General features: G+C 28.1%; 7 protein-coding genes across 7 annotated transcripts; 4 read left to right on the top strand and 3 right to left on the bottom strand.

The window, feature by feature from the left end:
* Positions 1-4,867: 4,867 nt before the first annotated feature.
* Positions 4,868-5,603, top strand: HO173_003495 (uncharacterized protein; the record flags this gene model as incomplete). Its single annotated transcript, XM_037305420.1, has 2 exons — positions 4,868-5,186; positions 5,248-5,603. The coding sequence occupies 2 exons, from the start codon at positions 4,868-4,870 to the stop codon at positions 5,601-5,603; spliced, it is 675 nt and encodes a 224-aa protein (XP_037167828.1).
* A 32,540-nt stretch (positions 5,604-38,143) lies between these two features.
* HO173_003494 (uncharacterized protein) lies at positions 38,144-40,975 on the top strand (the record flags this gene model as incomplete). Its single annotated transcript, XM_037305419.1, has 2 exons — positions 38,144-38,424; positions 38,479-40,975. 2 exons carry the CDS (start codon positions 38,144-38,146, stop codon positions 40,973-40,975), a joined length of 2,778 nt encoding a protein of 925 aa, XP_037167827.1.
* A 248-nt stretch (positions 40,976-41,223) lies between these two features.
* On the bottom strand, positions 41,224-44,713 carry HO173_003493 (uncharacterized protein; the record flags this gene model as incomplete). Its single annotated transcript, XM_037305418.1, has 2 exons — positions 41,224-42,051; positions 42,098-44,713. 2 exons carry the CDS (start codon positions 44,711-44,713, stop codon positions 41,224-41,226), a joined length of 3,444 nt encoding a protein of 1,147 aa, XP_037167826.1.
* A 341-nt stretch (positions 44,714-45,054) lies between these two features.
* On the top strand, positions 45,055-50,925 carry HO173_003492 (uncharacterized protein; the record flags this gene model as incomplete). The annotated part of the gene is made up of 9 exons (XM_037305417.1): positions 45,055-45,431; positions 45,494-48,059; positions 48,121-48,351; positions 48,407-49,010; positions 49,064-49,167; positions 49,217-49,864; positions 49,919-50,281; positions 50,335-50,479; positions 50,528-50,925. The coding sequence occupies 9 exons, from the start codon at positions 45,055-45,057 to the stop codon at positions 50,923-50,925; spliced, it is 5,436 nt and encodes a 1,811-aa protein (XP_037167825.1).
* A 431-nt stretch (positions 50,926-51,356) lies between these two features.
* On the bottom strand, positions 51,357-52,097 carry HO173_003491 (uncharacterized protein; the record flags this gene model as incomplete). Its single annotated transcript, XM_037305416.1, has 1 exon — positions 51,357-52,097. One exon carries the CDS (start codon positions 52,095-52,097, stop codon positions 51,357-51,359), a length of 741 nt encoding a protein of 246 aa, XP_037167824.1.
* Positions 52,098-52,606: 509 nt separating this feature from the next.
* On the bottom strand, positions 52,607-54,535 carry HO173_003490 (uncharacterized protein; the record flags this gene model as incomplete). Its single annotated transcript, XM_037305415.1, has 3 exons — positions 52,607-53,941; positions 53,992-54,158; positions 54,208-54,535. 3 exons carry the CDS (start codon positions 54,533-54,535, stop codon positions 52,607-52,609), a joined length of 1,830 nt encoding a protein of 609 aa, XP_037167823.1.
* Positions 54,536-55,492: 957 nt separating this feature from the next.
* On the top strand, positions 55,493-57,562 carry HO173_003489 (uncharacterized protein; the record flags this gene model as incomplete). The annotated part of the gene is made up of 2 exons (XM_037305414.1): positions 55,493-57,139; positions 57,191-57,562. The coding sequence occupies 2 exons, from the start codon at positions 55,493-55,495 to the stop codon at positions 57,560-57,562; spliced, it is 2,019 nt and encodes a 672-aa protein (XP_037167822.1).
* Positions 57,563-72,089: the final 14,527 nt, after the last annotated feature.

Genomic DNA, 72,089 nt, shown 5'->3' with positions numbered 1-72,089 from the left:
ACATTTTAAGCGATATAGAAATTACTTTATATACGATATTTAGTCTTATATAAACTACTACTATCTAGAATATACTTTATAGAAATATTAATTTATATATCTCTCTATAGAGTACTTTAGATTCTATCTAGAAGCTTATCGATATTTCGAAGCTAAAAGTCTTTATCGCTATTATGATCTATATAGAAATCTTTTATTTTCCTATTATTTATAATTATTAAAGAATTAATAGAATTACTTCGATGACTTTATTAATTACTAGAAATATAACTCGAAATCGCTATATTCTTCTTCGAAAATTCATTTATTACTTAGACTCTATCGAAGAGAACTCTAGAATTATTAAAATAGATAGATATAAATAGCTTATATAGTATAAAAAGCTTTAGCTATTTATAAGTAAGATACGAAGTAATTAAAAAAAGCTTTATATCTTAAATTCTTATATCGTAATTAGTAAATATATAATTAAGAAGACGAGATATATATATTAGTATATATAAAAGAATAAGATAGAATTAAATTAGAAAATCTTAAATTTATATATATAGTTAATTATAAATTCGAGGTTATTACGTCTTTTAGCTAGACTAATTAAGTTAGCTCGCTAGCTCTCTTGAAGCTCCCTTATTAAAAATTTATATATAGAAGTTTTATACTCTAAAATAATTAGCTTTCTACGAATATTATTTCTTTATAATTTCGTAAATTATAGAGCTTAGTATACGCTTTCTAACGCTATAAAAATAATAAAGTTTAATCTACTATTAGTAGATTAAATAAATATTTAAATATAGTAGTTATAGTAGTTATATTAGACGCGTTCGAGATCGAATAATAATTCTTTCATCTATTTATATAATTATTATTCTTTTATTACTCTATTAATTCTATTAATTTCATTAATATAAATATAATCGAAGACTAAAGGTTACTTAACGTTTTAGATATATATATCTCTTTTACCCGCCTCTTAAAGCTAGACTATCTCTCGGCGAATTCGCTATTATTAGTAATCGAGGCCGTAAGCGAGTTTAATAGCTATCTACTACTACTTATAAACGCGTTAAAAGACTCTTAAAAAGAGCTCGAATAAATACGTTCTTCTCTATATACTTCTCTTAAGCTAGCGATAAGTAGATTAAATTAATATTTAAATATTATAGTTACACTAAACGCGTTCGATTTAGATATATATATCTCTTTTACTCGCCTTTTAAAGCCTCTACTAACGTCTCTAGATTATCTCTCGACGAATTCGATTACTACTAATAATCGAGGCCGTAAGCGAGCTTAATAGATATCTACTACTACTTATAAACGCGTTAATATCCTCGCACTTAGTTAAATAAGAGAAGAATCTATAATAGACGAATATAAAGAATATTATAAAGATAGTTATTAGTAGTAATAATATAATAGATTTACTCTTTACGATCTTATATTAATTTACTTAGCTAGTATAAGAGAAGTTAATATAATAGACGAATATAAAGAATATTACGAAGAAATAAAGCGGTAATAAGATTTTTAGTACTAAGAATACGACTTAGCTCTTTAAGATTCCACGTTATATACTCTCTACGATTTTATATTAAATTATTACTTAGTAAACGAAGAATATTACTATAATTTAATCTATTATCTCTACTATATTAAGAAGTAAGAGAAGAAACTATAATAGATAAATACGAAGAATATTACGAAGAAATTAAGCGGTAATAAGATTCTTAGTATTAAGAATACGACTTAGCTCTCTAAGATCTTACGTTATATACTCTCTACGATTTTATATTAAATTATTACTTAGTAAGCGGAGAATATTACTATAATTTAGCTTATTATCTCTACTATATTAAAAAGTAAGAGAAGAAATTATAATAAGTAAATATAAAGAATATTACGAAGAAATTAAGCGGTAAAAAGACTTTTAGTATTAAGAATATAGCTTAGCTCTTTAAGATCTCACGTTATATACTCTCTACGATTCTATATTAAATTATTACTTAGTAAGCGAAGAATATTACTATAACTTAGCTTATTATCTCTATTATATTAAAAAGTAAGAGAAGAAATTATAATAGATAAATGCGGAGAATACTACGAAGAATACTATAGAAAATATTACGGAGAAACTAAGTAATAATAAGACTATTATCGTTAAGAATACGGCTTAGCTCTTTAAGATCCCACGTTATATACTCTCTACGGTTTTATATTAAATTATTACTTCGAAATAATATATATTTAAATAAATTAAAACCGTTCGATGTCTATAGCTATTTTATTATTCGAAAAATTTTACTACGATAGAAGATATTATGGGATTTACACTACTAATTAACACGTTATCTTTATTTCTTTTTAATATTTTAATACTTCTTATTATAAGAATATAATCTTTCTCTATTTTTTATAAGTAATTATTATACCTTCCTAATTAGGCCTTAGCGCGCCTCTCTTCGTATATATATATCTATATACTATATAGATTAAATTAATTTTATAGTAATAAAAGTAGATTAAAAACGTATAGTAAGCGATTAGAGTTCGATTTAACTTAGAGCTAGGGCTAAAATTCGATTTAACTTAGAAAAATCCGACTCTATAAATTTAATTTATAGGCCTTTACTTGTTATTTTATAATGACTTTAGATAAGTTAATTAAGAAGAAATATAAGCTTTTCGCAATTAGCGATAAGGGCTATATCTATAATTATATCTAATATTCTTCTATATAAGATCTTAAGAGTAGATTAAAAGTTAAGAATCTTAAAGATATATTAGTTATAATATTTAAATTAATTACTAATATACTACTTCGTAACTCTATTCTCTTTATAAATAACTATTTCATCGAATTTAAACTAACTATAGCTCTAAAAGATAGAGAAATTATAATATATAAAACTATAAAGCTAAATCGATTAGATTTCTTAAAATTGCTTATAAAGATAAAATAAGTCTTTATAAGAAATATTTTATACGAAGTTCTCGCTATAGTAGTTTAGAATAATATATTAATAATAATCTAGTAAGATAATAATCTCGTTCTAGCTCTAACTACTATATATAATATAAGAGAGATTAATAACTCTATTTTTAAAAAGAGAAAATATCTTAATAAGATTAGTATAAATAGTTATATAGTTCTATTTACTTTTAAAGAGAATAATTAGAATATATAGAAGAAGAAGTTTTAAGTTCTTAAGCTTTTCTATTACTATAATAAGTATATAGAAGAGATTAATCGATTTAATATTTTAATAACTATATATTCTTCTTAGCGAACTTATAATCGAAATTAGATATCTCTACTTTATTAATATTTAAATAAAAGTCTTTTAAATATCTTTAAGCTCTATAAATTAATAGAAATATTTCGTTAGAAGTATTAGAAGTTTCTCGAGCTAATAGTAATAGAATTAATTAAAGAAGATAGAGAAGATATTCGATTTTAGCCGCCTTTCACCTCGATTATTACTCTATCGAAATCACTATAAGATAATTATAATTAATAAGATTTAAATACTATTCGATAATATCTTATATATTATTTTAATATTTAGAAGAGACGTTTTAATAGAGAAATTAGTAATAATAGTAAGAGAGTATTAAAGATTAAAGGGGGATACGCTATATATAAAGTCTCTTTATATCGTAAAGGGAATTATATAGAACGATTCTATAATAGAAAGAATTAAATAGAGTCTATAGAATGAATCTAGATTATTAAGTATAGATTATATAGTAGTTATAGAGTAATAGTATTAATAATAGTAATAGAAATCGCATTTATTACCTTCGAGCGGTTATCGAATAAACTATAGATCGAAAAAAAATCTTAAAATCTTAATAGAAAATAAAAATGTTATTCTAAAATTAAATAATATATAACTATTTTTTTATTAGAACTATTGATAAATTTGATAAGCGAACTTTAATAGACGATATTTGAATTTCTTACGCTTTAATAACTATAAGACTAAATTTAGAAATTCGTTTTTTTACTAAAAGCTCATATTTTATTCTATAACTTAGAAAAAAAATCTTAAAATTTTAATAGAAGATAAAAAAGTTATTCTATATATTAATAATATACATCTATCTTTTTAATAAGAGAGGCGCGAAAGAGTAAGATTTAATAATTACGAATATTAATTTATTTATCTACGATAACTTAATCGATCTATTTAAAGAGTATAGTAAATTCGAATTTATAATTAATTATATATATAAATTTAAGATTTTTAAACTTAGCTTTTTCTTATTCTATTATATATATTAATTAAAATAATAATAATAATATAATATTAATATAAAAATATATTTATATTTATATATAATATTTAAGAATTTAATATAATAGAATAATATAAAAATATATATAATAAAAATAATAAAAATATATAGTTATAATTAGATATTAATAATAATATATTAATATATTAATATATATAATAGAATAAGATAGGGCTAAATTAGAAAACCTTGAATTTATATATGCAGCCAATTATAAATTCGGGGTTATTACGCCTTTTGGCTAGACTAACTAAGTTAGCCCGCTAGCCCTTCCGAGCTCCCTTATCAAAAATCTGTGTGTAGAAGTTTTACACTCTAAAATAACCAGCTCCCTACGGATACTATTTCTTCATAATTTCGTAAATTGTAGAGCTCAGTGTGCGCTTTCCAACGCTGTAAAAATAATGAAGTTTGGCCTACTATTGGTGGATTAAATGGATATTCAAATATGGTAGTCACACCAAACGCGTCCGGGATCGGATAATAATCCTTCCACCTGTTTGTTTGTTTGTTTGTGTAACCATTATTCTTCCACCACTCTACCAATTCTACCAATTCCATCAATATGAACACAATCGTCCTCGGTACCCCTCGCGGAAACGTTACTAAACGCTTCAGGCACGTACACCCCTTTTGCCCGCCTCTTAGAGCCCCTACTGACGCCCCCAGGCCACCCCTCGGCGAATCCGCTACTGCTGGCAATCGAGGCCGCAAGCGAGCCCAACAGCTACCTACTACTGCTCATAGACGCGTTAGAAAGCCCTCAAAAAGAGCCCGAACGGATTCACAGCCATCGTCCTCCCCTACATACTACTCGACCAGCCGCTCAGTCAACACTACCTACCCTATCAGCTCAGTAATCCACTCAATTAGATCGTCAGCCAGTCACTCAGTCATCCACTCAGTCAGCCACTCAGCTAGCCACTCAGTCTGATACTCTATAAGAGGAGGAGCAAGAGGAGGAAATACAACAGGCAAATGCGGAGAACACTGCGGAGAAACCAAGCGGCAATAAGGCCCCCAGCACCAAGAACACGGCTCAGCTCTCCAAGATCCCACGTTATATGCTCTCCACGGTTCCACATCAAATCATCACTCAGCAAGCGGAGAACACCACTGCAACTTGGCCTGTCATCCCCACTGCATTGATATGGTATATCAATGCAATCACGTCACAAGAGGAGGATCTACTGCGACGATCACAGTCAATTAAGCCTCTGCAGGAGGAACATCGCAAGAGGAGGAACTACAACAGGCAAATGCGGAAAGGAGAACACTGCGGAGAAACCAAGCGGCAATAAGGCCCCCAGCGCCAAGAACACGGCTCAGCTCTCCAAGATCCCACGTCATATGCCTCCACGGTTCCACATCAAATCATCACTCAGCAAGCGGAGAACACCACTGCAACTTAGCCTGTCATCCCCACTACATTAGAGGAGTAAGAGGAGGAACTACAACAGGCAAATGCGGAGAACACTGCGGAGAACACTGCGGAGAACACTATGGAGAATACTGCGGAGAAACCAAGCGACAACAAGGCCACCATCGTCAAGAACACGGCTCAGCTCTCCAAGATCCCACGTCATATCAGTCATTCACTCAGTCAGCCACTCAGCTAGCCACTCAGTCTGATACTCTACAAGAGGAGGAGCAAGAGGAGGAACTACAACAGGCAAATGCGGAGAACACTGCGGAGAAACCAAGCGGCAACAAGGCCACCATCGTCAAGAACACGGCTCAGCTCTCCAAGATCCCACGTCATATGCTCTCCACGGTTCCACATCAAATCATCACTTAGCAAGCGGAGAACACCACTGCAACTTGGCCTGTCATCCCCACTGCATTGATATAGTACATCACTGCGGCCTCTGCAGGAGGAACATCGGACGATGCATATTTGGACGAATTGAAACCGTCCGATGTCTACAGCTATTTCATTATTCGGAAGATTTCACTGCGGCAGGAGATATTGTGGGATTCACACCACTAACTGGCACGTTGTCTCCATTTCTTTCCGGTATTTCGATACTTCTTGCCATAAGGATATGGCCTTTCTCTGTTTTTTGTGGGCAATTATTACGGATCAATCCTCTACACTCGATACACCTTCCTAATTAGGCCTTAGCGCACCTCTCTCCGCACATATGTGCCTGTATACCACATAGATTAAATTAATTTTATAGTGGTGGAAGTAGGTCAAAAACGTACAGCAAGCGATTAGAGTTCGATTTGACTTAGGGCTAGGGCTAAAATTCGATTTAACTTAGAAAAATCCAACTTCATGAATTTAATTCATAGGCCTTTACTTATATAATAGAATAAAATAGAGTTAAGCTATAAAATCTTAAATTTATATATATAGTTAATTATAAATTTAAATTCGCTATACTCTATAATTAAATTAGCTAAGTTAGCTCGATAATTCTCTTAAGCTTTCTTACTAAAAAAATAGATATATATTATTAATATATAGAATAAGTTTTTTATTTTCTATTAAAGTTTTTAGATTCTTTATAAGTTATAGAATAAAATATAGGCTTTTAAATAAATAAAGAGTTTCTAAATTTAGTCTTATAATTCTTATTACGTAAGAAAATTAAATATCGCTTATTAAAGTTTACTTAATAGTCGAATAACTCTAATTAGATATATAATATTTAATTGTAAAATAACTTTTTTATTTTTTATTAAGTTTATATAGTTTTTTATTTAAATTATAAAACGTAATATAAGCTTTTAGATAAAAAAAGAATTACTAAATTTAGTCTTATAGATATTTATTACGATTTTAATAATCTTATAATCTTACTTATATTATAGTCTAATTAAACTTAGCGTATTAAGATCTTTTAATCTTTCTATCTTATTATAAACTCTATTTATTTATAATAATTCTATGTAGATAATATTCTCTTTATACTATAATATAAAGTTATTATATAAATTATTAAGTCTCTAATATAATATTATCTATTCCTCTTTTAAAGCGATAGTAATTTATTTATTTATTATATTAAATATATAATTAAGAAGAAAGTATATTATTAAGAAGTTAGTAGTTATAGCTAAAGGAGCTTACTACTCGAAAGATTATTTAAAAGAAAATCTTTTATTTATATAAAGACTAATTTAACTAGATTAAATAAGAATCTAAAGAAAATAAATATCTTTAATATATTAAAAGAAATAAATTCTCTTTATATATCTACTAGTTTAATATTAGCTATATATCTCTTAATCTTAAATTTAGATAATATTTAAAGTTAAATCGTTATAAGTAAGTTATAAATATATTATTATTTAGAAGAACTTAAAAACTTCGATAAGAAGATTTTAAATATTAGTAAAGTTAAATCGTCTATATAATATAAGAGAAAGCGTTCTATCTCTAGAAGATATATTATTAAATCTAGTTTAATTTATATCGAAGTATAATTTATAAATATTATCGAAGAAGAGTTAATTATAATTTTTATATTTATTATTAACTTATAGAATTTTATAAAAAGCGCTATTAATACTCTTAATATTTAATATAATAGATTAAAGACTTTAATAGAGAGCTTTTAAATTACTAATCGTAATATTAAGATACTTTAATAATAAAATAAAGAATTTAATTAGAATATTACTTATCTAAGATAAAGATATTAGTAATTATTATTTAGCTAAATAATAATAATAACTAATTATCTTATAAGCGAGAAATTAATAATAGACTTCGAGGTTTATATAATAGATATCGTATTAATATTATAAAATTTATTAAAGTAAATAAGAAATTTAAATAAGACTTAAAGTGTAAAGAGTAATAGCTAAAGAAGTAATAATCTTATATATTAACTAATTTAAAAAACTTTAATAAGAAAGATATAGAGATTATATCTCGTTAGCTAAGTATTCTTATTTATAATATCTATTAAAACTTATATTATATCTTTATTATAAATCGCGTAGAGAGTATAGAATTAAATAAATAATCTCGACGTCTTAAATTTCTATAATATTAATAATCGAAATAAGTAGAATAGTTAATATTAATATCTTAAGGGAAATTTAGATAAAGCGTTATAATCTTTTTTATTAAACTTAAGAAAATTAATTATATATTAAATTATTATAAGTTTATTATATATAATATTATTAAAATAAGAGTAAATAAGAATATCTTAGATTTATATTAAATTATCTAAGAAATAATTAATAAATTAGATAATATATTTAAAATATATAATAAGATTATTAAATCGAATATTAAGATATTTAATTCTAAATTTAATATAAGAGTAATAGATAAGAAGAAATCGTTTAAGAACTTCTACGTACGATTCTCTATAGCTATTACTCTCTTAAAATTTACTAAAATTTATAAGATATTTAATTTAAAACAATTAATCTCTATATATCTAAGATATCAAATTTTAGAATAATCTTTTAATATCTTTTAAGAATTAATTATTTTTTTATAAGTATTAGATATAGATCTTTAGGCTATTAATAATATATTAAATCTAAAAAGTAAGAAAGAAATTAATAAAATTAATAAGAACTTTACCCCCTCGAATAATTAGCGTAATACTTTCTTTACTAAAAGAAATAATAATATTACTATCGAAAATTTCTATATATAAAAATATAAGTATTTAAATTATTAATAAATAGAATTTAAAAAGAAGATAGATATTTTAAGTGTTTAAAGATTAAATATTATTTTAGTAATAATAGTATTTTATATAAGAATATAGATTTATTAATAAACGAATAAGTTAATATAATTCTAAAAGCCGTCGACGTTAAAAAGAATATCTCTATCGAATTATTATAAGAATTGAAAAATGAAATGTTTTTAATTAAGTTGCCGCTAAGAATCTAGAAGTTTTATATATAAGAATTAAAGAGTTAGAAAGAGTTATGGCGATACTAAAAATAACTTTAAGAATTAAAACTATTAGATATAGAAATATAAGTTAATAAGAAAGACTTATTATTACTATATAAATTTAACGAGTTAAAATCTAGAAATTAAATCTATAACTATTTTATTTAATTAGAGCTATCGAGTAAATTTAATAAGCGATCTTTAATAAGCGATTTTTAATAAGCGATATTTAAATTCTATATCTTTAAAGAATTATAGAATTAAATTTCGAGATTCTTCTATTTTTAAAAAGCGTAATCTATAGACTATAACTTAAAAAAAAATTCTTAGAGTATTATTAGAAAATAAAAAAGTTATTCTAAAATTAAATAATATATATCTATTTTTATATTAGAGCTATTAATAAACTTAGTAAGCGAAATTTAATAAGCGAAATTTAAATTTGTTATACTTTAATAATTATAAGATTAAATTTAAGAATTCTTTTTTTATCTAAAAGCTTAACTTTTATTCTATATGAAAATCTAAAATTTAAAGATTTTAATAGAAAATAAAAAGTTTATTCTATATATATATAACGTATATCTATTTTTTAATAAGAAGGCGTAAGAGAGCTAGCGAGCTAATTTAGTCGATCTAATTAAAGATTATAGTAAACTCGAATTTATAATTAACTATATATATAAATTTGAATTTTTTTTAAATTAACTCTATTTTATTCTTTTAGAATTAACTACTAATTATAATATTAATAAAAACTTTAGAAATTAAAGCTATTAGATATAGAGATACTTATTAATAAAAAAGATATATTATTATTTTATAATTTTAATTATAATATTAATTATTAATTTAAAAATTAAATCTATCGAATATAGAAATATAATTTTTAATTTAATATAGATTTTAGAATAAGAAGCTTCTTTTATTAAAGTAATAGTATTTTTATAAATATATATTTAAATTTAAATCGATTTAAAAAGTTTTATTTTATAAATAAAAAATATAAAAAGTTAATATATTAAATATAATAGTTAAATATTATTACTTAAGCGTAATAAATAAAATAATAATTAAAATATCTTACTCTTAATTTAGAATAGATTTTCTTTTATTTATTTATTATTTATATTCTTTTTATAAAAACTATATCTAGACTTTAATAATATTATATTATTATTTAGAAGTAAAGATCTATTAATTAAATTTATAATTAATTTTTTTAATTAGAGCTATCGAGTAAATAGATAAGTAATCTTTAATAAGCGAACTTTAATAAGCGATATTTGAATTCCTTACGCTTAAATAATTATAAGATTAAATTTAAGAAAGAAAAGAATTCTAAGAGCTTATATTTCGTTCTATAATAAAAAAAAAACCTTAAAATTTTAATATAAGATTAAAAAGTTATTCTAAAATTAAATAATATATATCTATTTTTTAATTAGGGCTATTCGGCTGTCGAGCGAACTTTAATAAGCGGATTTTAGTAAGCGATATTTGAATTCCTTAAATTATAAGACTAAATTTAGAAATTCTTTTTTTATCTAAAAGTCTATATTTCGTTCTATAATTAAAAAAAAATCTTAAAATTTTAATAGAAAATAAAAAAGTTATTCTATGTGTTAATAATATATATCTATTTTTTTAATAAGAGAGGCGCGATAGGGCGAGATCTTGATAATTGCGAATACTAATTTATTTACTCGCGATAACTTAGTCGATCTAATTAAAGAGCGTAGCGAATTTAAATTTATAATTAACTATATATATAAATTTGAGATTTTCAAGCTTAACTCTATCTTATTCTATTATATATACTTTTAAATTTATATTCTATTATAATTATTTAAGAAACTATATATCTTTTAATTTTAAAGTAATTCTTTTTATAAAAGATATATATAATTAAGCCGCTAGATATTAGTTAATAATTTTCTTTATTTATTATTATTAAAGAATAAGTTATAATATTAAAATTACTCGCTAATCTTATTTTTATAATTTTTATTAGAGATAATAGAAGCTTTCGCTAAGTAAGATAAGATTAAAATCTTAATAAGAAATTACTTATTTAGAAAGTAATTTCTTTATTAATATAATTAAGTTATATTATATTAAATAGATTATTACTTATAATAAATAATAATAATATCGAAATTATCTTATTAATATTATTTCTTTATTTAATAAGTATTAAGAGATTTAATAACTAAATTTATTATTCTCTAATAAATATTAATTAGAAAATATTATAATTCTTCGATAAAGTCTCTTACTACGCTATAAGAATAATTTTACTATATATACTTTTAAAGTAACTACTTTCTTTTCTTATAATTCTTTTTTTCTAAAAAATCCTCTAATCGCTTATCTAATATTATTATTAATCTACTTTATACTAAAGTCGTTAAGCTTTCGCTATCTATTAAAAATTTTCTTTTAAATTAATAATCTTATTATATCTTTCTTTTTAAAAATAAAACGCCTTTTAAAAAAGAAGTCTTTCTTCAAAAAAATTAAATCTTACTTCTTTATCTATTTTTATAATTATTAATATTATTAATTAATCTTTATAATAACCTTTTTAAAAAATTTAATTTTTTTAAAAAAATTTATTTTTATAGAAATGATAATTCTTACGTTTTAGCTTTTAGAATTTTTTAAAAATTATTACTCTTTTATAAGTCTTTTTAATAAGAATACTTTATTATTTAATTACTTAAATTATTAAAAATAACTTTAAGTCTTTTTAAAATAATTAAGATATCTTTACGAGAGATAAGTATATTAAAATATAATTATATTTTATAGAAGTATTAAGCTAGTTATAAAACTAGATTATTAATAAATCTACTCTTTAAGATAATCTTAATATCTTTATAAAAGATATTTTAATATTTTAATAAATTAAGAATTCTTTATCTATTAATATTACTTTATATACTTTTTTTATAATTACTTTTTTCTAATTAATAATATTAAATTTCTTTAAAAAAACTAAATTTATTATTAGAGCTATATCTACGAAAGAAACTATTTATATTTATCTTATTAAATTTAAAATATCCTTTTAAAAAAAAATTTTTAGAGAGAGTTTAGATTTCTATAGTAATAATAAATTATATAATAAGAATTATTTCGAAATATTACTTCTTAATTCGAGCTATTAAGTTTACTAGATAATTTTAATTTATTAAAAATTAATATTATAAAAACTAGAGGTAACTCGTTATATCTAAATTTTAATAAGATTAATTTTTTTAATTTTATCTTTAAAGAAGAAAGACTTATTATTAATATAGATTAATATACTTTTTATAAGAATATCTATATCTTTATTCGATAATCGCCTAGGTCGAGATAATTATTAATTAAGAATTCTCCACGTATTAATAACGTATCTCTTTTTTATTCTTCTTAATAACTCTATTATATCATATCTACTATAGCTAAAATTACTACTTTACTTATTTATAATAAAATTAAAGTAACTTAAGTCTTAAAGCGTTAGAAAAGAGAAGTTTAAGATAAGATAAAAAAGAATAAGTTGAAGAAATATAATAAGCTTCTTAAAGATATATCTAAACTATTAAAATATTAATTAATAAAAATCCTATAATATAAAGTCGTTAATTACCTTTCAAGAGATCTAAAAATTATTTTATATTTAATATTTCCTCTTATATAGACTACTACTATATAAAAAATACTTTATAATAATATTAATTTATATATCTTTTTATTACGAGCGTATTCTTAATCTATCTCTTAGTTCTATAACTAGCGAGCCTTAACGAAGATATTCTCTACTATATTATATCTTCTTTCTATATATATAATTCGATAGTCTTATTATTCTATCTATCTCACCTATACTAATATCGTATCTATACTAGTTCTAATATTATAATAAAACTTCTTCGTATACTCGACGAAGAGAAATATATACGGGCTAATTAACGTATACTTACGTCTATTCGAATTAGCGAATAAATAGTTAATAAATAAACGTGCTAGTAAGAGGTTTTTTTTACTAGCCGAAAAGGTATAGTATAATATAAGATATTAATCTATTATATTATACTCTAATATAATATAAGTTTTTAAAAATAAATAAATTTATATATAAAATAAAAAAAAAAATAAAAAAAAGAAATTATAAGATATGATATATCTAAAATATCATATTATAAAAAAATATATATATAGAATATTCCAATTAAGATTTCTATATTTAGAAGTAGATATTCTAATTATTATTCTAGTTAATAGCTACGCTAAATTAATAAGATATAGAATTAAATATAATTATATTTTATTACTCTATATATATAAAAGAAAGTAAGCTATATCTACTAATAATAAGAAAAGTTTATCTTCCTCTAGTACTAGTCGCGCGAAATCCGCCAACACTTTATAATTAAAGCCGTCGACGATAATTTTATACGCCTATTATATATTTTCGATATCGCTATCTAATATAAAATTATACGTATTATAATTATAATCTTTTTATTAAATTACTAATCTAAGAAAGTTAATATATTTCTTAGTATTCTCTCGAAAGTATTATAGCTTAATATAATAAGCTATATTTCTTTAAGCTATCTTCTCGCGATATATAAAAAAAAAGGTTAGATATAGAAAGTATATAAAAATATATTTAATAATTCTAGAATAAATTAATAATATTTATAATAATAATTAGAATTAAAAATTAGATATACTCGAATAAGAGATAGCTTTATATTACTTATATAATAGCGATAGTAGTAATTAAGATTAAAATATTAACTTAGATAGCGTAGCTTTCGTAATAAGCTTTTTATTACTATACGCCAGATTAATTATATATAAATAAAGATTTATAATTTTATCTTCTAGATATAATCGCGTTTAATATTTTAAGATTTTTATAATAACTCGATACTTATTAATTAGCGTATTAATATTATTATATCTAAACTATAATAGCACTTATTATTAAGTTCTATATTACACTCTTAAATAACTTAAAAAATAAAATCTACTTAATTATTAGCGCGTATTCGATAACCGCCTAGGCCGAGGTAATAAATTAGTCGAGAATTCTCCGTATATTAATAACGTGTCTCTTTCCTATTCTTCTTAATAACTCCATTACACCACGTTCACTATAGCTGAAATTGTTACTCTATCTACTTCTAATAAGATTAAAGTAGCTTAGGCCTTAAAGCGTTAGAAAAGAGAAGCTTAAGGGTAAGATAAGGAAGGACAAGCTCGAGAAACGTAATAAGCTTCTCGAAGACATACCTGAACTACCAGAGTATTAATCAATAAAAATTCCACATTATAAGGCCGTTAACCACCTTTCGAAAGGTCTAAAAGTTACTTTATATTTAGTGTTAATATACTGGTGGCTATATATACTTCTTAGCGGGCTTATAATCGAACTTAAATATCTCTATTCACTTAATATCTTGACGAAAGTCTCTCTAATACTTTTAAACTCTATAAACCTATAGAAAAGAAGCGTTAAGAGTATCAGAGTTTTCTAAAATAAGTAATAGTGGATTTAATAAAGGATAAAGTATCTAGTTGAAAGATTCTATCTCCGCCCGCAATTATTACTCTTCTTAAGTTACTACGAGATAATTATAACTAGTAAAATATAAAAGATAGTAGAACGTATATATAGTGTCGTGTAGACATTAAGGATAGGGGTTTTAATAGAGAAATAAGTGGGAATAGGGGAAGTCCTTCTAGAATCAGAGGTGGCTGTACTATATATAACGTCTTTCTATATCGCAAAGGGGACTATAAAACGATTTTATAGTAGAGGGACTATAGTGAAGTCTAAAGAGTAGATATAGCGCTTTTTTAATATATTATAATAGGGTGATAGAGTGTTATAGTATATTGTGGTAGAAAAAATTGAATTTATTATAGTTAGGCGGTTATCGGATAATAGAATTATTCTTAATACTTATATTTTATTTAGCTTTAATATTATCTATTTTCTTTTAATTCGAGCTTTTATCTTTATCTATATATATAATAATTCGCGCGATAAGCGAAACTCTAGACTTCTTTATAATTACGCTCGCGTACTTTTTTTATATAATATTATTAAAATATAAGTCTACTAGAATAATAACTAGAATTAGAGATTACTTATTATTTATCTATTATATCTTATCTAATTTATTTAAAAATTTACTTCTATTATAATAACGATATATTAATATATTTAATTTTATACTTTTTAATAGTTATAGCGTAATTAATAGTTAAGATATTAACTTTCTTTACTTTCTTAATTAGTTTCTTCTTAGATGTAAATATATTTATTCGCTATCGCGATTTTTTAGTATTTTTATTTTAACTAAGCTTATTCTCCGCTTTTTGTTTTAATTAAGAGTTTAGTTACCGTCTAATTAACCTATATTAAAACTTTTTAATATTATTATTATTATTAATATTTAATATTTATTATAATAAATTATTAGACTTAATCTCTTCTACTTTAATTACTATAAAAAGATAAATTAATAAATATATATAAAAGAATTAAAGGGCTTATATGAATATTTACGAATACTAAGCTATTCTTAATTTTAATTAAAGCTCGTTTTATTAAAAAGTGCATTAATTCTAGTAAGTATCGATATTAGAAATAAAGAGAATATATACTACGCGTTATTATAAGTATATTATTATAGAGTTTAATTTAAAGAATAATTATTTCTATAAAGATAGTAAGACTTAAAAATATAAAAGTAAGAATAAAATATATGAAAATTTTAATAAGTTATAGTAGTTTAGCGCTAGCTAAATTAGATAAAAATAATTACTTACTAACTCGCTCTTTTAAATCTTTTATTTTTTAATCTATACGAGTTATAATAATAATTATAATTATTATAGAAGTAACTAAGATTATATTAGATAATAGCACTTAATAAGCGTAATTCGCTTAAGTTTAAATCTTTAAAATTAAAGAGAAAGCGCTTTATTAATATCTAATTTAAGCTAGACGATATAAAGTAATCTAAAAATTTAATACGCGTAATAGATATCTAAGCTTTCCTTCCCCTCTTCTTCCTCTCTAAGACTTTCTTTTTTATATTAACTCTTTTTATTATTAGACTATCTTCTTTATATATTAGACTCCTATTTAAATAACTTAATATTATTATAATAATATTAAAAGTATAACGTAGTCGTTAAATTATATATTTATTCTTTATCTTTTAATAACTTTAAATTAATATATAAATAAATTACGCGAAGAGCTTAATTTATATACACTTAATCTATTATTAATAAGTCTTCGAAAAAGTTAATACTATTCTAAAATGCTAGATATAGTATTAAAGTAAAGTTTTTACTAGATATCACCGCCGCTTTAACCGCTATTACCGTTACTTTAATAAATATCGCCCTTATTTTAATAATATTAAAGCGTCGATAGAAATTAGATAATATATTCTTTTAATTATTATTATATTTATTATATATAACTAACGCGAGCTATAGCTTAAGCTTTACGCGAGATCTATCGCTATTAAAAGTCGATTAATTTTATAATCTCGAAGCTTCTTTTTTAGCGCTTAATTCGTTAGATTATACTTAATTAGAATCTATTAAAATGTTATTATATTTAAAGATTCGCTTTTAAAATATTATATAAAATAATAGAAATCTTTCTAATTCGTTAGTTTAAGAGTAAATCTTTTATTACTACGCTTTATAGTTAGCTCTAATAATCTCTATTTAAATAGATATTTATCTTTATATAATATATAAAAAGCGAGTTATATTATAGAAAAAGAATCTAGATCTTATAATTATCTTAATTAAGTTATTTAAAGTAAAGAGAAGAGTATACTTATCTTTAGCTATTAAACTAGTTAACTATTATAAATATAACTATAAAATATAATTATATATTATTAATTACTCTAGTAATTATAAAAAATATAAAAAAAATAAAATTATATAATTAAGTACTTACAAACTTTTCTCTTCTAAGTATTTATTTTAATTTAAAGTTTAATCGCTATCTAATTAAAAAAGAGTAAGATATAGAAAGTATATAAAAGTATATTTAATAATTTTAGAATGAATTAATAATATCTATAATAATAATTAGAATTAAAAATTAGATATATTTAAATAAGAGATAACTTTATATTATTCGTATAATAGTAAGAGTAGTAATTAAGATTAAAATATTAATCTAGATAGCGTAGCTTTTATAGTAAATTTTTTATTACTATATATTAAATTAATTATATATTAATAAAGATTTATAATTTTATCTTCTAGATATAATTACGTTTAATATTTTAAGATTTCTATAATAGCTCGATATTAATTAGTTAGTATATTAATATTATTATATCTAAGCTATAATAAAGCTTATTATTAAATTTTATATTACGCTTTTAAATAGCTTAAAAGATAAAGTCTATTTAATTATTAGCGCGTATAATAGAATTATTTTTAATACTTATATCTTATTTAGCTTCGATATTATTTATACTCTTATAATCTAAGCTCTTATCTTTATTTATATATACAAGTAAAGGCCCATGAATTAAATTCATGGAGTTAGATTTTTCGAAGCCAAATCGAATTTTAGCCCTAGCCCTAAGTCAAATCGAACTCTGATCGCTTGCTGTGCGTTTTTGACCTACTTCCACCACTATAAAATTGATTTAATCTATATAGTATACAGGCATATATATGCGGAGAGAGGCGCGCTAAGGCCTAATTAGGAAGGTGTAATAATTGCCTACAAAAAACAGAGAAAGGCCATATCCTTATGGCAAGAAGTATCGAAATACCGGAAAGAAATGGAGACAACGTGCCAATTAGTGGTGTGAATCCCACAATATCTCCTACCGCAGTGAAATTTTTCGAATAATAAAATAGCTGTAGACATCGGACGGTTTCAATTCGTCCAAATATGCATCGTTCCGGAGTGATGATTTGATGTGGAACCGTGGAGAGCATATGACGTGGGATCTTGGAGAGCTGAGCCGTGTTCTTGACGATGGTGGCCTTATTGCCGCTTGGTTTCTCCGCAGTGTTCTTCGGATTTGCCTGTTATAGTTCCTCCTCTTACTTCTTAATGTAGTGAGGATGATAGACTAAGTTGCAGTGGTGTTCTCCGCTTGCTGAGTGATGATTTGATGTGGAACCGTGGAGAGCATATAACGTGAGATCTTGGAGAGCTGAGCCGTGTTCTTGACGATGGTGGCCTTATTGCCGCTTGGTTTCTCCGCAGTATTCTCCGTAGTGTTCTCCGCAGTGTTCTCCGCATTTGCCTGTTGTAGTTCCTCCTCTTACTCCTTAATGCAGTGGGGATGACAGGCTAAGTTGCAGTGGTGTTCTCCGCTTGCTGAGTGATGATTTGATGTGGAACCGTGGAGAGCATATGACGTGGGATCTTGGAGAGCTGAGCCGTGTTCTTGGTGCTGGGGGCCTTGTTGCCGCTTGGTTTCTCCGTAGTGTTCTCCGCATTTGCCTGTTGTAGTTCCTCCTCTTGCTCCTCCTCTTGTAGAGTATCAGACTGAGTGGCTAGCTGAGTGGCTGACTGAGTGGATAACTGATATGACGTGGGATCTTGGAGAGCTGAGCCGTGTTTTTGACGATGGTGGCCTTGTTGCCGCTTGGTTTCTCCGCAGTGTTCTCCGCATTTGCCTGTTGTAGTTCCTCCTCTTACTCCTTAATGCAGTGGGGATGACAGGCCAAGTTATAGTGGTGTTCTCCGCTTGCTGAGTGATGATTTGATGTGGAATCGTGGAGAGCATATGACGTGGGATCTTGGAGAGCTGAGCCTGTTCTTGGTGCTGGGGGCCTTGTTGTCGCTTGGTTTCTCCGCAGTGTTCTCCGTATTCGCCTGCTGTAGTGACTTCTCTTGCATTAGCTGAGTGGATTGGTGTGAGACCGTGGAGAGTAGGCCTGTTGTGTCACTGCTGCTGATGACTGTCTCCGTAATGTTCTCCGCAGTGTTCTCCGCATTCGCCTGTTGTAGATCCTCCTCTTATTCAACTGAGTGACTGAACCGGACGCGTTTAATGTGACTATAATATTTGAATATCAGTTTAACCTACCTACCGCTGGCTTGAGAGGAGTATATAGGGGAGAACGTATCCGTTCGGGCTCTTTTTAAGGGTCTTTTAACGCGTTTATGAGCAGTAGTAGGTAGCTATTAAGCTCGCTTGCGGCCTCGATTGCCAGTAGTAGCGGATTCGCCGAGGGGTAGCCTAAGGGCGTCAGTAAGGGGCTCTAATTAGACGAGGGGTACCGAAGACGATTGTATTCATATTAATGGAATTGGTAGAATTGGTAGAATTAGTAGAATAGTGGAAGAATAACAAACAGGTGGAAGGATTATTATCCGATCCCGGACGCGTCTGGTGTGACTACCATGACTATCATATTTGAATATCCATTTAATCCACCAATAGTAGGTCAAACTTCATAATTTTTACAGCGTTAGAAAGCGCACACTGAGCTCTACAATTTACGAAATTATGAAGAAATAGCATCCGTAGGGAGCTGGTTATTTCAGAGTGTAAGACTTCTGCACATAGATTTTTGATAGGTTGCGGACGCTAATTTATTTACCCGCGGTGTCTAACCAAAAAGCGTAGACCTAACGAATTGATGATTGGCTGCACATACAAATTCAAGGTTTTCTAGTTCAGCCCTACCTTATTCTTTTATATATACTGATAATAATTCGCGTAAAGAGTAAAACTCTAGACTTTCTCTAAATTACGCTTATATACTTTTTTTATATAATATTATTAAAATATAAATCTACTTATTAGAATAATAATTAGACTTAGAAACTACTTATTACTTATTTATTATATTTTATCTAATCTACTTAAGAGCTTATTTCTATTTTTTTATTAAGTCTATTAATTAGATTAAAATTTATATCTTATTTTTATATAAATATCTAATCGCGTATTAAATAATATCTTATTATTTAAAACTTTTAAATATAATCTAGCTAAGAAAAGAATCTATTATATAAAGAATTATAAATCGCGATATATATTTTTATAGCGATAGAGAATTCTAATTATCTTTTTAATTATCGTTATTTAAAGATAACTATAATAGCGAAAAATACTTATATTCTTATTTTTAATCTAGAATTAGAATTACGTAACTAACTTATTAAGATTTTAGATCTAAATAATCTATACTTTTATAGAGGCGCTTAGATCGCTTAAATATATTAGCGATATTCTTATATATTAATTTAATATTAATAAGCTTAAAAGTCTCTTATATCTCTTCGCTCGCCTTATTAAATATAAATTTATATCTTATTATATTATAATTCTTAGATTACTATCTAGTCAGTTTTAATAATAATATTTATTCTTTTTTATTCTTAAGCGTCTATACTATATAGTTTCTAAAAACTATATATTTTATTTTAATAAAAAATATATATAAGAGAGGAAGATAGTAAACTTTCTTAAATTTTATAATTGAAAGATAATTAATAAATAAGTTTAATATAAATAAAATTAATATATAAATAATAAGTCTATTTAAATATAGATTAGAATATTAAAATTAAAATTAATATAAAAAAAAACTTATATTAATAAATATTATTTTAATAATTCTTTTTTAAGAAAATTTTTATAAGTTATATAAGACTTCCACGTAATAAAAATAGATATTCTTTTAAGAGTTTATTATATCTTCGAAAATTCCTAGATATTTAATCTTCTTTCTAATAGATTTAATTATAGTTTACTATACTCGTTACTATAGTAAAAAGATATCGATAAATACTTTAACCTTTTATACTTATATCTTTTCTATTAATATTATTATAAAATCTATATTCTCTAAAAAAAGTTAAAAATTTTTAAATCGCTTAATCTTTTAATTAATAATATTTAACTATATATCGATAATTATATCTTTATCTTCTTTCTTTATATCGAGCTACTTATCGCGCTTTATATTAATATTCTTAATAAAATCTAGAATTAAAATTATATCTAATAAATCTAATTATTTATAGAGTTTATTATCTTTGATATAATATATAAAATATTACGCGTAAATATTAGCTATAATATTAGAAAGATATTAGAATAATTATAATAATAATTAGAATTTATAATAAGTATATTAATTATATATAATATATTCGATAATTCTCTTTTTTATTTTCTTCTTTTTTTTAGAAGTAATTATTTAATATTTAAAGAAAGCTAGAAGTTTTTTTTTAGCTATAGATTTCGCTATTATATTTATATTATTTTATTTTCTTAAGATTACTCTTAATAGTTTATATATATTTAAACTTACTAAATACTAGCGCGACTTTACTATATTCTTATTTTTAAAATATTTATCTACTATTTTTTATATCTTACTATTACTTAAGCTCTTAAAATATTCTTATTTCTTTAGAGATAATATAATAGAGCGAATTAAAGTTATTATCTTTATTAATAATATTAACTTTTATAATATTAAGAAATAATAGAAAATACGTAAATTTACTTATTTAATTAAACTCTTACTTAAGATAATTATAACGATAATTTTCGTATAAAAAGCTTATTATAAGATATTAAAGAATATATTATAAAGAGTATATTAGTATTATAATAGAAATAATAAGAAAATTTAAATAGAATTATATTACTATAAAAGATAATATAATTAGAAAAAGTATTAGAAAAGACTAAAATATAAGAAAATTTAAGAACGCGCTAATAAAAAAATAGGCTAGTTTACTAGCGCGTTTTCGCGTTTTTTTAAAATCTTATTTATAAAAATATTTAATACTAATTTTTAATATTATAAAGTCGAATTTTAATCGAATTTTTTTAAATTTAATAATCTAATTAGAATAGTTAAGGATTATTATTAATAATAGACTTTTCTCTAGCTTTTATATAATAATAAATATCTATTTTAAGCTTCTAATAATCTAGATCTAAGAATTCTATAAGATAAATTTATCTTTTTTAAGATTTTATTTTACGCTTTCGATTTATTATACGCGTTTTCTCTTTTAAAGAATTATTAGAAAGATAATTAGAATATTAATTAGGTCGCTTACTTTTAGAATACTATTTATTTTATATTTATATTTAAAAAGATATAATAATAAATATAAATACTTTTAATTAAGAATCTTTATTAATAAACTCTTAACTAGCTATCTAATTTTTTAATTCTAAAATAATATTAAATTAGCTAGAAGATTCTAAAAGCGATAAATTAGAAAGTTCTTAAAGTAATTAATTAGAAAGTTCTAAAGATATTTAATTAGAAAGTTCTTAAAGTAATTAATTAGAAAGTTCTAGAGATATTTAATTAGAAAGTTCTAGAAGTAATTAGCTAGAAAGTTCTAGAGATAATTAATTAGAAAGTTCTAGAAGTAATTAATTATAAGATTCTAAAAGTAATTAATTAATAGATTTAAATAGTAATTCGCTAATAAATTTAATTATATTAGAAAAAGAAGAGATAGACTTTACTATAAAAGAAGCTTAAGATTAAAAATTTCTAATATATAATAAGAATAGTAATATTATAATCTTAGCGATAAGTTTTATAGCGAATTTATATAAGTTTATTAATTTTAATATATAAGTAATTAATACGATTAGAAGAAGAAGAAATAACTTTTATAATTCTAATTATTATAATAAAAAAGAATTTAGATATAATCTTCTCTTTTCTAATTATTATTCTAATTATCTAACTTTCTAAATTAGATAAACTTAAAAATATATTAATAAGAATAAAGAGTTAATATATATATTTGATAACGATATATTTAGCGATAATAATAATACTTTATTTTAAGATTAAACTATCTTTTAATCTCGAGATATTATTTATAAAAATAGAAATTTTAATAATATATATAGTAAAAATATTAAAATTATAATAGTTAAAGAATGTCTATCTATATATAAATTATTAAAAAAAAATAAATATAATAAGAAACTTAGAAAGAGGAGATTTAATATACTTTTAGCGGCGGTCGCGATAGATAAAATAATATCTTAAGTATTATTAGTAGTAAAAGTAGCTAGAAAGTCGAGTAATAAGACTTCTAGAAAATCTATTATAAGTAAAAAGAGTATAAATAAGAGAAAAAGCGTTATTAATTATATATTTAAAGTAAGAAAATTATATAGATTTTATCTTAGATAGTAAGTTTAGTCTTATATATATTTCTAATTATCTTTCTAATTATAGTCTACTAGCTATCGCCCTTCGCGAAATTAAATATTATTAAAAATCGACTACGCTATTAATTTCGAAAAGCTTTATTTTAAAAACTTATTTAAGAAATTTCGTTAGATATAATAGATAAAATTAAGAATAATATTAAGTATTATTAATAAAGTTCTATTATTGAGACGATATAGAAGATGATAGAATCTTTTCTATCTAATAATTTTTTAAATAAGACTTTTTATTATTCTTATATGAAATTCGCTAATAATAGAATATAGATATTTAATTATTAGTAATTTATAATAAACGCGTAATATTATAAATTAAGAATATACTACTTTTATATAGACTTCTAAAATTATATAATATTAAGCTATATATAAGTATAAAGATAGATTAAAAGCTTATAGTTTAGTTTAGATAGATTATTAAACTACTATAAATAATAGAATAAAAAACTTTATAATTAAATTATCGACTTTTTTAATTTATAATATAACTCTTAATTATAATATTACTTATAAGATTATATTCTACTTCGAATTCTAGTTATCTTTAAAATTAATATTATATAATATATTTAATTTATAATTTAAAAGATTTATATTATACTAAAGAATTAATAATTTTTATTATTATAAAATTATTTATATTATAATTATAGTTTTAATATAAATATATATTATATTTTCTTATCTAATTATTAATAATTATATATTTTTATAGATTCTTATTATTATATTAAAAAATAAAAGATTTTATTAAAGTCTATATATATTTAATTATTATATTAATTCTCGACTTAGAATTCTAATTATCTTTATAATTAATATTATATAAAATTATTAAATTATAATTCTAAAAAATTATATTATATTAAAAAATTAAAATAAGTTATTATTATAAAACTTATTTATATTATAATAATAGTTTTAATATAGAAATATATTTATTATACTTACTTATTTAATTAATAAATACTATATTTATATAATAGATTCTTATTATTATCTTAGAAAATAAAAGATTTTAATTAAAATCTATTAGATATTTATTTATTATATTAATCTTAGATTCGTATTCGACTTAGAATTCTAATTATCTTTATAATTAATACTATATAAAGTATTTAATTTATACTTTTAGAAAATTATATTATATTAAAAATTATATTCTATTAAATTATAAAAAAAATCTATTATTATAAAATTATAAGTATTATAAGTATAGTTTAAATATCTTATTTTCTTATTTAATTAATAAGTATTATATTTAATAATAGATTTCTATTATTATCTTAAAAAATAAAAGATTCTATTAAAATCTATAAGATATTATATTTTTTACGAGTAAAGGCCTATAAATTAAATTTATAATTATTTTTTTAATTAAGACTATCGAGTAAATAGATAAGCGATCTTTAATAAGCGAACTTTAATAAGCGGGCTATTCGGCTATCGAGCGAACTTTAATAAGCGATATTTAAATTTCTTACGCTTTAATAATTATTAGATTAAATTTAGAAATTCTTTTTTTATCTAAAAGTTCTTATTTCGTTCTATAATTTTAGAAAGAAATCTTAAAATTTTAATAGAAAATAAAAAAGTTATTCTAAAATTAAATAATATATATCTATTTTTTAATTAGAGCTATTCGACTATATTTTTTTTATAATTATAAATATTAATTTATTTATTCGCGATAATTTAGTTAATCTAATTAAAGAGCGTAGTAACTCTAAATTTATAATTAACTATATATATAAATTTAAGATTTTTAAGCTTAATTCTATTTTATTCTATTATATATATTAATAGAATTAATTATTAATTACTAACTAACTTATTAGCGTATAATTAAACTTATAAACTTTTCTTTAAATTTAAACTTTAAATTCTTCTTTAAGTTTTTTATTATATCTATTTTATTCTTCTTTATCTAAAAATCTTATAATTTTATAATATTAATTATTATCTTAAGTTTTACGCGAGCGCTATAAATTAAAATAAGAACGATAAGCTTTTTATATACTACTTCTTTCTTTTTTTTTTTTTTTTTTTTATTTATTATAATATTATAATAATTAGAAAGATAATTAGAAAGATACTTAGAAGTTATATTTTATTTTCTTCTTATAAAGTATCTTTTAAATACTATCGTTTATAGATCTAGTAAATATATATATTATAAAATTAACGTAATAGTAATTTTATATAGCGAGAAGATAAATAATAATAGAATTATAAATAATCTATTATTAAAAGTAAAAGATAAGATTCTCTATTATTATAAAGTGAAATTAAATTTATAATTTTAATTATATATATAGAAGTAGATGATATAAATAATCTTTAGCGAATACTTCGCGATAATAATCTTTTAATTAAATTCTTCTTATTTTTATCGCTATTAAGATCTTATAATTATTTAATTAATATTAAAAATTATAAGCGTAAAGCGATAGAAGAGCTCTCTTAGAATTCTTATATTATTAAATCTTATTAATATATAATAGCTCTCGAAGTATATAATTTACTTAAAGCTCGCTTATAAAAAGTATATAATATTAATCTTAATATAATATTAATTATAAGAGATAAAGTTAAAAATATAGATAGATTTAAAAGCGTAAGTTTAGAGAAGTAGAAAAAGATATTATAAGAGATTAAAGATATATACTTTTATAAATAATAAGATCGACTATATTATAGTATTATTAGATATTAATATATATAATTTTTTTATTTAATATTTTAAAGGGAAAGTATATATCTATATTAGCTATATAATTAAGTCTAAATAATTAAAAATAAAAAAGTGTTATTAATAATAATAAGAGTATAATCTTATAATAAAAAGATTTAATAGAGAAGAAAATATTAAATAATTTTATCTATCTCGTAATTTTAAGATAAATAAAAAAAGAGAAAGAATAAGAGATAAGTATATTATTAGATAATAACTTAAAGTTATTAATTAGATTATTTAATATAATTAAATAATCTTATAAATAGAGATTACTTCTTATCTTTATAATAATTTAAAAAGTTTTAATAGAGAGCTTATTAGTCTTTATAAGCGAAAATAATATATATTAACTCTTATAACTATAAATCTTATTATATAATTAAGATATATAAGTATAGAGGTTTTACGATATAGAACTATTCTTCTAAAATCGATTATAAGATATACTATTATTATTTCTCGCGTATATAAAATTATTAACTTATAATTTTTAGATTAAAAAAATATATAATTATATATAAACGAATTCTATAGTAAATATTCTTTTTATTTATTACTCTCTCTTTAATAAAAGTATACTAAAAATCATCTAGACTAATTAATTAAAATTCGATTTACTATCTTTATATATTTATTTTAATAAGATTAAGCGCGTAGTATAAAGGAATTTAATAGTATAGTAATTTAATATAAATAATAATAATTTTCTAGATTTATTAGACTCGACTAAATAATAATTAAAGAATTATAATTATACGCTAAATAAATAAAAGTTAGATAAAGATAACAATAGAGATAAAAGAGATCTTTTAAATAATAGCTAATAACTATAATAATAAGATTTTAAATCGCTTTTTATTCTTATTATTAAGATATAAATACTTAGATATAAGAGCTTAAAAGAAGAGATTATAATAGATTTCGCTATCTATTAATTAGAAAGATACTTAGAATTTTATAATATAAATTCTTTTCTTCTTATATCGAACGCTAATTCTTAGAGTCTATAAATCTTTTTTAAGATAATTAAGAGATAGTAGACTTACTAATATATTATCTAATAGCTCTTTATCGTTAATCTCTTAATTCTTTATAAAAGCTATTTCTTATACTTAATAATAGCGAAGCGATAACTTTATATTATTAAGTTTTTAGTCGTTTACGCTATCTATCTTATAAGCCCCTTTAATATTTCTATTAAGAGTTATAATCGATTTTAAGATATAATTCTTTTTAATTATAATATCTTTTTTACGATAAGTACTTTCTATTTATAGATATATCTAGAAATAAATAATACTTCTCGATTAAGATTTATATCTTAGATATTTATATTCGTTAAATATATGTTTTTCTTTAAATCTTTCTTCTTATTAGCTTTAATATTTCTATTAAATTTACTCTTATCTTTCTTTCTTAACTTTTTAACTTTTTCTTCTTTAATCTTATAAATAATATCTTAAATTTCTACTATTATATTAAATTCTTACTTCTAATTTAATTTATATTAAGTTCGTTTATAACTATTATTTAACTTATAATACTATAAAATTTAAGAATTTAAGATCTTATTTTATACTCTCGATATATATACGTAATTAATATTATCGCTTAAGACTCTTTATTAAAGTAATTATTATTACGCCTTAAGCGTCCCTTTACTTACTTATATTTAATATTTCTTCTTCTCTCTTATACGCGTAATAGATGTAGTTAATTTTATAATCTAGATCTTAAATCTTAGACTTCGCGTAGAGCTAAAATAATACTTTATAGTAATTAAGTATAAATTTCTAATTTCTAATATTTAATTAAGATTTTAAAGCGTACTTTTATAAATTAGAAAGAAATATTTATCGATTAATCTTTAATCTCGATATTTTTATTTTATTAAATATCTTTATAGATAAAGCTATTAACGATATAAGAATATAGAGATAATAGAAATTTTATACTCTCGTAGATTATCTTAATAAGCTTTTATAGAAAAAATCTATATTTATAAATTATTCGAATTCTTATTTGATCTATAAGCGCGTTTTATAGTTTAACTATATTCTATTTATATAGATTAATACTAAGTATTATCTCTTTTTTAGTAATCTTCTTATTAATAATATAGATTATATTTAGATTCTTACTTCTAATCTAATTTATATTAAGATCGTTTATAACTATTATTTAACTTATAATACTTTAAAATTTAAGAATTTAAGATCTTATATTTCGTATTAAAATTATTAGCTATATATTTATTTAAATAAGAAGTTCTCGCTAATAAAGAGAATATAAAGAGATTATTATTAGAAGAATAAATTTATATATTTTTCGATAATTAGAAAGATAATTAGAATTCTATTCTATATTAAGTATCTTAACCCTCTTCTATCTAAGTAAAGTACTTTTAACTATCTTATTCTTATTATTTATATACTTTCTCTTTATTATATATTAATATATTATTTATATAAGCTTTATATTCTTAATTATTAATATAACTCTTTTATTATAAATAGCGTAGAGATTATTAACTATATAATTTATTAATAGAATAATAACTTAATAGAAAGCTAATATATAATAAAATTTCGATATTAGAGTCGCTTTGATAGCTTCTTATAACGTATTTAATATAGAAGTCTAAATTCGTATAGTATAATAAGATAATAATATTATATTAATAATCTCTTATATTATATAGATGAAAGGTCTTTTTAAAAAGAAGTAAATTAGTTAATTTCTAATATCTTTTAATCTCTCGTATAAAGTAATAGCTAAAATATTATTAATTATATATATATATTACTTATTAATATATTATATTACTATACTTACTTTCTTACTTTTAATATCGATTTTTAGTCTTTATAAGTAAAGACCTCGATATACTCTTTCTTATGATCTTTATATCGAAAGCGCGAATAACTAAAGACTTATCTTATTCGATTTTTTTCGCGATTATCTTTTTACGACTAGAAGACTTTAGAGATTTTCTTTTAACTTTAAAGCTTTAATATAAAGATTAAATAAGATAATTATTCGACTAATTATTTATATCGTTAAGAAGATTATTAAGATTTATATTATCTTTTAAATAGATCGACTTAATATATAAATCGATATCGCTATCTCTATATAATAATAATATAATAAAATCGCTATCGAAATTAATAATTATTAATAATATATTATTATTAAATTAGATTAAGATGAATAAGATAAAATAATTATAATATAAAATATCGATAAGAGAAAATATTTAAGATATTAAGAAAGAAAGAAAGAGAGAATTTCTACTTATAGTTTTAATATTTTAAAATCTATCTAGCGTTATACTAGCGAAGTCTATTAAATTTAATCTATTAAATTACGCTATATAATATAATAATTATACTTCTAATTATTATTATAATTATACTAGTTAACTCTAAAGAAACTAATCTTTTAACTAGAAGATTTATATCTAGATATTTAATAACTATATATTAGAATATACTTACTTTAAATTCTAGATATAAATATCTTTACTCTTAGACGAGATAAAGAAGCTATAGATTTAAAATCGAATATTACTAAGAGTTGCCTACTATTTTCTATTATATTTTAGCTATTTACGATTATTAATATACTCGCTAATAAGAAAGATATATTATTACTATACGAATTTAATCGCGATATTAATAGTAATTATAAAAACTAAAAGCTATCGAATATAGAGATACTCGCTAATAAGAAAGATATACTATTACTATATGAATTTAATCGCGATATTAATAAATATAATATTAATAATAAAGCTATTAAAAAATAAAGCTATCGTAATAAAAAAAAAAGAATATAAATATTAATAAGAAAGACTACTATTACTATACGATAATAATAATTATAGAAACTAAAGCTATCGAATATAGAAATACTTAGCTTAATAAGAAAGGTATACTATTACTATATGAATTTAGTCGCGATATTAATAATAATTATAAAAATTAAAGCTATCAAATATAGAAATACTCGCTAATAAGAAAGACGTACTATTACTATATGAATTTAATCGCGATATTAATAATAATTATAAAAACTAAAGCTATCGAATATAGAGATATACTCGCTAATAAGAAAGGTGTATTATTACTATAAGAATTTAATCGCGATATTAATAATAATTATAGAAATTAAAGCTATTAAATATAGAGATACTCGCTAATAAGAAAGACGTACTATTATTATATAAATTTAATCGCGATATTAATAGTAACTATAGAAATTAAAGCTATTAGACGTATAGGAATATAATCTTTAATTTAATATAGATTTTAGAATAAGAAGCCTCTTTTATTAAAGTAGTAGTATTTTTATAAATATATATCTATATTTAAATCGATTTAAGAAGTTTTATTCTATAAATATAAAATATATAAAGTTATTAGATTAAGTATAATAGTTAAATATTATTAATTAAGCGTAATAAGTAGAATAATAATTAGAATATCTTATTCTTAACTTAGAATAGTTTTTCTTTTATTTATTATATATTTTCTTTTTATAAAAACTACGTCTAGACTTTAATAATACTATATTATTATTTATAAACTTATATCTTATTATAATTATCTAAAAAGCTATATATCTTTTAATTATAAAGTAATTCTTTTTATATAAAATATATATAATTAAGTCGCTAGATATTAGTTAGTAATTTTCTTTATTTATAATTATTAAAGAGTAAGTTATATTATTAAAATTACTCGCTAATTTTATCTTTATAGCTTCTTAAAGTATTTATAATATAGAGATTTAAATTCGAAGCGAATTAATCGATTTTAAAGCTTATATAAATTAAGATCTTCTTTATTATTTAAGTAAATATAATTTAAAAAATAATTAAATTCGTTAATCTCTACTATTCGCGAATTTTCTTTAATATATAAACTTTTAAGTCTAATTAGTAATAATATAATTAACGTATATAATTAATTTACTATTTAATTTAGATATATATAATTAATATAATTACGCACTTTTCTTATTTATAGTTATACTTTTTAAACTTCGCGTATAATCTTCTAATCTTCGCCTTCGCGAAGTCTTATCTTTACTTTACTTTGATAATTTAAATAAGTCTAAATTAATAGTTAATAAATTATTAATAATTTTCTAAGCTTTTCGCGATTATCGAGTTAATAACTTTAATAGATAATAATACTATATATTAATAAATTATAATTAATATTATAATTAATTATTATATTAAGAGATATAGCGCTATTAGATATATACTTACTTTATAAAAATAATATTATTAATTTAATTTAACTATAGAATATAGAGAAAATAATTTTATTTTCTTTAGATATAGATAGTATTATAATAAATAAGTGTATTATAATATAAATATTATAATAATAAAAAGAATTTTTAAGAAAGAAGAGAGTAAATTAGAAAAGAATAATATTAAGTATTTATTATCGAGCTAACTAATATTATATAACTAAAATCTTATTAGAATAAAATACTATTTAAAGATAGATTAAGTTTAAATATTAATTAGAAAGCTAATTAGAAAAAGAGATTAATTTCTTTTTTATTAATATATATCGTAGAGCTATATATAAGCGCTTCTTTCTATATTTTAAATATACTTTAGATATTTATAGCTATATATATACGCCCCCTCTTATATTTCATATATATTTCGTATATTTCGATATTCTTTATATACGCGATATATCTATTAAAGATAATCTTATTAATTTAATTAATTTCTATTTAATCTTATATTTATTAGTTATAAGAAGAGCTCTTTATTTTAATATTATAACTTTATTAATTTGTTATTCTTAGATATTAAGTCGCGTATAGCTTATAATTAATTTACTTACTTTTCTTCTCTTCTTCTATTATAAAGATAGAAGAAGATATTATTTCTTTTTCGCCTTCGTCTATAACGAATTAATTATTATTTTTATAAGATTAAAGATATCGACTTAAAGACGATATCGCTCTAATTAAAAGCGAAGAATATAATATTTTAATATTTTAACGCTTAAGTAAAAGATATTATAATATTACTTAAATAAAAGAGAGTTATATTAATAAGAAAGATATTAATATTTAAAAATAATCTTAGCGCGATAAAAGATTTAATTTTTATATATAAAAGATTTAGATAATAATTAGTTTAGCTAATTAAATTATTAAAGCGTTTAAATTAGATTTTAATTCTATATTAATATCTAATAAAATAAATTTAATAGTTTTAAGATATTAATATACGCTTTTATTAATATAGCTAGCGATTAGAATATTAATTAAATAAATATAATTTCTAATTCTAATAATTAAAATAATATAGTAATAAATAAGTATTAATATTAAAGTAAATAAAGTATATATTATATTAAGTAGAAAAGCGTTAATAGCTAGACTAATTAGAGTTTTAAATTAATAAAATTAAATATTAATTCTATATTAGCGTTATTATATACTTTTAAATATATAATTACTAATTATAACGCTAATTAGAAAGAATTAATCTTTAATTTAAAATATTGAAGAATAATATAGCGATATATTATTAAAGCGATATAAGTTATTAAAGCGATATAAGTTTCTATTATAGCGAGAAGATAGAATTTATATATTAAATATTAATCTTATTTTATTTCTAATATTTTATTTATTTATATATCTCTTTTAATTTCTCTTTAAATATCTTAATCTTAAGATATTAATTAGATCTTTATTTAGCGTAAACTTAACTTTCTTAATTAACGATACTTAGTATAAGATATTAATAAGTATATTTTAATATAAAGATAGTAATAAATCTTACTTTCTTTTTAATATTAATAATAAAAAATAATAAATATAGTAATAAATAAAGATAGTATAGATTATATAGAATTAGTTTAAATCTAATAGCGATTATTAACCTATTTATTAAGACTTAGAAATTAGAAAATTCTAGAAGTAAATATAATTTAACGAATATACGCTCGTCGATTTCGAGAAGCTATATATTATTTATTATTACTATAATAAGATTCTAATTTATTTATTTATAGATTATAAAATAAGCGATATAATAGTATATATTAAGTTTAAGAAATATATTAAGAAATCTAATTTAAGTAGTTTATAATAAACGAATCTAATTAATAATTATAAAAATTAGATATATTTCTAAATTAGATGATATAAATTATTAATAAATAAAATGATAAATAGAATATCTAGCTTACTATTTACTCTAGAAAAGATAATATTAAAATTCTCTTATAATATTAGAAGATCGAAAGCTTATACGCGAAGACTTCTCGAAATAATTTTATCGCTAAATTATAAATATTAATATTTTATTTATAATTACTAATAATTCTAAAATATTATAACTTTTACGCTATCTTGACTCTTAATATATAATTAAAATTAATATTTATTATAAAGAATTAATTAATAAGAAAAGCTATAGAGCTAGAGATAAGAATTATTAAAGAATTTATTAGTCGATAATATTAAAGTCTCTCTAACTCTAAATTATTAATTATTTTATAATTATTAATTATTTATAATAATTCTAATCTTTTTTATTAATATTAATTAATAATAGTATAAGATTCTTATAGACTTTAAATATATCGAAGATAAATATATTAGCTAGAAACTTATAAGTATTATTAATTTAATTCTTATAAAATATAAGATTTAATTTTATATATTTAAATTTATAACTAATAACGCTAGTAATAATAATATACTCTTTAACGATTTAATTATTTATCTTTCTTATTTTTGTAATAAATAACTCGCTTAATATTAAAGAATTTAAGTTCTTAAATTATTTATAATATATTTTTATATATAGCGTATATTATTTAATTAATCTTAAAAGAACTTCTAGATAATATTAGAGTTATTTTAATAAATAAGAAATTTTAGAGAAGCTAAGAGTAATAAAGAAGATAAGAATTAAGTTTAAATAAATATAATTAATCTATCGATAACTCTAATAAAAATATAATATTTCTTATTATTATTCTAATTATTATATTATTAATTATATTAAAATTTAAAAAATTATTATATATATTAATATTAGCGACTAGCGTAAAGAGATCTTTTTTATATTATAAAGCTAAACGACTTTAAGATAAAAATATTTTAATATTAGATAAATATTAATCTTCTAAAAAAAGTAATATTATTAGAGACGCTCTTTTAAGCTCTTTTAGAATATTAAGACTCGCTAAAATTTAATTTATTAGATATTAATCCGCGCTCTACTTCTTTATATTAATATTATATACTTTTTAAAAAATAGATTAACTATCTATTTAAGATTAAGTAATAAAAAATAATTATAAATAAAAATTATAGTCTAGACGTCTAAATAATTTTTAATTAATTTCTAATAGATTTAATATTTAATTTAGCTTATTAGATCTTTTTATAAATTTATAAAATTAATAAATAGAGAAAAGAAGATTATAATTTACTACATCTTTAATATTTATAATTATCTATTTAATTATATAGATAAAAAGCTCGGAAAATTAAGAAGAAAGAGAGTTTCTTAAAAAAAAGAACTTCTTAAAGCTTTTAAGACGGCTTATGAGAAATTAACTATCTATTATAATCGAACTTAATTAGATTTAAACTATCTATATAAATAAGTTACGCTTTTATATTTAAATTATAATAATATAAAGTTAAAGAAATTAAATTAAAAGATTAATATTAAAAAGAAGCTATAGATAAAGATCTACTAAAAAGCGCTTAAAAAGATATTTTAAAATTATTAAAATATTAATATAAGTAGTTAATTATAAAGAGCTAAGCGAATAAATTAATTAAATAAAAATACGCTTAATTAAGCGATAAAATTTAAGATTAAGAATTTAGATAATAAGAATAAATATAATTAGCTTTAGTAATATAGAAGAAATAATAAGTCTTCTAATTATTATTCTAATTATAATCTTACTTCTAATCTTTATAAAGCTTCTTTTAATAATCTAGCGAATCTTTTAATTTTAAAGTAATAAAAGAAATTAAAGTTTAAATACGCTATAGTCGCTCAAATAACTTATAATATTCTTTATTCTTCTCGCGAGGGCTATTATATATAAGCGATATTTTTTAATAACTAAAAGATATTATAATACTTAAAAGTATTATTTATTAGCGATATTTTATACTCTAATAATAATTCTTTATATAAAATATTAAGAAAATAAGCTTAAATAAGATTAAACTTAATCTTAAAGAAGATCTTAATATATCGAATTAGATTAAAAGAGCTAATAGTACTTTATATAAAAACTTAATTAATATTTATAATAATTATATTAATAAAGATAATAAGCTTATAAAAAGTACTTCGATAAGTTTAATATTTATAAATTTATTAAGATATATTATTAATACTCTATAATATATAGAGAAATAATTAATAAATTTATAATTAGAGAGAGTTAATAATAATAGATTTAATCTTAAAGAAGAGATTTAAAATAATTTAAAAAGCGAATTTATTTATAAATAGTTAATAAGTTTAATTAGATAGAGATAGACTTAAGATATTTAATAGAATTAAGATAGAGTAGAATAGAAGAGTAAATTAGAGTTTAAGAGAAGAATAAATATAAAGTTTATTAAGCTTATCTAACGCGTTAAGATAAATATATAAATAAAGATAATTATAGAATTTTATTCTTATAATATTTAAAGATTTAAAATTTAGAATATTCTTTTATATTATAATTTTAAGAAGAAGAATAGAGACGCTTATAGTTCTAATTATTATTCTAATTATTAATATTAATAAAAAGATAAATAGCTATATTAAATTACTCTTTATATTCCCTCTCTCTTAATAAAGAAGAATAAATATATTCTATATATCTTAGTCGGATTATTCTATAAATATAGAAATCTTAGTAGAGATATTTTATATATATATTATTTCATAATATAATCTCATAGATATATTATATCGTGAAATATCCCGCCAAGATCCCGAACCCATATATAAATTTAAGATTTTCTAATTTAGCTCTATCTTATTCTATTATATATATTAATTAAGAATATTAAATTATAAAATATTTTAATTATAAGATATAATAATACGTATATCTTCTTTTTATATATATATACTCTCTTTTAATATATATATACTCTCTCTAAATTCGATTAGCTTTCGCGTGGCCGCTAGTCATATAAGATATAAACCTCGTATATAGCTTTTCGAGAAATATTATTCGAGACTCTTACGGAGGTCGATAGTAAGATAAGTTCTTAAATCGCGTCTAATATAGTTTAAAAGACTTAGTACGATTCTCATAATACTTTCGATATAATTACATTTATTTAACGATTATACTTCTATATACGTATAGCTAATCGTAACTAACTATCGTATATATCTTCTCTACGATCTTTTCTATACTTATTATTATCTTTAAGACGTATTATCTTCGTAATATATCTCGATATTTACTACTATTTACTTCTAAATTCTCTTTTAAATAAGCTTATAATTTTAATAGTATAGTTATTATCTTTCGACTTTCTTATAAATTCTTAATATATCTTTTCGAGTAGTATAACGTTTTATTTATAATTATAATTAATAAGACTTAGTAAATACTTAGATTCGAGTTTTATTATAATAATTAATACTTTAAATATTAGATATATTAATAAAATATAATTAAAATAGAGAATAGTAAGAAGATTTCTATTTATTATACTATATAAATAAGACTTATATATTAAAAGTCTTTATACTCTTTCTCTATTTCTTTACGCTATAATTAATACTTTAATATTATTACTATTATTACTATTATATATTCTATTAATATCGCTATTATATATATACTTCGTATATTTATACTTCGTATATATATACTTTATATATATATACTACGTCGCTATTATATAGAGTATTAATACTTATTAAAATAAAGAATAATAATACTATCTATGAAATTTAAAAGTATATTAAGTACTTAGCTCTATCTAAACTCTTATCTTAATATATCTAGAACTTTTAATATCGATCTTCGTAGTAATAGTAAGATAAGTCTTCTTAAATCTCTTCTAATAAAGTTTAAAAGATTAGACGATTTCAAATCGTCGAATAATAAGATCTTTAAATTATTCTTCTATGGCGATAGCTGATTAACTAACTATCCTCTCTCGTTACTATTAGAAATACGTCTATTATACTCGTATATTTACTATCTATTAATTACCTAGCCTTTCTATAGCTAAAAAGTATTAAATATAATCTCGTTATTCTATATATAGGCTAACGTATTATATTTACCTCGCTATTGACTATCTCGCTATTCGCCTCATATAGCTCTATCTCTTTTAACTCTACTTCGACTATATACGAGATTTATACCTTATACGACTAGCGGCTACGCGAAAGCTAATCGAATTTAAAGAGATATATATTATATATTAAAAGAGAGTATATATATATAAAAAGAAGATATACGTATATTACTTTCTCTAATTATTTATTTTATTATAGAATAAAGATTTAATAAATTCTTAGATTTTTTAAAATAGTCTTAGTAATAAAAAAATAGCCGAGGTAGATTTTTCAAGTTCACGATATATTCTCACTTTTTATACTTTTTATATTTCACTTATAAGATTAAAATTCAAATTTTTTAAAAAATTTAAAGATAGATTACTTAATATAATAAGTAGATATCGTAAAATTTTTAGACTGTAAAAACAAGTAGTGGTGAGATTATATAGAAAAATTCAAATTTTTGATTTTTGATTATAAGGGGGTGCCAAATTCGCAGATTTTTTTTAGTTTCCCATACACCATGCGTCTCTACTTTAGGGAGGGCTGATCATGTGACTTCGCATTAGGGCATAACGCGTCCGCGTTTCACTCCGAACTTGTGTCTTTTCCACATCACTACATGGACGTGACGCAGAGTCATGACCAAAGCCTCTACAATGGTCGGAAAACCATTCCGAATCCCATTGCTCAGAAAGACCGAGGAGTCTGGGGACAATGACGGAGGCTCCGAGCCCCAAGCAAAAAAGAGGCGGATCAGCAGCGACAAAGGGGACGGGGTAAAGACGATGGGGCCTCAATTGGTTTTCAAAACCCCTGGAATATCTTCATTTCCACGCAAGCCACTTTTAGCAGTCAAAAACCCCGCAGTAGCCACAGAGTCACTCGACGGAGGGTCCGAGGTATACTACAATGTTCTTTGGTACGTACATCTTCATGATGAACTCACTGATCGCTAACGGCGTTCTCCGTACAGGCGGAAGTATACGACCAAGAAGCACAAGACTTGGGATGGTGATGGGGTGCTAAAAGTCACTGGCGGGCATGCCCATCTCCAGGACACTTCAGGACGTGATATGGGAAAAGCATCTTGCGATTGGCCTCTGCTTCCTGGCTCCCAGCTATCGATAGGGGGAAAGGAGGTAGAAGTCGATTCCATCCTCTCAAGAGAGGATTCCTTGGCCGGTCGACCATTCCTGAAGTCAAGCATCGTGAAGTTTACACCAGAGTTTGTACAAGTACCCCTACCAAACCCAAAGCCGAGGCCAGACTCGAAGGCGGCTCTCCTACAGCAGAGCGAGGAAACGAAGAAGCCACTCAATCTGGCTGCGCCGAGAAGTGTAGCTACCCAAGCAATGTTCAAGAATCCATTACTAGTAAGCACTGTAATGCCTAAGCAGGAACCCAACGAGCCAACACCGCGCCATGATCCAACCGCCGCACAAGCAATAGTCATGAAGCGTCCCAAAACCGTGCCGAAAGGAAAACAGGTCGTGGATGTTGTGGTCGATCCACTTCTTGCGAAACACCTACGGGAACATCAACGTGAAGGAGTCAAATTCATGTACGAGTGTGTGATGGGCATGCGTGACTTTGATGGCCAAGGTGCAATCCTAGCAGACGAGATGGGCTTAGGCAAAAGTCTGTCGACTATCGCGTTGTTATGGACGTTGCTGAAGCAGAACCCTATCTGCGAGGGTTCTCACAATCCGCCGCCTGTCATCAAAAAGGCTCTGATAGTATGTCCCGTTACTCTGATAAACAATTGGCGCAAGGAATTTCGCAAATGGCTTGGGGTTGACAGACTTGGTGTTTACGTCTTTGACGGTAGCAAGAAGCATATCACAGGCTTTACTACAAGCAAAGCTTATCCCGTTGGGATCATTGGGTATGAAAAGCTAAGGACTGTGGTCGAGGATCTGAAGAAGGGCCATGGAATCGATATTGTGATCGCTGACGAGGGCCATCGTCTGAAAACAGCCAAGAACAAGAGCGCACAAGCCATCAAATCTCTGAACACCTCAAAGAGAGTTATCCTATCTGGGACTCCTATCCAGAATGATCTGAGCGAATTCTTCATGATGGTCGACTTTGTTAACCCGGACCTACTGGGATCATTCAAAACGTTTACCAAAGAATTTGAATTTCCGATCGTGAAAAGCAGACAGCCTGGCGCTTTGAGGAAAGATGTTGAGAAAGGCGAAGCAAGAAGCGAAGAATTAGCCTTACTGACCAGCATGTTCATACTTCGCCGGACTGCTGATATACTCTCGAGATACCTACCGTCAAAGACGGAGTACGTCCTTTTATGCCGCCCAACCGCGGCTCAGGTGTCCACCTACCACCATGTCCTCGCTTGCCCGGCATTCCAGAGGTTGTTGGGAAGCCCAGAGGCCTCACTTCAGCTCATCACTGTCCTCAAGAAGGTTTGCAACAGCCCGTCGTTGCTCAATGGCAAAACTCTTTCAGATCCTTCGGTGGCGGTGAGCCCCTTGACAGCCGGACTTCTGGCCAGTGTTCCCCCTCATCTACTTCGCACCAACGCTGGTAGTACCAAACTACGGGTCCTTGATCAACTTATGCACAACCTTCGGACTACTACCCGAGAAAAAATCGTTCTCGTCTCCAACTACACCGCAACCCTCGACCTTCTGCAAACACTTCTCACCTCACTCTCCTATCATTACCTCCGCCTTGATGGCTCCACCCCATCCTCCAAACGCCAAGAACTTGTAGACGCTTTCAACCGCTCGTCAGCCTCCGAGTGTTTTGCCTTCCTCCTGTCCGCCAAATCTGGTGGGGTTGGCCTCAATTTGATCGGCGCCTCCCGCCTCGTTCTTTTCGACGTAGACTGGAACCCTGCCACAGATCTCCAGGCAATGGCAAGGATCCATCGCGACGGACAGAAGAGGCCTTGTGTCATCTATCGCTTTGTCATGGCTGGAGGATTGGACGAGAAGATCTGGCAGAGGCAGACGACGAAATTGGGCCTCGCTAACAACATCATGGACCAGAAGGGAGGGACTAGTAATTTCACAAAGGAAGAACTCGAGGACCTTTTCAGACTCGACGAAGGGTTGTCCTGTCAGACTCATGATCTGCTCGGCTGTTGCTGCGAGGGGCGAGGTCTACCGGCCCCTTTCCCCGTCGACGAAGAGCTGACAGAGATCTTGGACAGCGATGATGAGGTGAGGGAGGAGGAAATGCCGGATCTACCTCGGCTCATTCAGGCAAACAACCTTGACATGGAAGAGCAAGAGCGAAAGATCAAAGAAGATGCGCGTTCTTCCCGAAATCAGAAGGATGGTGCGAAGATGGATTTGCTGATGGCTTACTCACACGTTGATACTTCAAATTTCTCAAAGGAAGATGATGACGGTATGGAGGCTTTGGTTCATGACAAGGTGTTGCTCGATGTGTTGAAAGATGAGGGCAACAGGGTATCGTTTGTCTTTGCTAAGACCTCTGGCTGAAGCGTACGAGGGGTTATGGGTTAGAGTTGGCTTTGGCATAGCGCTGCTTTAGATGGCGCTTAGGAGCGAACACTAGATGGCATATTCTTCTGCTTGGGATTTTGGCATTATAGAAGGTCGAACAGCCTATGGCAACGGGCTTCCCTAGAACATATAGGACGTACTCACTTATAAGTGGCTACGGTGGATGGCTTTGCATCCAAAGTTTACCGCATTGATATGAAGTCCTCTCTGCTGAGAGCATCTCCTCACCCTCTCTGGTCTGGCTGTCTCTCGTCTAAGCCTTCAAAGATGCCTTCGAGTCCTACATGCACCCTCAGCTCTTTTTCGCCCAAAAGCTCATATATGCCTCTCAAATCTGCCTCACCCATCACCTTCTCGCCTTTCAGATGCTCAAAGGCAAGCATATACAAATCTTTGACCCAAGGGCAAGCCCTCAGGCCTCGCCAGAATACCTTTTTCGCTCTCTCAGCCTCAGATCTCGAGTGTTCAAATAGAAAATACAATTTCCATAAGCCCGCGCAGTGTGTACCGCTATCGCTCTCGACAGCACGTTCGAAGGTACTGCGGATGGTGGAAATATTGCTGCCGAACGTAACACCTCGGTGCAATTCCGAGTATATGGCGAAGAAGTGTGGCACCACACTGTCTTGGACTTTATTCTTTGTGTTACCGCTACCACCGAGGACAAGCTCCTTAACAACAGAGCGTACTCGATCGTCGATGCGAAAACGAGCTTCGTTCCAAGCGTAGAGGGAGAGAAAGATGGTATTCTGCGGGAATTGAGCTATGTTTTCCGTAAGGAGTGAGCGAATATCCGATGGCTTGAAGAGATGAGTATGAGTGGCATGATAATAAAGGAGTCGGGCAAAGGATTGGTGGAGGTGCTCGTGGTTCGAAGATTTCGAAGAAACATGGGTGGAGAGAAGAGCGATGTTTGACTTGAAGGCCGAAGTCGCTGCGGTTAAGGATTGGGCGTTTCTCAGATATGCGAACAGGATCAGGCATTCGATGGCAAAGGCTGCATGAGTGTATGAGCTCAACGATAACATATGATCGCGAATGGCAATGAGAGCCTATGACGTGTTAGCATGATCCACTATTCGACGGCGATAGTTCTACCCTTTCTGTTCGAAGCAGCAGAGCCGGCTTTGCTAAACCCAAGTCATCTAGCGGATGCAGTTCCGGAAAAGGCATCTGGATCTCTTCGTCTCCAATAGCCAAAAGCCGCACCAAAGCTTCTTGCGCCGATTTTGCACTTAGCGTCTCCCATATCCAGGTGCGCCACAGCAGTATGGAATCTCTTTGGGAGACCTCGTCGAGTTTCTTGCCCATATTAAGTGACGTAGTGATGATACCTTCACCTTTCTGGGTACCGGCCAGGCGATACTCAATGAGCGCATACGCATTGTAGATGCAGATGCTAAACGGTCGTTTCCTCAATATGTTCTTCGCAGTTTTTCTTACTGTTCCTGGTGAGGTCCTTAGCTCTAAGGCGAGGACATATAACGCAACGGCTTCTTTCCCTGCATCTACACTCATGAGCGACTTGAGTGATCGAAATGTCCATGCCACCTCTACTGGGCCACCATCTCCAAAACATTGCTCCTGCCATGTATCAAAGGCGGAAAACCACTGCCTTTCGGCAAATAGGGAGTCCGACGAGACCTGATAGTCTCGGACAGGGAACTGAAAGGGATCTCGCGTGCCCGAATGCAACCGAGCATCCTCCTCATCAATGCTATTTTGTTCCTCTGAGCCTCCATGTTGTTTTGGGAAACGCAACTTCCATGAGTCCTGGAGCTTGCTATTCAACCGTAGAGCATCATTACGGAGAAAACAGTCTCTTCCCCAGACCCTCGAATGACTATCAGGGCCTTCCGCAGCAAAAGGTGGAAGACAACAGAACGCAGTGAAAGCGTCTAAGATCAGTTGCTGACATGCAAGTGACGGCGGATCAATGAGGAAAGGCCGAATATCCGAAAACAGAATAATCCTATAGGGATCGTTCTCCTCTATATCATCAATAGTACGGACAGGGTTTCGGGACAGCAAACTACGACTTTTCTCCAAAGCAAGCCACGACTTCCAATGATCCTTGCTGTCTTCGAGGTCATCTGCCCTTTCGTTTCTTGGCTGCGGCGGCTCCCCTTGCTTTTGGGAGAAGCTTGCCCAACCTTCAGCGCCCTCCTCACCAATCCGTGGGACTTCGCTATCCCAGAATTCTTCAAACATGGATACAGTGGCTTCATGAGAAGACCGATCCTTATTATGGTCGCTAGTCTGGAAAAAGTTAGGTTTAAAGAAAACGAATTCCAGCAAAGCTTGCCATGCTGCCGTAGCATGCTCTGCGAAACCACTTTCTCTCATGAACAGAGTCATGCGAAGTACGACATAGATTTGGATGTCAAAAACTTTGTTTTGCTCGTCAAGAGTTATCTCGCCAGTGGTTCTTGCCCTCTGGGTTAGGTTCAAGCAATCCAAGTAGACGCTCTTTACTTCCTCAAACCTGAAACTGGTGAAGCTCCTCTGTATGAAATCGAGATATTTGGTCCACAATCGCAAACTTTGGGGATTCTGCTGAAGTATACTTTTCCAGCGGGATGAAATGTTTTCAGTTCTCCAAATCTCAGCAGCCTCCTGCATCATGCCAAGCAACAAGACCTCACGGCCCTCCGAATCTTTGACCTTCTCTAGAGCCTTTTCAAAAATAGAACATTTGATCTCAGCATTGCTACGTCTTTCAGCGTTGGTCAGACTCGTTCTTTTAGAATTCTGACCTAGGCCAAGCAGGTTGTCTTGGTAATTGATCAGATCAATCCAAGCCTCAAAGTTGGTTGGCTCTGCATCCGTCCTCCTAGACAACTGGACTCGTTTCCTTTGAGCTGGTTCGTCCAATACAAGAAGACGGCTGCCCGCGGTGTCTTGTGAAGACGGTGTGTCGCTGTTGTACTTCAAGTCTTGATCAGCAGGCTCTTTCTTGTATCTGGCCTTGCCCTTTAAAGAGCTATATTGCGTATCATTTTGATCTGAAGACGACGCGCAATCCACAGGCAATCCGTCATCTCCTCGCCTTCTCTTCGCTCTATGTGCAGCCTCGAAGGAAACATAGTCGGCGGCAGAGTCAATGGCTGGGTCGTGTTCCTCTCGTGGCTTGATCTTTAACTCTCTTGCTCCCTCCTGATCAAGCCTCCAACGTGCATGTTTGTCTCTTTTCTTCGGCAATCCATATGTGTCGTCGGACAGCACCAATGCTTTGTCAGTACTCAGTGCTCGATCGATCCTCTGATTCATGGGTGATCCCATAACATTTCCGGCACCGAAACGGAAATATGACGCCGTTGCATATCTATGGAGGGCGCCGAAGTTGAGATTGTCGAGATCGCCTACTCGGTCAACTACGAACGACTGTGGTATGTTTTCACCCGGCCCGGGATCGTGTCCTGCAGGCTGTGATCCGATATGACGGTTCGCTTCCCTGTCAACGCTACGTTGATGGTGACCCCGAGGATGATGTCGGCCTAGGGTTTGCCTACCAGATTTCAACCTCGAAACAGACTCGTCCGGAGCGTGGTCATGGTTTTCGGGAAGCCGATTCACGTTTCCCGAAGTCCTAGTCTCTTGGTCCTGGATTCTCGACGGTGGATTTGGCTTGAAGCTTGCAAATCTGGGAGTCGCTGTCTTTTCCGCGTGTTTACCGTCAGGGTTTTGACGAGAGCTGATGGATTCAGTTGGCATACTGACGTACTTGTGGCGCCTTCACCTCTTTGAAAGCTTAGATTGCTAGGAGAAAGGAAGCAATAGCATATGTACCCAATGTCTCCCTTTCTCGCTCGGGATTTCGCTTTGGAGAGTAATCGTAAAATAGAACGAACGTATCAGCCGTTGGCCAATTATTGAGCGTGGAACGTGAGCCTGGGACCAGGCCCGGCCCGGGCCCTCGGTAAACCCGCGCTGCATGTATATTCATAAGTCTCCCTCGGCTCTTTTTTTTTCGTTCGGTTGATCGACGAAATGTATGGGAGCCCCAGAGTCGTTTGAATGTCATCGGTAGAGAATACGGACTAGTCATCAATATCATGGCTACAGCGCTGGCCTCACAGCTGGCCCAGATTCGCGCCAAGTCTACCAATCCACTCGACCTCAAAGCTCAAAAGAAAGCACATTCGCGGTCCCTTCTCTACGAACCTGGTGTCGCCGCAACCCAGGACTTCGATTCGTTGTACCAGATATGCTACGAGGGCTTCCAGGAACTCTGCCTTTTGGACTCGAGGTTCGCCGGCTTTGCCAATAATCTTTTCAGCGAACAGAGCAAGCAGGAAGAGCGAACGCAGATGACTGCTGCCCAAAACCAACAGCTTGATGTTGTCCTTGAGGAGTTCTTACATCTAGTCGGGAGTAAGCTGCTATTGAAACCGGCTCTTAAAGCGGTGGAATGGCTCGTCAGGCGATTCAGGTCAGTCACGGGCCGCCTTTTGTCTGCCTCAACTTCTTCGACCTGACGAACTTTCTAACTAGGGTTCACCAAAATAACACTATGTGCCTGGTACTCGCCTTTCTGCCATTCCACAACGCTCCGGTATTCCCTACGATGCTCTCACTCATACCCGAAGATTTATCACCCACTCTCAGGTTTCTCCACCCCTACGTTCAAGCCCTTGCAAAGCCACCGCGTCACGCAATCGTACATGCTGCATCCACCAACCGCCAATTCTTCACCGCTATGAGTGCTTTCGTACTTGATTCCGGTCACTTAGGTTTCCAAAATCCCACCTTGGTATCATTCTGGGCGTCAGTTGCTACTGAAGCTGTGGCTGCGATGCTTGACCAGGGTCGCTCCGCTAGACGCGAGGCACAGAAGCAAAACCAAGAAGACATCGTTCGTTTCTTGTTACCTGTCCTTAACGATGGTCTCTCTGTTGATAATGTGCCGGACCTTCGGATGGGATGCTACATGATTCTAACGATCTTAGCCTCCAAAGCTAGCCTAGATGATGGTGTACTATCTGTAATGATGGAAGCGATCACGTCCGACTGGTCCCAGACTTCCCATGCAGGACTGATATGCTTGGGTGTTTTGGCTGAGCAAAAGCGAACAGCCGGTCTACCAGGCAAAACCTTCGAAGCGGTCATCGCGCTCGAACGCCTTGATGACGACCTTTTGACACTCAATAAGCAGTACAAGATTGACAAGCTTGTTCTAGGTGTCGCGCTTGGTATTATTTCAAGACTTAGAAAAGCTCGAGACACAAGCGGGCTGCGGCTTTTGAGAACCTTGATGGAAGCCAATGTTATGAGTGATGCTTCCATCAAGGCTGTGGTCAAATCAGTAATCTATGAAGCTCAGACGACGGCGCCAAATCCGAATCCAAAGTTCGATGTGCAAGGGTCGTTGGCAGACCTTGTTCTTCTTATGTGCGATTCGAAAGATGTTGGGGCTGTCATACACAGCACCATGGAAGAGTCAAACTTTGACTTGAAATATCTGGAAAACAGACTCCGACGGGTAAATTATAGCAAAGAGAGCACACCTGAGCAGCTTACTGAAGATGTGGACATGGAGAATGCAGAAAGACAAATGACGACAGGCGACTTCGAGACTGTAATGAGCCGAATCCCAACACGGACAGCCTATGAGATATCTTTTCTGTCACACTCAGACTCCTACGTCTATGGCAGCCTGGCTCACGCTTTTCTCTCGATCTACACTTCTACAATGAACCTAGAAAGATTTTCTAATCTACCGGTCCTTCGGAAGTCCCTAGGAATGACTGAGCCTCTTTTCCTTTCATTCTTTGTCCGAATATGGTGCGGCCATTGCTCAGCAACAGCGAGAACAGCAGCGATCCGGACTGTGGTGGAATACCTCAGGAAGGAAACTCTTACAGCTGATGTGCAGATGTTATTGCCGTACATACTGTACGCGCTGGCTGATACGTCTCCCAGCGTTCGCCGCGCAGCCGCAGAACTTGTCTTGGTCCTAGCGCCTGCTTATAAGAAAACGGCTGACAAGGAAAATAAAAGTACCAATCGACCAATATTGGGCCAGCAGCAAATTTATGGTCAGGGCGGTGAGACTCAAGCAGTGACATGGCTTTCTAATAAAGAGACCGACAGCATCTTGGACCTAATGGTTCCAAATCTCGAAGAATGCATGCTTGATGAAAGCCACGTATCTCAGCTCCTTTCAGATAACCTCAACGGCCCAAAGCACAGCAAAGGTTCCAACATTACGCAAAGGGAATTGAAGAAGCCTCTACGACTAGCTTTGCTCAGCAGTATCTGTAGTCATGTTGTCAATACACCGCTATACGCCGTCAAATCTCGCCTACTTCAGATGCTAAATCAGGTGCCCAAGGTGGGCAGCACTTCCCGTACGAAGTTATTGCTTCCTTTGCTATTAAACACTTTGAAACAAGGTCAACACGATTTTGAACGTATCTGCGACGAGGAGCAGCTTGTATCATCGCAGCTACTGGACAGACTGGTCAGCATCGTTATACCAGGCGATCGTGATGGTATTCAAACCTTGAAGTCTATCATCGAGCCTCTGAATAACCTAAACTTCCCAAGTCTAAGAGCCGCAGCATTGCGCCGCCTACAGATCACTTGGGAATTCATCAAAATCGATCTCCAATCCTCGTTGGCAAAAGCTTTGTTTGAGTCAGCTGTTGGCAATGTAGAAGCTGGGGCAAATGGCAACCAAGAGGCTGAGTCTATGGAAACGTTACGGACATTGCCACTTTCTACTGCTACACTCCGATCCTTCGTAGAGAATGTGCCTTCGATTCTGCCTGCTTTACAGGACGGGGCCCCAGTGTTGAAGCGCAAGCGGACAAGTCACGGCCATTCGAATGATGCTGGCGCCCTCGATGAACGCAATCTCGCATCTGCCATCCGGCAAATTACATTTGTCCTTGAGTTAGTAGGAGATGCCAAAACTGAACGCCATCCTGAACTCTTAGGAGGTCTCTCCAAGATCATGTGTGACTTACAACAGTCTCGAAGCCATCCAGCAACAGCCACAGGCTATCTTCAAGTGCTGGCTATTGAAGGCATGCTTGCCATCGTAAAAAGAGCCGAGGTACGTATTCGGTAATGCCACGCTTCAAAGGAAGTCTACTAGGGACGCTGACTTGCGGCAGGCCCCAACAGGCTTGCAGATTGACCATGCATCGGTTCGATCCGACGTTCTCATTGACTGCATCAGGACTACCACAAATTCTCAAGTGCGCAATTCTGCTTTACTGCTAGTGTCAGCTCTCGCAAAGTTTAACCCAGAATTGATTTTGCACAGCATTATGCCTATTTTTACATTCATGGGTGCCAACGTCCTGCGTCAGGATGATGATTTCTCGGCATATGTGGTAAAGCAGGTGAGCGTGTTGGGACCATGATGTATTATTGAACTCGGAGCTGACGAAGGTGCAGACCATGGAATCAGTTATCCCATCTCTGGTACAGTCACTACACAAACGAAAATATGGCCCACTTGTGGGTGTCTCCGAGCTTTTACTGAGTTTTGCCGCTGCCTACGAGCATATACCAGCCCAGCGACGGCTCGATCTTTTTGTATCACTAGTGAACAAAGTTGGTGCTAGCGACTATCTTTTCGCTTTGACCGCAATCTTGTTGGACAAGTACCCGAGCGATAGAAGTGTAGTACAGTTCGCCACTGATCTTACCAGCCGCTACAGCGTGAAGACGCGCCTCCAGGTAAAGATCCTCCAAAAGCTGCATGTAGATGGCTCTGATGTCTTGCAGATGGTGAAACAATTTTTGGGCTTAATTGTAGATGCTCGGAAACCAAAGCCAACCTTTTCCAAGTCTTTACTGCAGCTCGATGACGTTGACAGAGCTGCTTCAAATTTACTTCCATTGACTCCTGCAATCCTCGGCGATGCGAACCTGATCTCCAAGGCGTCCAGAAGACTACGCGACGGCGGCGAGGATGCTGCAAAGATCCGCGCTCTGTTTACAAATATCCTCGAAGACACGTTCACTCTTTTGGAGCATTACAGAGGGAACAAGACATGTTGGTGGCCCAGGCGATACACTCAAACATTATCAATACTGACGATAGCATAGTGAATGTACTATGTATGCAACTTTTAGATGCATCCCTAAGATTACTACCTATATCGGAATTGATCGAAAGCATTCAAATTTTGCTTGCACGAACAGAGAACAACGTCAGTAGATGTGTCTAGTAATTGAGACCTTATAGCTTACCCGCTTCAGATCCGCCAACAGGTACTTCGATCATTCGGAGATCGTCTCAAGGACAAAAAGCTCGACTTGAAAGCATCGCAGGCCGCGTGTCTCGCGTTCCTCCCTCATCTCGCGTCCATCATTAGGGAGTCTGCAGACGTGTCTCTAAAACACACAGCTGTTGTTTGTATAGATGGTATCGCGGAAATGTTCGGCAAGAAGGACGTCGCTGCGATCGTTGCCAGTGCCAGAATCGTTGCCGGAGACGAATGCCTGAGGGCAAGCGAAAGCAGTCTCCGAACTATCTCTATCTTGTGTCTCGCGACAATTGTCGAAGTGTCAAGCGATAGCTTTATTTCGATCGTACCGCTCGCTCTTCCTAAGGCAATGGACAGCTTGGCGACCAGCATTGGCGAAGATACAGAAGATGGTGCCCTGCACAACGCAGTCTACTCATTTTTTGGCGCTCTCATCATTTACGTGCCATGGATGGTTACAAGCGCCGATATGGACTCTGTGCTGAAGCTATCATTTGAGTCAGCTAACGCTGGAATGAGTGAAGAGTGTAATCAAAGTCGCATTGAGGCTTTACGACTCATGTCTAAAAAGTTGGAAGCGAAGGACTGCTTGGCTGCTTTGGATAGAACTTTTACGATTGCAATGACTGAGGGACCGCTGGTAAGTCCAGAAGAGGGCTCTTGAATTTGGCTTCGTATACTAAATTTGAGGCAGGCTGTTAAGGAGCATCTTGAAATCTTGCGTCTCACAATCGACCGTCAGCCCAAATCGATGATTGTTCAGCACTCAGAGACGTTGGGTGGCTTGTTTCTAAGAATTTTTGACTTACGGAGAATCCAGCTGTCACCACTTACTGGCTGTAGTTATGACATGGGGGAGATTCAAGTAGTCGAAGACGCCGTCAACGAAACCGCAATCTCTATGGTCTACAAACTCAATGACGCAACGTTTAGACCTATGTTTTCGCGAATGCTAGAATGGACCACCTGTCCAACATCAAAGAAAGACATGAAAGCTATGATTCATAGGCAGACAAGCTGGTACACTTTCCTTCTCAAGTTCTTTGGCACTCTCAAGGTATGTTCGCGGAATACGACTCGAGACAGCGGTTGCTGATCATGATACTCAAGTCCATCGTCACCAGCTACGCAGCTTTCATCATAGACGACGCCGTAGAGATACTTAAGGATATCTCCCTGAATGACGAAGACTCATTACTTCTATGGCGACAGGTCATACTTACTCTCCAAAGCACCTTCGAGCACGACCAAGACGGTAAAATTCTTTCTCTGCGTTCGCATATACTGAAAGCTGACCGTCCAGGTTTCTACCAAACCCCCTCCCATTTCGCATCGATTTCGGCCGCGCTCCTGGGCCAGCTTGACAACGCCCAAAAAGCTCCCCTTGTCCTTGAGCTGATTCCTGCGATCACTGAGCTGGCGATCGCCACGGATTCCGCCACCCACCATAAGGAGATGAACGCTACTATATTGAAATGCATGAGGTCGGATAGAGCAGCGGTCCGTTTAGCCGCTATTCAGAGTGAGCGAGCCTTGACGGAGAGGCTAGGAGAGGAGTGGCTAGCATTACTGCCAGAGATGCTACCTTTCATCAGTGAGGCATTGGAGGATGATGATGAGGCGGTGGAGAAAGAGGTACAGAGGTGGGTAGTGGGGATCGAAGGGATACTAGGGGAGAGTCTCGATCCAATGCTGCAGTAAAAAGCACCTACCAGGAAGTGAGCACCGGGACTTCCTTTGAATAAGTGTCCAGAGTAATCGGTAAGGACCATCTCAGCGACACGTTAAATCGTCTTGGGATGGTCCCTTAATTAAACATTGTACAAATATGAGTGTCACCTGTCCTAAGCAGCTTGCCAGGCATCTTTTACACAGATCAAATCTCTTCCACTCTCCTCGTGTATCTGTTATCTGTCTGGCTCATTAACAGCGGCTGTCGCGACCCGTTATTGGCTTTATACACGATACGACATTGCCATGAAGAAGGCCGCTAGCCAATTGCTAAGGCCTCAAGCGGGTGAGAAATCAACATGAACACGCACAACAGCGTTTCACAGGGACTCTATCCGGGTATCATTGCGCCTCAATTCTTACAGCATTCAAAGACTCTCGCTCTCCCACGATCTTCTCTCTCACGTCTCCTTCGCATGACCCCAATCATTTTCCCATTCGTCTGGCCGGAAGAATTCGGCCTCTCCAAAACCTCCCACGTCAATCATCTCGCTCTCCTTCAGCTCAAATAATTCGAGTACGGGCTTCTTCCTCGTCTTGGGCACTGCGATGGGCCTCAATTGATCCAAGTTTGGCATTCGTGTATGGCTGAATGGGGGGTAGGGACGAGGAGAGACGGGCTGCGATTCCACATCCAGCTCGTCATCTTCGTCCTCGCGACGGCGTTTGTGGTTGCTCACCACGGGCACAGTGACTATGGGTCGAAGGGAATCGGAGGATGCTTTCGATTCTTGACTTGACAGAAACCCCCAGTCATCGCTATCAAACTGCAAGGGCGGGAGATCTTCTTCGGAGGGGGCTGGCTGCGTATTGTGACCACCGATCTTGAGGATCCCGCAATATGGCACCAGGCCGGTGAAGCCGCGCGATGGGGTGACGCTGTTGCGCTCCGGCGTAAGATTATTATAGGCACTGGGAACGCCGCAAGATAACTTCCGCTGCGTCTGATATCCCTCCGGAACGGATTTTCGAACACGCATTCCAACGTTCAGCAAAGAGGATTGTATGGTGTTGGGGAGGGCAAAGCTTGGTGTGTGCACTTGGGTGCCGGGTGTTGGGGCACTGTCGCGGGTAGGGTGGCCAAAATACGAGCTGATGCTAGGCTGGAAGGGACGCTTGAAGGAGCGTTTTGTGGTCGACATGGTGTCGATGTTGTACTCCGTACGGAGTATAGTGATTGCACCTTGCGGCCGATAATTTAAGGGATTGGAGCCTGCGTTGGTGGTTGCGGTGGCTGGTAGTGATGGTAGGAACGCGTTCTCCCACCACTAGCGTGTCAAAGGAGTTAAAGTGCTCTTTTGAGACGAGAAGGATAAAGTAGGTAGAGAGTCGAAAGAGCCTCGAGACCCTGCTAATTTTCAAATACATGCTCGTTCCACTGCCTCATCCGTTTGGAAATGATGTACTTTTGTCTATTTTCGATCGCAGAATATCCGGCCATTCCATTCGTACCCCCACTTTTGCTGGGCTTCTCAATGGTATCTCGCTCAGCTTTCAGCAAAGCCACATCGCCCGCCGTTGCTCTCCATGACCCAGCGTTGGTTTCTGCGCATCCGTATGCAACAAGTCAATGGCCGCCGACAACCAATCCAGCGCCAAAGCTAATACCCACAGAAGCAAATATGAACGCACACTATCACAATTATGCGCGTTATCGTTGTGCCCATTCGACAACCTCCAATGCACACATCACTAGCACCAGAGTCGATGGCAGAATCCAAACCACGTAGCTCTGGAATAAAAGCCTTGACATTGCCCCCATGTAGACATTGTTGATCTGGCAGATCTGCGCCAATTGCAGTGCGCTGGGCGCTCCGGTGATCAAAAAGCAAACAATCACGAATATTGGGTCATCCAGTATGCTGACGGGTACGTACTTTGCGGTCACCGCCAGTAGAGGAGCCATGATGATGAATGGTAGCAGCATGCGGCTGATAATGGAGGCGATGAGAAGCTTCGTCTCTTCTTTCTCATCTTCTCTAGTATGGCTTGGATCTGCTGGGAGTGTATTGCGCGCTAGATTTCCGCCAAGCACGACCAAGATCAATGGGACGGCTACTCCTCCACTTTGCCGTATGGCACTTGTCACAGAATTCTTAAAAAAGGTGCCGTTCGCAAAGAAGAATCTTTGTAGATCCGGAATGGAGGCCACAACGATTGCTACCAGCATAGCCCATAGAGGTGGGTTCATGAACGACCAGACTCCGAGCAAGAATCTTCCAACCGCGGTTGCAATCTTGGTCGTGCCCCTTTGCAATGGACCTGGCAAGGCCCCGAAAGCTGACCCGGAGGTCTTTGAAATGAAACGAGAAAATGTACAAGTGGCTTTCTTCATTGCCGTTCGACATCGCATTGGAATCCCTTTCAGACCTTGTGGGACATCTCCGTCGATCGGATCAGCTTTTGACCATTCTGAAGGGAAAGACATCATCCGTCCTGCAGGTTTTATGTTACCGTTGGCTGGGGTTGGCAAAAGGTCAGGGTCTGGTCCAGACTTGCTTAGACCGCCACTCGAGCATGCTGTGGAGAATGAAGAGGTATGTTGCCGATGCGTCTCCGGCGTCTGCTGTCCTGACCTGAATTCGGATCCGTATTGGGAGCCGCTTGCATTTCCCATGCCAGCCTTTCGGCTTTCGACCCTGGTATCATCAGAGCCGCTGACGTCCTGCTCATCTCCTTCTCCATCAGTCGATGATCCCCTCATGAGAGGCTCGCTTTCCCCCAATTCTGCCTCCCCCGTCTCAAGGCGCGAGTTGGCGTTCTCAGCAGTACCCTTGACCTTCTCCGCTGGCGCAAGCAGGACGTTGTAGCCCCAGCTCCATCTGACTAATTGTCCAAGCTGTTGAAAGATCAACAAGTACAGTATGCCGCGGGCCGCAACTTCGTCATCGTTGTCCCCAGGCACATTGTTCCAATGTAGTCCCTTAATAGTCTGTGAGAGCGATAAGACCAAGGAAATTGGCAGCGAATTGGAATTGCCAAAGACCTAACACGCGCTTAGCAACATTGACGTAGACGAAGAGCCGGATGAAGTACCCCCATGGCGATCACAAAGTTGCGAGGCCTCTTCGAAAAACCAAACGCCTTTGATACAGCGATGGAACAGAGGTATGAAATGAGTGTTTGAACTATAAAAATGAGGGGAATAATGGCAAGGTCCGCAAGTTTGTCTGTTGTAAGTTGGGAGGCTAGCTTGGTGAAGACTATAACAACAGTTAGACCTGGATGGCACAGCGGGGAGCTGACGCATACTGAGGCATGGGGTAAAGACGGTGACGTTGAGGTTGGCAGCAAACTTCTGCATCTCTGCCGTGAACATGCCCTGGCGGGCTATAATATAGCCGGGCAAGCTGACACAAACCACCTCCAAGACCGCTTCGAAGACAAGCATAGTGAGACGAGGTAGCGCGGGATGTGAGGAGTGCGGAGGAAGTGGAGTTGCCATTCCAGAAGACAACTGGGCTTGGTTCATTGCGGGCTGAGACGGCATGCCGGGGACCGCGGGGATGTTGAGATTCGAGAACGAGGTTGCCATGAAATTGGCATTGTGGAAGGCATTGGGGGAGGTGAAGAAAGGCATGGTATGACGATTTGGCTATCACACAGACTTGAGAGAGTTTACTGCCGCGCTTGCTCTTTCCAACTCGGAAGAAGAAACAACGGCTCACACCTCACGTACAGGATCTGGAGGTTATCATAACAGGCAGAATATTTGAAGGAACCTGGGTTGAAGGGTGATCTAGAGAGAAAGCTGAAGAGCGAATATTTATCTGCATGCAATGGATGTATCAAAAGAAAAGGGAGACAGAATTCGTCACCATCGTTGTGGCCTGGGAATGGGGCAAAGAGATGATCCGAAAATCTCATCACGCTAAAATACTCGTAGTCCCGTCTAGATGTACGTAGCGCCCTTGAGGCTGGGAAAGCAAAAATGCATCTCAAGAACCAGGCAAGAACCAGGCACAGCTGGCTGGTTACTACGATAACACTTCCAGTCCTTCTCCAATGTTTGCAGACAAGTAGAATACAGGGAATATAGGCGCAGAGAGTCAGGCATAGTGGTTTGGAGTCAGGTCCTTGTGATTATTCCTATGATTAACCCAAAGTCTCCTGCGGGAGCCTACGCAAGTATCGACGCATGCCGAGACGAGCGCTTTCTCTACATTGTGGTGTGAAGTTGGTGATGCAAAGGATAAAAGAAAAGAAGATGCATAAGATTAGAGATTAGAGTACAGAATTGTGATCAAGACTGAATTTCATCATCGGCCTCTCGGGAGTCAAGCGGAGCTTCAGCCACGATTCACTTCGTTTACTACCACCACTACCATTAGTAACCCATCTTAAATAACAATACTCCTCCTAGAGTATTTTTCATAACATCGACTTTCTTAACCTCCATGCTTGACAAACATCCTCAACGCCTATCACCTTCCTTTTTCGACTCAGTATAATCCATTTTCATATTATGACCTGATTGCCCGTTGCCCTAATTGATTCTCATCTCTCTCATCCTCTACTCAACCCTTCCGTTGCCGCCATGAGCTCCTCAATTCCTCCAGAACCAAATCTTCCTTCCCGCTCACTGCCTTCTGAAAATTCCGCAACGCAAGTGGAAGACTTTGCACAGTCCTCTCCAAACCCTCAAGCTCCACGTCTGCCTTCGTTGCGCAATGCGAGTGATACCCGGTCAGCCGCCAATATGACCGCCTCCTCCACCCCTCTGGGAACTCTCAACGCCGCTCGAAGGCCCACCCTTCCCCAGAGTGCCCTAGGTTCCTCTCGTGGTAGTCAGCTTCCTCAAGACATGCAGGCGAAGATGAAGGCCTTCCATTTGTCAAGACAGGGCGCGCCTCCGCCCGTGAATCCACGCATGCCACCAAACGTCGGAGCTCAGTCCGTCTCTACGACCCAAATACCAACATCTGCCGGACCCATTCCAAGTGGGTCAATGGGCGGAAATATGGCACCTTCTGGTATCGCAAGTCCCAGTGGGCCACTCATCGGTGCACCTGGGGGGCATAGACTTCCCCCTGGTCGACCACAAGCGCCCAACTTCAACTCGGCGCCCGCTGTTCCTGGCCTGAAAACGAATCCTAAAATGGGTGGCTTGGCAGCAAAACGAGGTCTCAACAAAGGGATGAAATTATCTGATGCCTCGGGACCGCAACTGCCTTTAGGGGGACCTGCCGGCACGGCGCCTGCCTCGGATGCCGCCACGGGAAAATGCCAAGGCCCGGGTCAAGGCTCTGGTGGTGACTCGCTATTTAGCAAGTACTCGGAATATGTGGACACCAAAACTGGGACTCTGAAATTCAAGGGCAAAGCTACAATACATGGCAAAGGTATTGACTTTTCAAGCGGCACGAGCTTCAACATCTCGCTGGACGAGGTCGACAACTTGGAAGAGCTAGGGAAAGGAAATTATGGGACCGTCTACAGAGTACGCCACAGCCGACCTCAGCTGCGCCGTCCAGGCCAAGGTCTAAGTGGCAATCGACCTCTGCCGTCGATGGCAGCGAGTTCGATGATCGCAAACAAGCATGACGATACGTCCAATGGGAACTTGTCCAAATCGGCGACTCCTGGCAATACGACAGGTATCGTGATGGCTATGAAGGAGATTCGGTTGGAGCTAGACGAGGCCAAGTTTGCCGCCATTATCATGGAATTAGATATACTGCATCGATGCATATCGCCATTTATTGTGGATTTCTACGGGGCCTTCTTCCAAGAAGGCGCTGTCTATATATGTATGGAATACATGGACGGCGGATCGATTGATAAGCTGTACGGAGACGGTGTGCCAGAAGGCGTTCTTCGGAAGATTACAATGTCTACGGTCATGGGTCTCAAGTCGTTGAAGGAAGACCACAATATCATCCACCGCGATGTGAAACCAACTAATATTCTAGTCAATACCAGGGGCCAAGTCAAGATCTGTGACTTCGGCGTTAGTGGAAACCTGGTTGCGAGCATTGCAAAGACAAACATTGGCTGTCAAAGCTATATGGCGCCCGAACGAATTTCAGGCGGAGGTGTCGCGCAAGCTGGCGCGAATCCAGGCGGGGGGACTTACAGTGTACAAAGCGATATTTGGAGTCTTGGTTTGACCATCATCGAATGCGCGTTGGGACAGTATCCATACCCACCTGAGACATATGACAATATTTTCAGTCAATTGAGTGTAAGTTAGATGACCTCGCCGCCGAGAAGTAGAACAATCTGACAAGCCTAGGCTATTGTGGATGGCGAGCCGCCCGACCTGCCAACTGATAAATTCTCGGAAGCCGCCAGGGACTTCGTCAGGAGAACACTAAACAAGATACCCAAACTCCGTCCGAATTATGCAACTCTTTTGCAGCATCCTTGGTTAGCACCCCTTCTGAAACCACCAACTATCTCGGAGGAAGATGAAGACCTTGTGGATGAGGAGGTCGCTCAGGAGGCCGTGGCCCCGGGCGCTTTCGACAGGGAGGTCGCGCAATGGGTTTCAAGTGCTATGGAGCGGAAACGAAACGGAACGATGGGCAAGAAAGCTAAACCGGCTCTCCATGCTGCGCCGTTGGATGCTGTCCCGAGCCCGTTACCCGATGCCACATATGACTGAGCAAACAATCAGCTGCAACGCAGACTCGAAGCCTTGACCTTTGCGTCGTATCATCTCGTCCAGCTCTTCTACACAGCCTAGCAAAGCTATACTGAATAATCACTTGAGCCTACCAAGGGACGAATGACATTGATTTTACGTGACCTTCTGGGACATTGAGAGCGTATTTGATTCGAATGGCTTCGATCATGGGAGAGCCCTGGTTTCAAATGCACTCTGTTGGGTGGCATTTAGATGAGCCTTCGGTGCTTATGATTATTACAAAGATGTTTGTGCATGCTGATCGGAGACCTCATTTGATGGGCAGCTTTCTCGTCCTAGTGCCAACGCTCAAAGCGTTTGAACATCGGGGACGCAGAAAGTTAAAATTCGGCCTGCAGCTATAGAGCTATCATATATAATGCCTCGTGTTGTCCCAGATCTTGCAACCAGTCAGTCGCCCTCGCCACTTCAAGCAAGCAGAATGCTCTTATAGGTTCCAGCATGCAAGAAACGAACACTTGTACGATACGGTGGTGTACACAATGGGGCAAGTCATGGATGGAATTGTGCAATCATAAGATGTTATGATGGCCACGTCCAAACAGCGCGTGGACGAACCAGTCATATATCATCATAGATAACAGCCCCACCTTCTTCCTTCTTGCCCAAAAAGTAGCGGCAATAGTTGGGCCACAATTCCTGTTATTCATTGGCACGTTTCCTAATCTTGCGTCTTATCGTCTTCTCTGCAATGCGGATATAATAACTCGCTCGTTTGTGGATGGATGTTTAGATCTTCAACGATAGGGAGATTTAGCAACATTTTTCATAACATTTTCTATAATGTTTTTAACGCGGGAGAAGCCCTATTCCTCGGCCGCTAACTTAATAGAGTATTACCTCGAGCTAAGTATAATACTTATTATTAATAGTACTTAGTTTCATAAGAAAACGCGAAATACTAGAAATGCGAAATTTTTTAATTCGATAAGTTCGATTTAATACTTAAATATCTACTTCTTATTAAAATTCTATAATAACTTCGTATAATAAGAATAATAAATTCTAATTCTTTCTTACTATTAAGACTTCTATATCGAAGAATTTAATTTATTATTTTTTAAATCTTATCGATCTATTACTTCGTAAAAATTATATATCTCTTCTATTACTTTTATTACTTCTATCTTATTATTATTATTATAATAAAGTCTATAATAAAGTCTTCGAAATATCGAATACTATTTAAATATATATATCGCTAGAATAAAAATAGATTATATTTAAATTTAAGATAGAAATATATATTATATTAAAATATAGACGACGATTATAATATTATAGTATTAACTATTATAAAAAAAATTATAATAATAGATTATTAATATAAGTAATAGTATTAATAGCTATAATAATAGTAGTTATCTAAGTTAATTTTATCGAATTTAAGAATTTCGTATTTTCTAATATTTCGCGTTTTCTTATAAAATTAAATATTCGAATTTCTAATAATATTTAAAGTTCTAATAATCTTCGATCTTAAATTCTTAATCTTAAATAACTAATATTATCGCGAATATATATTAATTTATTTTTATTTATATTTTATTAAAATACGCTTAATTAGAGTTATAATAAATATTTAAAAAATAAAATAATAAGATCTTAAGATATAATAGCTATATTTATATTATTTATAAAGAAGTTATCTTACTTAATAGCGTTAAGAGAACTTATTTATTAATCTATCTAAATCTTCTAGAAATCTATTATAAATTATACTTAATAAATATATTTAATAGAAGTTAATAGTTAATAGCTTAATATAACTTAGTAATTAAACGAGTTTAAACTTATAAATTAAATTTATAATCTATTTTTTTTAATTAGAGCTATCGAGTAAATTTAATAAGTAAACTTTAATAAGCGATATTTAAATTCTTTAACTTTAAATAATTATAAAACTAAGTTTCTAAATTATTTAAATTATTAAAATACTTAAATTATACTCTAAAATTTAAAAAAGAAATAAAAAGATTTTAATAGAGAATAAAAAGATTATTCTAAAATTAAATAATATATATATATTTTTTATTTAGAGCTGTCGAGCGAACTTTAATAAGCGAACTTTAATAAGCGATATTTGAATTTCTTACGCTTTAATAATTATAAGACTAAATTTTAAAAAAATTCATTATTAAAAAGCGTAAAAAATTTTTTATTTAATATAAAAAAAAATTTTATTTATAAAAAAAAAAATTTTTTTTTTTTTTTTTTTTTTTATTTTTTTTTTTTTTTTTTTTTTTTTTTTTTTTTTTTTTTAATTTTTTTTTTTTTTTATAAAAAAATTTTTTTTTTTTTTTTATAAAAAATATTTTTTTTTAAAAATTATTTTTTTTTTATAATATTATTATATTTTATTTTTTTTTTTTTTTTTTTTTATTTTTTTTTTAATATATTTTTTTTTTTTTAAATTTTTAATTTAATAAATATTTAAAAATTATTAAAAAATAAATAAAATTTAATTAATAAAAAAAAAATATAAAATTAAAGGTTTATAAAAGGTTTTTTATTTATTAGTTTACAAAAAATAATCTTAAATAAACTATCTTTAATATCTTTAATTATATATCTATACTAGTATATCTAGATAATAAATATCTATTTAATTTACTTAATAACTACTATATCTATTATCTAAATAACTAAAATAAATATTATATTATACTATTAATCTATATAATATTATTACGCGACACTATCTCTTCTTTAAACTTTAAATATATATTCGTTTATATATAAAATAAGTATTATATAATATAAATAAATATAATTAATCTATTTAAAAAAAATAATAGTATTATATTTAATAGATATATATTTAAAATAATTAATTTATAATATTAATTATAGCGCTATTTTTTTTTAAATAAGCCTCTATTAAGATTAAAATAGCTTTTTATAATATTTATATATTTAATAATATATTATATAGTAATATAGTAATATAATAATATAATAGAATATCTAAATAGAATATAAAATTATTAAATAATTTATTATAATACTTTATTATTTAATATAATTATAATCTATTAAGTAAATTTCTTTATATACTTTTACTATTTAATTAAGCGAATTTAAAAATACTCTAATAACTTATACGCTATTATTAATATATATTAATTTTTTATTTTTACATTTAATATAAAGATTTAAATTAAATAATAAAGTATTATATAGTTTAATACTAGCGAAAAGATAAAAATAGTATTAAAAATATATTTCTTAAAAGTTTCTTAATATAAATATATTATTTAAAATTATTTTATTTAATTTAGAATAACTATTAAGATTAATATATAATATATTAATAAAATATAATCGAAATAGCGTAGAATATAGCGCGATTATATACTTTAAAATAAATAAAAAATTAATATTTTATAATTAATATCTATAATATTTATATTAATTATATTATTCTATTTTCTTCTCTACTATTACTAATTTTATATTATTATCTTATTCTAATATTTTATTAAATATAAATCTCTTTTTTACTTTAAGTTATATCGCCTTTTCTCTATTTATATCGCTATTAATATTATATTATAATATCTTTTTTAAATTAATAATAAAATATATAATAATAATTTATATATCTAGTTTATTTACTCTATCTATTTACTCTAATTAATTATAAAAAAATAGATATATATCTTATATCTTATCGCCGTTATTATTATATTAATTTAAAATTCTAAATTTAAAATTCTAATTAATCTAAAATTAAAGATTAAGTTATTATTATTATAAATAAGATTTATAAAAATAAAATATAGATTAGCGAATATCTAATTAATAAGAAATTTAAAGAAATTTAGAAAAAGTAAGAAAAGTCGAAAATATCTTCGAAGATAAATAGAGATATTTAATATATAAAAATATTATATTAATATTAAAATTATTAGTAATTTTATTATGAGACTTCTATCTTATATTAATAAGAAAATATATATTATTATTTATTCTAGAATACTCGAAGATATTATCTATTTATATAATTTTTCTATTAAAAAAGTATTAATCTATTAATTATTTTTTTTATATATCTCGCTATTAAAAAAGAGCTTTATAATTATATCTAATATTTTTCTATATATATATATTACGCTCGCTAAATTTCTATCTTTTAAAGAGATTATAGCTTAAATTATAATATTTAAAAAATAAGTACTTATATTACTTTTTAACTTTTAATTAATTAAATCTAGCTATCTATAAATTTTATTTTTTAATATTTTTTAATAATATAAATACTTATATAGCTTTAAATTAAATATTCTAATTAAGAGAGAACTTTATTATTAAACGCTCTAAGAAAATATTTATTATTTAAATATATCTATTAATACTATAAACTTTACGCTAAAATTAATTTTCTATTTCTTAGATTATTCTATAGAATTATTTAAATTAGAATATAGATATATAGATATATAATAGAGCTTAAAATAATATTATTAATAAATAAATTATATCTACTTTCTCGAAATTCTCTTAAATTAAATATTAAGTATTTCTCAAATTTCCGCTAAATTCGAATTTTAAGAGTTTTCTAGTAATTTTTAAATTAGAGATTTAGCGATTCGCACTTTAAGCCTTAATATCTATATTTAAATATTATATTTTATATATTATATAATTTATATCCTATATTTAATAATTTAATATTAAAATAAATAATTTTAAAGTGTAAAAAATATAGCGGAATTTTCTATAGAGAGCGCTTATTTAATAAGTATTTATAAATTTTATTATTTTATAATTTAGATAAATATATTCTCTATTATTAAGATAAAAACCTTTAAAATAATAAATTATCTTTATTTTATATAAATTAAATATTATAATTCTAGCTTAGAAATAAGATAATTTCTTTATAAATTAATTATCGAGTTTTATTAAATTACTTTATACGTTTAATATATATAATATAATACTTCTTACTTTTAATATTAAAAAGTTTTATAATATCTATAATTATAAATAGTTTAAGATAAAAAGTATTTAGAATAGAATTAATTTAAGAAATATAGAAGTTCTTTATAATAATAATATATGCGAATATTCTAATTTATCTATATAAAAGTTAATATAGAAATACTTTATTTAAATAAGTAAATTTTTTTATTCTAATAATAATAAAGTTATTAACTTTAAATATAATTTAATATTTAAATTTTCTATATCTTAATAATTAATATTTTAATTTTATTTTAAATTTATCTTTAATATAGTTAATATCTTAATATAATAAATTTAAAAAGAAATAAAATATATCTATTTATAAAGCTTAACTTTTAATATTATTATAATTTAGTATTATAAAGAAAAATTAAATTTAACTTATTATAATTAATTTAATATACTTATTATAATATTAGAGTAAATAGATTATTATATTTAAGATTAATAGACTAAAGCGACTAGTCTAGCTTTCTAATAAATTTTTTATTAAGATAATTTAAGATAGTAGACTTTTTATATAATTTATTCTCTAAAATAATTAATTTTAACTCGCTCTTTATATTCTTCTACTTTCTTTTAAAAAATAGTAATAATTACTTAAATAGTATTAGATATTAAGTATAAATTTTTTATAACTCTATTATTAATTTTAACTCGAAATATTATATTAAGTTAACGAGTATAAAGCGAAATATTTAATAAATACTTTTTTTAAATAATAATACCTTAATAATATCGCGATAATTTATATATAAAATAGATATCTTAAAGTTTCTAGATAATCGAGTTAGCGAAGTATAACGATAATTATTAAAACGATCTCTTATTAATACTTATCTTCTTTAAAGAAAATAATTAAATTATTTAAAGTTATATACTTTTATATTACTTTAATAAAATATAATTTAATATAAATATTTAATCTATTTATAAAAATTTAAAATACTATTATCTTTTTTAATAATATCTCTTCTATAATAAAAGACTCTATAAGATCTTTATACTTCGAGCGCTCTATCTTCTATATCTTATAATTTTTAAATATATTAAAAATATCTAACTCGTTATTAGATTTTTATCGAGATTTTATTAATATTATATCTCTAGATAAAATAGATTTCTCTTTATATTTAAATTTCGATAATATAGCGAGAGCGATATATTAAAATAATCTCTAAAATAATTTTCTTAATTAATATAATAGAGTAATTATATTATTTCTATCTTCGCTAATTATATTATAAATTAGAATAATAATATTATTCTTTATTATATAAATATAATATTATATAATAAAATTTATAGCGTTATACTCTAAATTTAAAAAAAATAGTACTCTCTATAGTCTTTAAGAAAAATAACATTATTTATTTTAAATATAATTATATTTTTAGAAGTAGTAATATAATAATAGAGATTTTTATATATTTTTATATTCAATAGCTCTATAGATAATAAATAAAAGATTATAATTTATTTTAATCTAATAAAAAAGAAAAGTAACGAAGTTTAATTATATAGGCTTCGATATTTTTTATTATAAAAATAATCTTAATTAAAATTTATTAAGCTTACTTTAATATACTAGCGAACTTTAAATATACTATATTAATTAAATTACTTTAAATAAGATTTAGAGAAAATAAGATTCTAATAAGAGAAGTTTACTTTAAATTTATTTTTAGTATTTTTAAATAATTAATAGAATTAGATAACGACTTCGCTTTTAATTTCTTATATAAAATTCTTTAATAAAAGTATTTATTAAATCTAATATTAAATATTAAATTTAGTTTATACTTTTTAGAAATTAGATATTTTATATAATTTTAATTTATTAGCGAAGAGCTAAATTCTATATTCTATATCTATTACTTTATATTTTTAATAAATATTATTATATAAATATATATTATATACTCTACTTCGTTAATCTCTATTAAGATCTTTTTATTTAATTTTATTATTCTAGACTTAACAACTTTAATAATATTTATAAACTCGCTTTTATAAGATCTTAAAGTAAGTAATAAGATATTAATTTTTCTTTTTTTTCGCGCTAATTTAACCCCGTAATAATAATATATATTTTAAGAATTAATCTATATATATTTTAATAAAAGAGATATATTAATATAAGAAGATTTAGAGAAGTTAAGAAGATAATATCTGTTAAAATTCGAATCACGTGACTCTTGGCGTCTTGGCGGTCACGTGACTACGTCACGTGACACGCCTTAGCGCGCCCGTGTCAAGTCGCTCTTTTCTTTTATAGAACTCTATAGTTAATATAACTAAGTGTCCTACCTTTATATTTTGATAGGTTATAAGCCCGATTAGCTGAGTGGAAAAGATTTCGAAAAGATCCGAAACAATTCCGCCTTACCAAGAAGCAGGGTCGTCAGTTCGATTTCGGCTGTCGCAGAACTCGCACCAATTTTGAGTAGCAGAGTTGCGATGCGCTGATCTGACTGCGCACTCACTTTCGCTTCTTCGCGACTCTATTCAAGGGTCGTATTGAAATATGAATATCATCTCGATTAAGCTCTTTCGAGTATATCACCTTTTTAACAGGTTATAAGCTCGGGCTATACCCGGCAACTATTTCAGTAACAGCATAACCTACCGCTATGGCTGCAGTTATCTTTAGATATTTATGCTTATTATAATAAAGGTAACTATAATTATAAAAGACTTCATTAACCTTCTTAATATAAGAAATTCTTATTTTAAAATAATTATTCTAGGTTTAAATAGCTATAATTCGCTTATAATTTGAGAATTAGAGGCTATTACTTAAGCGCTTTCGCTTCTTAATTAAGATAATATAAAGCGAGTTAAAATATATTATATCTAGTTAAGACTATCGAAGTCGCTATATAATTAATTAAATTATATTATTATTAAGATCTCTAGAATATTATTAATTTCTCTATATAAAATACGCTAAATAAAAAATAATACGCCTTTATTTATATATTATAAATATTAAAAAATTAGATAGCGAGTATTTAGACTTTATATTTATTTAATTATAAAATATTTATAATAGAAGTTAAAAATTAGTTACTCTAATTATTACTAGAAGAAATATAATTTAAAAAAAAAAAATCTTAGCTTCGATATTAATTACGTAGTTTTTAATTATCGCTAATAAAGATATATTAATTAAAAAAATAAGAATCTTAATCTTAAAAGTAAAAGAAGAAAAAAATCTTTATTATTATAAAGAAGCCTTAGCGCGAGTACTCGTTTTAGAAATAAAATATCTCGATAATAAATAAATAATCTTACGATTAATCTCGATCTCGAATTTTAATTAAATTAATTTTAGAGAAGATAATTAGAGCTTTTAACTATTAAGATAACTAATATAATCTTAATAATATAATATTATATTTATATATAAGAGATAAATCTCTATTATTATAATATTTTTAGACTATTTTAATATCTTTAAAATTTATTAATTACTTAACTTTTCGATAGAATATTATTCGCTATTTTAAGTATTAATAGATAATAAATTTTTATAAATAAAGATTTAAACTATATTAAGTTAATTTTAAAGCTTAATAAGATTTCTCTTATACGCTTAAATCTCTAATATATTATAAAAAATATTTTAATAGCGAGAGTAAGTATATATTAAGCTCTCTTATTAATTTTAATTTAATATTAAAATAATTAACTTCTAAGTCTTTATTAAAGTTAATCTTTAACGAAGATCTCTTTAATTTTTAAACGCGTTTAATTTTATTAATATCGCTTATTTTAATTATTTCTCTAAGTTCTATTAATATATAGATTTTATTCTTAAACTTAAATTTTAATAGAGCGAGCTTATTTAACTTATTTAATTTATTCTCTAATAAAAAGAACTCGTTAAATCTTTAAATACTATATCTTTTAAAAAATCTAAAATTTTAATCTCTCTAAATCGCCTTAATAATATTAATAAATTTAAAAATATCTCTAACTATTAAATTTAAAAGTAATAAATTAAAAATAAATTAAAGCTATTTTAATTATAGCGTTATATTAAAAAAGATTATATAAAATTAATCGTTAATACTATTATTATTAAAATCTAAATTAATAATTAATTATAAATATAAGATTAAATCTATATTATATTAAAATCGCGTTATAAAAAAACTTATATTCTAAAATTAAGAATAAGATTAATATTAAAGAAGTTTAAAAGACTTTAAATAAGTTTAAACTTTAAAACTTAAGTATTCTTAATTTTATATTTAAAAAATAAATAACGTTACTCTTATAGAATATAATAATAACTTTTAATTTTATATTAATAGATTTATAAAGATTTTAAATAAATTCGATAATTTATTTTTAAAATTAAAGTTCGATAAGAATTAAAAAATCTATTACTTTTATTTAAACTTAGATTCTCTATATAATTTATATTATAAATAATATAATTAAAATTATAACGTTTTTAAAAATAATAATATTATAAAGTTTAATCTAAATTACGCGATTACTCGATTTATTAATATTATAATTAATTCTATTAACTCGATTAGTATTAAAGCTTATATATTAATTACGCTAGTTAATAACTTTTTTATATATAATCTATAAAGTATTATTATATTAATTATTATCGACGAAGTTATCGAATATAGAATTTAATAAGAAATCTATATTAGTAATTTTTATACTTATATTTAAACTTATAAATATTATAATTACTATAAAAAAATTAATATAATAATATTAAATATATTATTTTATACGAGTAAAGGCCTATGAATTAAATTCATAATCATTTTTTTGATTAGGGCTATCGAGTAAATAGGTGAGCGATCTTTGGTGTGCGAACTTTGGTGAGCGATATTTGAATTCCTTGCGCTTTAATGATTATAAGACAGATTTTCAAAATTCTTAAAAATTCGGAAAGCGCAAATAGCGCTTCAAAATTTAAAATAAAAAATTTCAAAATTTTAATAGAAAACAAAAAAGTTTTTACTATTGTGAATAACGTACACCTATTTTTTGATGAGGGAGGCGCGGGAGGGCGAGATTTTGATGGTTGCGGACGCTAATTTATTTACCCGCGGTGTCTAACCAAAAAGCGTAGACCTGACGAATTGATAATTGGCTGCACATACAAATTCAAGGTTTTCTAGTTCAGCCCTACCTTATTCTTTTATATATACTAATTTTAAATTTAAGAAATAGAATAATAATAGTAATAGAGAAAATTATAATAATTATAGAGGCCGCGGTAATTATAGTAATAAAGATAGCGATAAAAGAGATAATAATAATAATTTCTTTAGCTCGAGTAATAAAGATAAAGATAAAAATATTTAAATTAATAAATTTATTATTAATTATTAATTTAATAATATTAAAGTTATTATAATATATATCTAATTAGTAATAATATATAGTTTTATAATATATATTAATTTTAATTTAGAGAATATTATATATCTTATTATTAATTCTTAGTTTTTATAAAATTAAATCTATTATTTCTTTATTAAAAAGAATTTAAAGACTATAGATTAAACTTCTTCAATATTTATAATTATTATATTATTATATTTATAATTTATTAATAATATTTATATTTAATATATTACTTATAACTTCTTAATCTTTTAAATTTTTACTCTATTTAAATTATATTATTTAATTAATAAAGTTAATAACTTAATTATAGCTATTAATTTTAAATATATTAAATTTAAATATAAGAGTTTTAGAGATAAATAAACTTTATATATAAAAGATATCTAGTATATTCTTAATAGTAGTTTTAATTTAATTTCTTAAGAGTAACTTAAAAATTAAAACTATTTTTTTTAATTTATATTTAAAAATATTAAAATAGAGAAGTATAATATTATTTTTAGATATTAGCGTAATTATTTTTATACGCTAAATATAAAAATAGAGATCTTTATATACTTAATAATTATTAATAAAAATATTTTTATCTATAATAAATTTACTATATCTATATCTATATCTAAATTTAAATCTTTATTCTTATTTATTAATATCTTAGATTTTTAAATTAATAAGAAAATCTTATATATATAATACGCTTATTACGATTATTTAAAGTTTTAGAATTTTAAAAAATATATTAAAATATATATTAAAATAAATTTATTTATTTTACTCTTTAAGAATATATATAAATTATATAATATTATTAATATAAAAGTTAAATTATATAAGCGTTATATAACGCTAGATCGCTAAAAGAATAATCTAATCTATAATAATCTTTAAAAATCTTTCTTTATTTCTTATAATAATTATAAATAAATAATAATCTTTCTAAATAATAAAACGCTTTATTTCGCTATATTCTTACTTTCTAATAAAGATAATTCTATAATTCTTATAATATTTAAATCTTTTCTAAATTAAGTTAAATATAAAAATTACGTTTATATTAGATTTTATAATAATTATAATTTCAAGTATAATAACTATAATATATATATCTTTCAACTTATTAAAGAAATTATTTAAAAAAAATATTATATTTAATAATCTCTAAATAAATAATAAATTTAAATATTTTAATTAAATAATATAATATAAGACTAGCGCTATATTTAAAGAGAGTAAACTATTATAAAAGTATTAATCGAAATTTATACGAACTTCTAATTATCTATATAATTTATAATCAATATTAAAAAGAGATATTATCTCTTATAAGATCTTTATAAACTATTTATCTAATATTTTATATCTTTAAATTATTAAATAGACTAATTTTTATTAAATATATCTACTAAATATCGATTAAATTAAATATAAAAATTATATCTATAAGAGGCGCTTAATTAATTATAAAGCTAATCGATTTTATTATATATTAATATTAAATAGTAAAATTTAAATCTATTTAAATATAATTTAGATTAATAATATCTCTTCTAAATTTACTCTATTTAAACTTAATCTTATTAAAAAAAAAGATTAATAATTAAAATCTATTTAAAAATAGAAATAAGTATTATATAAATACGCTAGAAAAAACTATACGCGAGCTATTAATCGCCTTTTTAATATTAATTTTAGAGAAAAAAGCCTTAAAAAGAATAAGATAAAAAATATTTATTAAAGCGATAATTATCTTAACTAAAGTCGTTAGAAGAGAATTTATTATTATTATATAGATTTTCATTAAAGAAGTATCTTCGTAGATATTTTCGTTATAGATATTATTACGAGTATATCTAAAGAGAATAGAGTCGGAATTATTTAAAACTCTAAGCGAAAATACGCTTATAAGATTTATCTCGATAGCTTTATAAACTTTAATAAGATTTATAATTAAATTTATAATTAATTAATAACCTTTTTTAGAGTAATCTAAGCGATATAAAATTCTTAAAATTTATCGCGATTTTTTATTAAATTTACTCACTCTTTTAATTAAAGCTAACGCTTTTAAATTATTTAAATCTTAAATCTATTAAGAGATAATAGCGAATAAATATTAAAAAATAAAATAAAAATTTACTATATAGAAAGAAGTTAACTTTCTTATAATTAATAATACTTAAATTTTAATAAATCTACTCTCGAATATATATATTTTAAATAATAAATAGATTTATAAATTTAAGTGAGATCTTATAGAGGAGATTATATAATATAAAGTTTAATAAATAATTTATAGTTTTAAATAACGCGAAAATATAAATTTTAATAAGACTTTTATTTTTATAATTAAGTTTATAAATTATAAAGTAATCTTTACTTTAATAATAGCTCTTAATTAAAAATTAAAGTAAATAGATATTAAAATTACTTTTCTCTATAATAATATAAAGAAAATTATTTATATAATATAATTTATAAGTTTTAAGATAAGTAATAAATATAAGATATATAAGTTAAAGAAGGCGTTATATAATTTAAAGTAATTCTTAAAAATCTAATATAATACTCTTTTTATATATTTAAAAAAATTAAGCTTTAAACTTATTATAATTAATTTCTTAATCTTTATTAATAATATTATAATTATTATAATCTATATAAATAATATCCTCTTAATTAATCTCGATAAAGTAGAAATTTAAAATATTAAAAATAAGCTTAATAATTATTTCGAAATAATTAATTTAGAATTATATACTTATTATCTAGATATAACTATTATTAAAGATTATATTAATTATATTATTTAATTTAATTAGATAGAGTATATTAAAAAGTTTCTTACTAAATATAGTATATAAAAATTTAAAGATATATTTATTTTTATAAATATCGAAAGATATTAGATATTCAAAGAGAACTTTTAAATCTTCGAAATTTTTTATATCGAGTATTAATTAATAATAGAGTTATTAATATATATAATACTTAATATAAAATTAGATATTATATTTATAATCTTAATAATATTTTAATATAGCTTAAATTTTAATAAAGTCTATTAAAAAGCGATTAAGTAAATCTTTTACTATCTTAGATAAATTATTAACTATTAACTCGTTTTTAAAAAAGACTTAAAACTCTTAAGCGATTATATTAATATCGATTAGATTAATAATTAAGATATCTATTACTTTATTTTTAAATATATATTTAATATTAATAGTAAGACTATTAGTTAGTTATCGAAGTAATAATTTATTATAATACTCTTAATTTATAAAGCTAAATATATTAATTAAATATAAATTATTAAAAAAGTAATTTAATTACGCGGTTTATTAAATTAGCTTAATTTTAATAATAAATAAATATAAATTATTATTATTTTTTATAATAATTAAGACGTTATAGTATTAATTAAGAATCTTTAATTTTATATTTATATTAAATATATTAATATTTAATATTATTATATATAAGAATAAGTTATTACTAAGAATATCGCTTTAGAATATATTTTTATTAATTAATAAATAATTAATAATCTTATTAAGACCCTCTATAAGAATAAATTTAAAAGTTTTTATTAATTTATTAAATTAAAATATCGCTTATAATTATAGCTTAATAGTCTTAATATAGAGAAATTATTTACTTTAGAGAAGCTATTTTATTAATTCTTATATTATAAATAATCGATTTAAGCTATTTATTAAGTCGTTATATTAAGCTTAATACTCTATAAACTCGCTATTTTATATCGAAATAGCTATTTCTTTAATACTATTATCGCTATTATTATTAAAACTTCTAAAACTCTTTTAAGAGATCTATATCTATTCGTTATTAATATCTTAGATATTATATTTTCAAATTATCGCTATTATAATTACTATTATTAAAGATTAATTATTTAAAATAATCTCTATAAAGGCTTTATAGTCGGTGATATATAGCTAGAAGAATTTCTTCTAATTATTTTATTTAGCTACTCTTATATATATTCTTTAATCTCGAATTAATCGATTTTTAATATATATTAAATAACTTAAAAATAAAATTTTCAAAAAATCGTTTTTTAATAAAAAGTGAAATTTAAGTTATATTTAAATAAGGGCTA

This window comes from Letharia columbiana (genome assembly GCF_014066305.1).
Source record: "Letharia columbiana isolate WasteWater2 chromosome Unknown Sc0000008_s0, whole genome shotgun sequence".
Classification (NCBI taxonomy): domain Eukaryota; kingdom Fungi; phylum Ascomycota; class Lecanoromycetes; order Lecanorales; family Parmeliaceae; genus Letharia; species Letharia columbiana.
The sequence above is the reverse complement of the archived record's forward strand: the minus strand, read 5'-3'. Positions and strand labels throughout refer to the sequence as shown.